We start from the raw sequence: 55,594 nt of genomic DNA, 5'->3' as shown, positions 1-55,594 counted from the left end.
CTTGAAAGTGATGGAGGCCTCGAAAGGAAAGGGGATAGAAAACCAGACTGTATAGTGCAATAAAAAAATCATTGATTAACCATAATAATCAAATAAACAAAGGAAATAAAAATATAAAACTCAGTCTATATCGAGTCTTACCAAACACGAACAATTGTGACGAAAACATATTATACAACATAGATATGAACATATGCATGAATATGCAAAAATAAACAAACATAAGGATGAACATACAGATGGCCTGAATGAAGTGCGTTCTTGGAAAAGAAATGTGATATAGGTCTACCAATAATAATTTGTCATATACATATGCATGCACAGGAAAGGATACTCTAGTTTTAATAAACTTTTGCGGACGTGGGATTGGATGTCAAATAATGGGGCCAATACATTGTTACCGAGACTGCCTAAGCATTTCCATTTATTTGAATGTAGAATAAACAAACATTGTCAATTAAATCCAAATTGTATTTTAAAGTAAAATATAATTGAATGCGTAAGATTGCCGAATTTTCCTTCTCACTCTAACACCATACGTGTGCTGACATTCAGGACAGGCGTGACAGAAGATGTTCCTTTTTTCCTATAAGTTATTTTATGAAAACTTATATTAAATCGACATATATATATATATATATTATATATATATATATATATATATATATATATATATATATATATATACTCCAAAGAAAGTTGAAGTACTAGTAAGTGAAAACACCCCCCCCCCCCCCGATTTCAATGTTTTATTTTATAACGTATCCCCCCTCTCGATTTGAAATCAAATAAATCACAACATTTATTTCCGACATTATCCGATTTTTTATTCAGCAATAATGATCCTTGCTTCACGTTATGACTATTAACTTGACTATCCGTATAATTTCGACAAGGTAATTAAGGGATGGCCATATCGATAAAGTACGATGAAGGTAAACAATGATTTATCACCGATTTATTTTAAAGATTACACACCTTTTTTAAGTGTTAGGGTGACACAAGAAAATGCATTGCAATCGATTTCAACTATATCAAGTCAAATTACCCATTATATTTCGAGGGGAAGGCAATAGATATCTGCAATCAAATTTAAAAAATGTACATATTGCGACATGGAATCAGCATTCAGGAATTTTTCTTGTGAGTAGTGTCTTCTTTTTCTACAATTAGGAATGCATAACTATTTCCCAACAAATGATTTATACACAAAAGTAAGTGTTCTCAAGAATTATGTCTATAACTATAATACGCAATTTATTCATCACTTTTATTGTCTCCAATCATTTGCAAATCGAAATTATACAGTTCGGAAGTCAAGGAACCCCTGAAAGGTGTAAGAAATTCATTATTTATTAGAGAAAAAAAACTTTATTATTTTTTTAGACTTTCAAACATTTGAATATTCTTCAAAGAAAAATCGATGACGATAATTTATGCATTATGATTAGGTCAATATATTTATACCATTTATTTGTTTATTGAAGAGTTTATTAACAAGATTAATTTACACACATTGGTGGATATCATTTCCTCTTATACAGTGACTTTTTCTAAAACTGGCCTTCTTTCTATAGAATGGTTTAATAACATGTCACGGTTTGTTTACCCAGTGAGTATGTGTCACTCTATCGCAAACACGGAAACAAGTGTTTGGGACTAATGAGACATGATATACCCATTATATTAATTTGCAATAAATTAAGAAAAGGTTTAAGTCTTCAGTCTCGTCTTAATGGCGAATTAAGGACAAACTGAAATGCTTTCAGCATGTGTCTTAGTATTTTTTTGTAGGTTGCCATTAATGAAGCAATGACGATGTAGTGTTTGTGAACATTATTTTTCATTGCCAAACAATCAATATTGGAGGTATTTGTTAGCGGGTATGCTCTTACAACACTTTGCTAGTGAAAAAGTAATAAAGAATAAATTAAGAAAAACATAACTTAATGTATACATGACAGACTTTGATCATCAAACGTCTCATAAAGTGGTGTCTGCGTCATGATAATAAACCAATAAAAGCGAATAATAGCATATTTCTAAGCATTGTATATTACGGTTATCATGATAAGGATAACATGAGTATACGATGGGGGCGGAGAGAGGCAGGCCCTATGTGTTGTTTGAATGTATATGGTCTTATTCTGGTCACGGGGGCGGTCGGTGTTATGATATTTAGAAGTTTAAGGGGAGCATAACAATGACATTCTATTGGTGAACTGAATAAGCGGCTTGATGTATAATTAAATATCTATTTAAATACATATTTTTTTCAAATATCGTATCTATTCACCTTTAATTATTAAAGGAAAGGGTGTGACGCCCCCCCCCACACTCACGAGGTGACATCCTTTTCTAGTCTCCGCGGAATAACTTTAAATACATAATAATCATGTCATAGACTCTTAGAAAAATTGTCACACAATTGTTATTTATATTCATTTCGTTTTGATTATATATTACTTTATTTCCATAGCCACTCTGAAGCTGGTGAAATTTCCAAGCAGGTGAAATAATCAAAACGACTCCCTAATATGTTCATAGCATTGCCGTGAATATTACGTGCTTTATTTGAATACACTCATATTGACGTTTATAATAATCATGGATTATAATTGAAACATGGAAAAATATATAAATGCACACATATGCTTCGTGTAACGATAATTTGAAAGATACATCATATCCGTCCCCATCAGTAAGTTTGTAAACCTGACTCAAGGTCTGTTATAGGCAAGTTTTATTCAAATTCTGAACTTAGATCACTATAATTAAACAAACTATCCCGAGCTCACTTAACAGACCACTAAACAAACGAATACCACACCGCGTCATCTCTTGTGTATTTACAGGTTAATCTTTAACAACGACATCCAAACTCTCGTAAAAAAGAAAAATACAAGAAATAAAATTTATTTAAGGAGATACGATCGTGCGTTGGCCCGTAATAGTTTAGTAATGGCTCATACATGAAGCATGCCTCACGTAACTGCGAAGTTAGTGTACTCAGTAAGAGCTCTATAGGCGGTGAAGCAATGCCGAAGTTATGACACTTTTGATAAGATGGACTGATGCTCTGTGTTTTAAACAGCGAAAATATATTTTGAAAATATTGTTTAGATTTTACGTTGTATTTCTCTTTTCTTTAAAGAGCAGAGATAATACCGAGGAAAACAATGATACTTTTATAATTGTACTGTAGGTAGATATGAGCTAAAATTAAAATTTGGAGAATAATAGTAGGGCGTAGATCAAACTATACAAACAATAGAATAATAACTATGTATACCATGATATTACCAATATAGTTTTTAATGTCTTTCAGTCTAATTTTTTGTTTATATATAATTTACGAGAAATAGCTGGAGCACTTATTGGATGGAAATGTAAAATTAATTGTTCATTGATCACAGACCCCTTATCAAAATTGGACATTGTCCCTTTTCCTTCAAAATAAGAAAAAAAACTATTTTAAAATTATAAACCTATCAAATTTGTGACTTTTAATTTTAATGATTTTTGGTCAAAATATCCAAGCTGCATCTCATATCATCATCCACATTTAAGTACAACTGTTCATAACTCGCTGTTTTAATTATGTTTTTGCATAGAGATATGAATAATAAATCGATGTGGCTTTTAATTGCAGGCATCTTGCAATTAAAATTTATGGGATCATACTACTTTTTAAGTGTGCCTCTAAGAAAGAAAAATACATCCTACATTCAAATTCAATTCAAGTTCATGGTATGTTAACAAAAAACGTATGTCTTGCAGACAAAAAACAACAACAACTAAATTTGCACATATTTTCCATCATCTCAATTATAATATACATTATTGGCGGCACATTGCGAAAAGCGGTGTTTTTCATTTTCAAAATCTACTTATATCAATATCAACGTATTTATTTCATCATTGACCTCGTACTGCAAATACGGTTATAAGTAGTCCTGCTCACTGAGCAAACGATTGATGGAAATGAAAGGAGTGGGCTCACATCAAATGGTGGCGCTATTCAAACCACTGTAAAGGGCACCTTTAATTCCCTATTCTTTTCAATCCAGCATTCAAAGTATCAATTTGTAGGTGCCCCCCACCCTCAAAAAAAATCATTGATAACGACTTCTAAAAGCCGAAAATAGGGTCGGTATCAATATCGCAAAATAAAAGAGCAACGTTCAAGGCCTTGCCGAGAATTGAGCCCCGAAAATTCCTCGCGTAGTCCGACCGTAGACCACTCGGCAACGGCACCTACCACATAAATATCACAAAACCATGAATTCATTAAATCAAACAGATAAACTGAACTGATTTGTAAAAAGAACAGTTTGCGATGGAAAATTCATTTCCGATCGGATAATTGAAAACAAAAATCATTAACAGAATACATGTGGGACTTTCCTGACCATGCAAAAATAATCTTTAGCACCATTGTCTTGGTTCAGTTGGTAGAACGTCCGTCTTACAACCAGGAGGGTGGGGGTTCAAACCCCGGCCGCGTCAGACCCAAAATATGGGAGTTGATGATACCCTATTTGGTGTTCAACGATTAACAAAGGGATAGAGCCTCGTCGATCTGGCGCTGCACAGCGGCTGCCGGGCCCACGATCTATTAGACAAAGCAAATTTTCGAAGCATTTCATTTCATGTATATTTCGAAGTATAAAATATGGATTGCCATCATTTTTTTTAATTTTTCATCTTAATATGGTATAACAAATTATGTAGTGGATTTTTATTGAATCTTGGTTCTGTGCAGGACATGTCATACATCAATTTTGACAGAAGAGGTCGCTAGTCATACACTCTGAAAAAGGCTGGTGTCATTTCGCATTTTCTAATGCAACAATGAGACCTCTCTCTGTCTATGTAGCTTCCTGCATCCTTAAAAGTGCAAAAAGCCTCGCAGTGTGCAAACTTGAACCCAGTAAAATGAGATATCATTGTTGCATTTGAAAATATGAAATGACACCAGCCCTTTTCAGTGTGTATGTCTAGCGACCTCTTGTGTCAAAATTAATGTATGACATATCCTGCACATAATCGAGATTCAATAAATATCCAATACATAATGAATAATGCCAGATGTGTATTATTTGCATGGTCAGGTGTTCCATGCCGACTGCTCGAGCGACAATTTCTCCAATGGAAAATCCGCACGTTAAGCCAAACGTATAACCTATGCTCCATACATAATCATGACTATTAAACCCCAATCTTTATCTTTATATTATTCTAAATCAAAAACTCTATCACAACCCTAACTCTAACTCTATGTCTTCTGAGCAGGAGCATACGTCGTGTCACCCATTTGGTTCTCTATCATGTCAGATGACAAAGTCACATGGGCAAACACGACACCACACCGAGCAAAGCCTTTACGTTATCATGGTCGGATGGTTATTGTGCGTAAATATGTACGGTTTGTAAGAAAGGTGTCGATTTTCAATTTTTTTCACTGGAAAACATGTTCCCTGAATGGTGCAAACTTCCATGTTTTAGAATGCGAACAGGAGTTACGGGGAGCAACAGGATCAATGATTTTGCATTTTCCATAGCGTGCCCACACTCTTGAAATGTTGGCAACATACTGTCCACACAACAATTGGTTTCAAACTCTGGAAAGTTTTCAACCAATACTGTGTAGTTTTCACCCAAAGCACAAATTATTGGTTTAAAAATACCCAGGATTGGATAAAGTTTTAACCAATTGTTGTGTGGACAGTTAGTTGCCAAACATTTTAAGAGTGCAGTGTACTTTTAGAGAATTATTGTATCCATCGTTTATTGTACATACATATTGAAAATGTTTTTTATTAGTTCACAATTTCATTAATTTAGCATAATTGGTAATTGTTCTTGATTTCTTCCGTTTTATTTCCCTTACTTTCTTTAAGTTACTCTCATATTAGACACTTATTTTTGCTGCTCTTTTCTCATTTTCAATTATCAATACTGAATCTACTGAAAGCCGTTACAACAAATTTCCCTCTAATTCTTCTTTAAACCCATATTACATCACAATAATTTTATTTAAGGAGTATAAATCATTTTTCCAACAAATGTACTTTTTCAAAGCTATCCAAAGCTAAGATCACTTCTTCATTATTATCATGATTTTACCGTAACTATTTTTGTAATTTCTTGATTCTTTTGTAACATCGCTTTTTGTTGATTTTATGTGTATTTTCATGTTCTTTTGTAAAACATATGCCAATTCAGCTGTAAGAAGCTGCGATCATTTGTTCTAATAAAATCTTGAATCACTCTTGAATCACTTGAATCACTTTTTGTCCAATCGTGAACGTTTTTTTCTCGGTGTATAGCGCCAGCTTAAGGCGAAGGATGCACGCGAATGTAAAAAAAAATGATAATTAAGAAATCAAATAATAGATGTCAACATGATTAAACTCAGACACTTGGGACAGGTATTATTAAGCAAAATTATTTCTCTTCATTCTGAATATGTGCATGTTTTATCATTATATTCTAAGACTCCTCTGACCGCTGCCCTCATAACTGCAATGTACTGATTATTGAGAAAATGTAATTGTTTCTGACTAGGTGGATTATCTTTTTTATGGGGATTGATATGGAGTACTACTCATACAAAATATGAGGGTTCTCTTCCCGAACCCGCATATTTTACCAATCCTTTTCCTTTCACTAATTGAATGTATTTGGCCCTACACAGGTAGTGATAGTTTCAAGTAGGGAAAATAGTGTATTTTGGAGATCATTATTCCTCCATCTGAACAAAATATCCTGTTGAACTGATAGTATCATAAAACATTGTCCGGTCAGACTACGCTGTTTTACCTTAAGTTGTATAAAGATGCATGGTTGTCTATGGAAGCTTAAAAGTGCCACCGAGATGTTGAGATAATTATCTCATGATGTTGACATCTTGTAGAAGAGATGATGAGATGACAAGATCCCGGATCTCATGATGTTGACATCTTGTAGAAGAGATGATGAGATGACAAGATCCTGGATCTCATCATGTTGACATCTTGTAGAAGAGATGATGAGATGACAAGATCCCGGATCTCATCATGTTGACATCTTTTAGAAGAGATGATGAGATGACAAGATCCCGGATCTCATCATGTCAACATCTTTTAGAAGAGATGATGAGATGACAAGATCTTGGATCTCGTCATGTCTACATCTTTAAGAAGAGATGTTGAGATGACAAGATCCCGGGATCTCGCCATGTCGTCATCTTTTAGTAGAGATGATGAGATGACAAGATCTCGGATCTCGTCATGTCGACATCTTGTAGAAGAGATGATTAGATGACATGATCATGGATCGAAGATCTTGTCATCTGACCATTTCTTCTAAAAGATGTCGACATGACGAGATCCGAGATCTTGTCATCTCATCATCTCTACTAAAAGATGACGACATGACGAGATCCCGGGATCTTGTCATCTCAACATCTCTTCTAAAAGATGTCAACATGATGAGATCCGAGATCTTGTCATCTTATCATCTCTTCTAAAAGATGTTGACATGATGAGATCCGGGATCTTGTCATCTCATCATCTCTTCTACAAGATGTCAACATGATGAGATCCGGGATCTTGTCATCTCATCATCTCTTCTTAAAGATGTTGACATGATGAGATCCAGGATCTTGTCATCTCATCATCTCTTCTTAATGATGTCGACATGATGAGATCTGGGATCTCGTCATCTTATCCTTTGCTATCAAGATGTCGACTTCCCGAGATAATTATCTCAACATCTCGGTGGCACTTTTAAGCTTCCATAGTTGTCTGTTACGCACATCCCAAAATGCTTTGTAAAAATGACTTCGTAAATTTGCATGGAAATTTACCTATTAGTCCCTTAAGACATGATTTTTTTTTCATACAAAGCGCAAATTTGTAAAGGTATATGTAAACACTTTTCTTTTCAAGTGTGATTCATTTGGAAATATAAAATAAGTTCATTTCCTCATTTGATTTTGAATATATTCCGATATCTTTTTTTTATAAACATGATACAGAAATTGAATTTATGAAATATCATTTTGATTCACTTGAATCAGAGTAAAGATGATTTTGTTGGAGTTAGAGCGTATCATCAATGTAATGGTGTAATAATCGTGTGTCACTCAGGCCGATTCACCACATGAGTGTAATCTTCATTGTCATCTCGAACCGGCATTCCCACTACAATAATGTTCAGCGTGCGCTACACCTATGATAACACCACGACAATGGGCTCCTTCAAAAATTTGCCTAAATCCACAACATTTCATTCCATTTATAACTGATAGTTGGTCTCGAATGACCCCAGGTGCCCTTCCAAACAAAGTCGAGTTTTCCTGCCGACTTCCCGAACTTTCAAAAAACCGCTTGTGCATTTAGTGATGTGTAATGGCTCATGTACCTCCAAAGACCATTGTAGACCTTATCATTACTACATCATGGTGCTACCGGTAATTTTTTTCTTCAATAAACTCTTTTATGCCCTATATAATTTAGAACTTTCGCGGTCAACGTAATTAGGTAACAATATTATTATAATATGTGTAACAAATAATATATAACAATACAATTTGCTCTCGCATTAACCGGGTTAATGTCAAAGGCCTACATTTCATCATTGTGCATATAACCATTAAAAATCGTTACATTTAAATCATCATAGCTTAACCCACTTGGTGAACCATGAATTGGGGCTGTATCAGCCAACCTTTGGCCAAGTATCATTTTGTTTGTAGTCCATACGGTCTAAAGGCATGGTCCGAGCGTTGTTGGAGCGGTCCTGGATCGGTAGGGAAAGAGGGCCGAATTTCGCTCACAAAATTGGGGGAAAATCGAAAACATAAATCGAAAAAAACCCCAAAACAATCGAAAATCGAAAATGGTGAACGGTAGCGAGTGCCGAGTGGTGATGATTTTTTCTCTCCGCTCCACGACCGCTCCAACAACGCTCGGGCGGTGTGACCAGGCCTTTAACTTCCAGTCATCTACTTATTTTGGCGCGTTTGGATCATTCGTCATTATCACAGAGACTTAAAAGACCGAGTGGCTAGTAGACGATATGGTTTCAGAACTAAGTTTAGGACATTCCAGGCATCTGGGATGTTTTAATCAAGCAGAAAGTAAACACAGTTTCAGCAGACCAACTGGTTGTTCGAGTAACACCAGGTGCGAAATTCAACCCCCATCTGCATATTTTTCCCCCATTTCGCCGCTATTTTCTATTTTCTCAACTATACAGGCATAATCATTGAATATGTTACCAGTGCACATTCAAGTTTTACTGGTATGATGGCGTCATCCGTGTATAAAGCGCAGACGCGGGCCAATGTCAGTTCATGTACTTGACATAAACGTGATAAATGCAGATGATAACATACCACTTTCTTGCAAGTTTTGTGTTATGGTGGAAATGTGTCATTTTTTATGAGTCAAGACGTTATCCATCTTCTCGCCAACTTTGATAAAACTATGGCTAATAAAGAACTTATAACCAATTTTTTTTTTCAATATTTTTTGTCAAAATACAATTTTGGAGATCCTGGATCAGTATCCTGTTCAGTTAACGCAACCTCTAAGAAATTAAAATACAGTTACTATACTCTAAACTTACAGTTTTTGTATGTCACGTTTGCCAGTCTATCGTAGTCTTGAACTTTTTAATGGATACTTTTTTTTTCGATTTTTTTTGTTTTAATTTCTCTTGCATATGCAAATGATTAGATAGAGTGAGGTTATATTTGGAAGTTATAGTTTAGTCATATCCTGCCACAACTATCAATTAAATTTCATTTGAATTGACGATCAATTTACAGAGTCTGTAACCCTTACGTTGCTGATATTCAGAACGATAACACTATTAGCAATCAATATGATATTTTAATGATCAATGTATACAGTGTGTGCAACTTTGGCAATAGCACAGCAAATATGTTCATGAAAGTGACGCAAATGTGTATTTTGGCTCGGGCTTTGTAATGAATTAAAGAAGCACGCTGTGAAAAAAATCATACAATGCTATTTCATTAGTTTATTAAATGGTTTCAACAGTTTCAATATTTCTTTAACAATAATGTTCAGTTTATAATATTCGATTCTCAATTAATTAAACATGGTTGTTTAAACTCTTAACAACCACTGTAAAGTACATAACAGTATTGTATCAAATTTTAAACATTGTATGCCCAGCAGTATGCCTTAATAGTTGAGTTGTTAAGCTTATGTTTTATTATTTTGGAGAAAGTAAATGCAAATAAATGGGAATATCAATGGCGTTATGAGCAAAACAATATTAGACCAGAAAAGGCACAAATCTGCATTTCCATTGGCTGGAATCATGGGGAGAGGGGTTGTAAATATTGGATATCTAATATAATAATAATGCTCAATATTATAAATGTGGTCTACAAACTATAGAGTTTTGCCTTGACCTACTAGGTTTGTTTGATTTTATTTTAACTATCAGTGATATAGGCCTATGTGATTGAGGCTGCCTTGGGTCGATGGTGTTGGTCAGACGACAAGCCTTATTATCGGCAGTTCGTGGTTTCACACCCCAGAGGATGTCCAGGTGTCCGGCGATGGTTACCAACGATCTCTCACCCCGGTGAATATCTATTAATTGGTTAATTGATTAATTTACATGCTTATTTATTTGATTTCTAGTGAAGGTAATACAAACAAATAGAAGCCTGAAATACCACCGAGTGGCCACTATCACGGGTTGCGAAATTTGGAAAGTAAGAAGAGGCTGTTTTAGAACCATAACGTTATTTGTTTATTCAATATAAGTTAGTTGAAACACAAGCCTAAACACCAACATTTTGTTTTGTTTCGAAAACTAAACGTGCCTAAATGCTCCTAAAACCGTAACCTACACTGTAAAAACTGCGGTGTTAAAACTGGCACAATTGGCGTTAAAAGAGGACCACACCCTGAGGAGTTAAAATTACACCCTAGAGATTAAACGTAACACCAAAGAGTGTAAATGTAACAACAAAAGGTGTTGTAATAACACCTATAGGTTTAAAACTAACACCACCAATTTAACACTGGTGTAAAATAACTGATGTGGTCCTCTATGTACGCCGGTTAACACCACATTTTTTGATGTGTACCATTACAATACTGAAAAGAAGAATAAAGAAATCAGTATACCCCAACCTCCAATATAAAAAAACACAGGGAAAAGGAAAGCGAAAAGTTGTCAGAAAGCCAGCAAAAACACAATCGAGAAACGGAAAGGAAAGTTTGACAGTCTCGGGTAACTCTATCAAGGATACAATGGCTCCTTTCCCTTTTGCAAAACCAGTCTGTAAGTATTTATACTTGACAGGATATGTCAGGAAAAAAATGTGGCTTAAGGGATTCGAATTTCGCATCGAGCTACCCTGGCCTTGCCAACTTCGTCAATAGGGAAGATTGTAACTATTTTTGAAGAACACGAAGAAAGTTTGAGGCTTTTAATAAACATTTGATGAAGGGGGGGGGGGGGGAGCAAAGGAGAAAGCATTAACTGGCTCTGCGTGTGTGTGTGTATTTTGTTTCGAACAGGCATTTGATTCTCTTTGGCAATTTTACAGCTGCTCATTTGATGTTTATTTGTATGTATAATAGTATAATCTTTTCCCTTTTTTTTCGCTTGCCACGTGATTAAATTGTTGGCCGGATATAACCATGATCATAGTGGTAGGCCTATATGGTAGATATATCCATACCCTTGGAATGTGAAAATTGAAATAATTTTGGCAACTGACTATAGTATCGTTTCAATTTTAAAAACATGTCCTTTTCTCGTTTTATGACAAGACACTCAAACCTGGGTGGGTCTAAGACATTTACTCTGACGACAATTGCTCTGCAGTACATTTGAGATGACCAACATCAACCCTGGATTGAACATATGCCCTGCCTAAACCTTAACCTAAACCCTTACACTACATCTTCGGACGGAGCCATTGTAGCAAGAGATATTGTCGTGTCAGCACTTTGGTTGCCCACCTGTACTTAATATAGTTTGCATTTATTTCATTAACTATCATAAAACTATAATACAGAACATAGTTCGTATACAAAAGAAAAGAAAATTGAAAATAATTAGCGAAAACTCCGCCTTTTTCCAAGCCTTCATTTTTTTTTTATTTTCATTTGTCCCAAATGTCCCCAATCAGAACGTAATATCATCTTTGTAAGAAGATTTTTTTCTCATCTCCGAGTGGTTTCATTATTTGGACGTAAGGTCAGGTGAGGGCGGTGTACCATGTCAACATAAATCTCACCGTCAACATAGTTCAGAGTGGAGTTGAATCCGAACAGTTGGCTACTCAGCTTGCACTCAGTTACGATCCGATCTTAAAGTATCCCACGAAATCGCCTGAACAAAAACTCTAATTTTCGACTGATTCAGAACTGGAAAAGAGGAGGAAGAGGCTTTATTCATACGAAAGACTATTCATCTTAATTCTGAGGGAGGAAACCACACTTTTCATCAAATCTACTCAAGCGCGCAGACGGACACAACTGTGGAGTTTCCGACTTCAATACCCTTAACAAAAACCAAACAAATCTCTCACTCTGCTGTTATTATCCCATACAAACTTGTAGAGTAAAGGATCGAGCGGGTCGGCCGGGGTCACATATTTTAGTATCTGGAGCAGCCGAACAGCAATGGAGGGGCACTGGAGTGTTATGGTGCTTGTATTTACCGCATGCCTGGGACCGCCCATGTGTTCAAGTGAGTAGAACCTTTAATCATTACTGTATAATATGAATGTCCAAGTTATTTTCCCACGGTCTTGACGTTCGAAGGAAGATGCAATTTACCAGTATTCGACATCAATATATGAAAAGCAACATAGGGTCTATGTAATTCTCCATTAGATTGTTCTAGACTTTCCAAATCATTATTATGTTTATTTAAATAATTCTCAATCATTTCAATATGTTCATTTTCAAAAGTAGGTACAAAACACAATGCAACTGCAACTTCCACATAACAGCGACAAAAATTCCCTTGCTCGAGGATATAAATCAAAGGGAAAGCGCTTTATTATTATCTTAAGCTGCATCAAGTTGTTATTAATATCATCATGATTATTATTGCTATAATTAATTAATTATTTTTATTAGGTTCACTGCTATCATTATAATCATTCTCACCATGATAATACTATCATCTTCATTATAATGATAATCACCACCATCATAATTACTTTGATTATTGCTATTGTTGCCACTTGTTACACCTGTGAACTTTTGATCGACCACTTCATAATCCCTTACAAAACCTCTTTAAAAAATGCGGGGTTTAATATCCCACTAAACTGTATAACCATAGAGCTACCTATGCTGGTAGAAACATCCGCTGTATATGACAGATGACTAGCCAGGAGTAAGAGTCCCCGAATCATAATATACCAGTAAGTCATGGGCGATTTCATGCTAGAAAAATCAGCAATTTTCACATTTTTCAACCTGCTGTCCAAACGGACGAAGAACTTCAATTTGCTTTGTGGCAATATTAATTTGCTACTGGGTAGACATGCAAAAAACTGACAACCAACAAAAATATGTTGTCCATAGGTGAATTAGAGCTTAAGATGTTGCGTGTCGTAAGGGACATTTCTGCCTCCCGTACGACACACATTTTACCTCTAATTTACCCATAATCAAATTTTATGTGTTGGTTAATAGTTCTTTTTACATGACTACCCACTATAGTTTTATCAATGACAAAAAAAATGATATTTTATTGCTCAAGCATTCGGCTAGGAAACGAGAAATTGTCAAAATGTCCCGTGCGACACGTATGGAATCGCCCTCATCATGTATCAAAAATCTAGTTTGGCTGGTGGCTCAATGTAGTGAGAACATGGGTAAAACCAGCAGTAATTTTGTTTTTAAAGAGGGTTTCTTCACCCCTCAAAAACTATTTTCAAAATATAACCAGACTCAAAATCCTCAGTAAAAGCGTGAAAAAATGATATGTTATAAATCATGAGGCAACTGCATATTTTGGGATATCACAAAGAGTATGAAAGATCTCCTAAACTAAACATTTTTGGGGGCCCAACAAACGCGGGCCGAAATGTTCCTCTTAACCCGATATTAGGTAAAATATTAGGCAAATGACTCGAGTCTTTGTAGGTTCATGAAATGTAGATATGATTAAGCACATGCTAACATACCAGCTTAAAATCATTATAGAATTTTGAAGAAGTAAGTAAGGAATATGCACGAATCGTTATACTGACGTGGCGATCCCCGGCTTCGTTTATTATATTTTATTTCAATACCTTTTTGACCTCAATGTTATTTTTCTGTTTCTAGGAAATCACCAAAGTAATAGCGAAATAGATTAGTCTTATTGTTATTAAACATAAGTTATCAGCGTTGATTTTGAAGATAGTCGAAGAATGTTTTAATATTTAGTATCATGTCAGTTTGTCAATATTTACCTCACTCCATGAACATGTAGTAGCATGTATTGGATAAGGATATAGATATTTAATTCATATGAAATAATCACAATGTTATCGTCTTGTCGCAGACGACAAATAAGGCACGACATCAATTAGGTGGCGCTGTTTTCCAGAGATAGTTTTTGTCTTAGGGATAGGGGCAAACCAAAAGTGAATAACAAAACAGAACATACTTCAAAGGCATATGCTGGAGATATTGACAAATAATTTATTTGTATGTGATGAGGGCCCTCTCTTTTGTTGCTTCAACCGGCGTACAGATGGGGGTGAGGCTTGGGGTGCCCCCCCCCCAAAAAAAAAAAACATCACGACCGAAAAAAGAGAACATGAAAAAAGAAAGAGAACGATGAAATATGATATCATTTTTTTGAAAATTATGTAAAGATTTTTCACAAAATTTGATGTTTGTATTAAGAATGTCGGAATTGTTGCACGCTCGCTCGCAACTTTTTTTTTCAACTTTACACAATGGGCAATATCTAGCCCCTCTAAATTTTTGTCTCATTACTCCACTGGTGGCACCATGTTACCCGCAAGACGGAACATAATGTCCTCATTTTATATTTCTAATCGTGCTTACGGCAAAGTTTTTGTGGGCCAGTAATGAACTCGAACTTTAGACGCACCATGTCAATATTGATGTCGCAGAAACTATTGAAAACGAACCAATTTCGAACGGGGTGTAAAATGATATCATACGATCTTTTGAAATTTGACTTTTAGAAAAAAAAGAGGTGGATAGTCTTAAGATATAAAGTGTATGAATTGAGTTCAGAAATGTGATTCAGTGGAGGTGTCCTTACATAGAAGATCTCCATTATATATGTTTAAAAGAAGTCAAGGGTCTTGGGAATCGTGTTAAAGTTAATGTGATTTCATGCATTACCTGCCAAGTACAAGTATTTATACTTCCCGATAGGTGTGCCTAACATCATATAGAAAGAAAGTACATTTTGACATCATGATAAGAGATGTGGATTCAATCATTCGCATTCAGGGTGAAAACGAATTTCGGAATCCTTGAACAGACACTGAACCATAAGCGATTTCCTCAGTAGGAAGATACGACTTACGTGTTGAAAAGAACTTCCGAAACATTTATAGTTTATAGTTCCAGTTTCTCAGAGGGCATGGTGAAAATGTATTTGTACCAGACCTCCCTGATTACTAAAGGTCAAGTTCACCTCAGAAAAATGTTGATTTGAATCGATAGGGAAAAATCAGAGAAGCACAATGCTTAAAATGTCATCAAAATCGGATGTACAAATAAGAAAGTTATGACATTTCAAAGTTTCGCTTATTTTTAACAAAATAGTTATATGAACGAGCCGGTTACATGCAAATGAGAGAGTCGATGTCACCCACTCACTATTTCTTTTGTTTTTTATTGCTTGAATTATACAATATTTCAATTTTTACGAATTTGATGATGAGGACCACCTTGCCTGAAGCACAAAATATTAAAATAATGGAATTCCACGTGTTCAGGGAGGAATGAAACTTCACTTCACATGACAATGATGAGAAAATAAAAATATTTTATGTTTCATATAATAAAATACAAAAGAAATAGTGAGTGGTGTCATCAGTTCCCTCATTTGCATACCGACCTAGATGTGAATATAACTGTTTTGTGAAACGAAGCGAAACTTTAAAATGTCATAACTTTCTTATTTTACATCAGATTTTGATAAAATTTTCAGTGATATGCCTGTTGATTTTTTTTTTTCTCTCTTTATTCAAATCAAGTTTTTGTTGGGGTGGACTTGTCCTTTAACAATTTATCTTGATAATATGAATTGAATTACGATTCATTAAGAATCATCAGCTCCGAAACAAGATGGGATGACCATCGTATAAGCTCCTAAAAATCAATTTTAAGGTGGCAATTATGGGGTTGTATGTCGTCCCATACATAGTTGTGGTTACCTGGTCAATATCAAGATCATTCATTAGCTAGGAATACTTGATGCATTTCTTTATGATGTAAACAAACCAACAACCTCCAACATGGTCAGTATTGTGTTGACCAGTGCTCAGGCATGGGCTGAATAGCGCGCGTTGGTACTTCAGATTTTGGCGCGGGTTGTTCATTCAGGTGGGGTTGTCTCTTGTCCACCGTTTGTTTACTTAGCCTCCGCGCAAGGACTTCTTTGTATTTTCTCCTGCGAGGTAAATATCGTACCAGGCACTCGTGTGATTCTGGTTCTACGGAAGTCAGCACCCCCTCCGTCCCGTGGGATATTGAAAGAGTATAAACATAATTCGCCCCTATATCCCAATTTATCATGGTTACGACGATAGCAAGTACAACAACTGTCGTATCGACAGGTTTTTGTAGCAAAATTCCACCACCATGCTAGCCCGATTTCCCTATAGGCAGACATGTGATCCCGGACCCTATAAGTTAAGAGGCATTCTCTCCTTCATGTTCTTTATCTTGTTCTTATATTATGATTATTGGATGTGAATTGAGCCCTTATTGAGGCTTTCCAACGATATTTGAGAACACACATGAAGGAGTCAAACAGTTGGATGCTGCTTTGTAAAAAGCCCCGTTTTCTGGTTTCAGACAAAATGATCATTCCGCATTTAGGATCATTTCTTCTTTCTTATCTAACAGCACTACCTTCGGGGTAAATTCCATCTACAAAACGCAATTGTGTGTGAACCCATGAACCACTTGTTAACGGTGAGAAAATTCACAATCATATTGTGTGTCTTGTCTCCTACTAGGCAATTTTGTGGGAAGGGAGATTCTACCATGTTATACCATGGTCTTACAATTGCTTCCTTTACATAATTCGGATCATTAGGCCTATAAATTACCGAAGATTACAATAAAAAATTGTATATACAAAAATTGTATATATTCGTTGTAATTCCATGATCAACCTACTGTAGCTTATAAAAGACGACAAGTGATAAATGTAGTCCTTGGGCCAGTTCCATAAATGTCTACAACTGTTGTAAATTTGCCATTATGGCAACTTCCATGGTAACGGGGCTCAGCAGCCAATCAGAATCAGGGTTTCCATGGTAGTTGCCATAATGGCAAAGTTACATCAGTTACAAGTCCTTTATGAAACGGGCCCCAGGCCATTCAAACACAGCCAGTCTTGAAATTAACAAGGATGATGTTTTGGGTTGATAAATAATTAAAAACAGAAATGAAGATAAGTAAGAAAAAAAAGTAAGAGTGATAAAAAGAAATATTAACTACAGAGAGACCAAATATATGCCACCGAGAAAAATATATTTTACTTATCATTTTATCTATTTTAATATACATTCAAAATTTGAAACGTACCGTAATGGAAAAGGGCAATGGGGGGGGGGGGGGTAAAACAGGAAAATATTAGGATGCGTTGTTATCAAATCATGATGTTGACATAAAGATGATAATGATATTTAGGTCCCACCTTTATGGGACTTATAGCTCGAAGATTTTCTTAAGGTCACTGCAAGGTCTAAGTCAATAATGATCTGATATTCTGATTATAATAATGGATCAAAAATGTATTTAGAATAAATTATGTCTAAAATTGTTTTGAACGTGGCACTATACTGTATGTCCACCGTATGAATGAAAGCTAGACTTTCATTTAATATTGTGATAACTTTCTGCCTATAAAATACGCTTGCCTTAGCACAACTTTCCAACAATACTGAATATTCAAAAAGCTATTTGAACCAGACATATCACCATTTGCAAAACTATTAATTTTGCCTCTTGCGAAGTGGCACAGACAACTGAATTGCCACAACTATATTATACTTTTTGAATGCTAAGTATCATTGCTTTTTTCTTAAGTGTAAAGAGGCGTAATTGTTGAAATTAACTCCTCCTGATATGCCTAACCTGAAAATGTGCTCCACTGGCTACGGATGTCCTCTATGGGCACATATAAAAAAAATCATGCTGTCAGTACATACTAATTTATGGACGAGATATCCAAATGCCTACTGTCGACGACAAACCTTTAAGCACGTATGCATTTAAGTAATTTTCTTCGGTTCTGGCCCATCATATGATAATTTCACGGCGCCATTTGGCAAGGCTATTTCGTGATGATAAGCCTGGATCGTTCGATTCACTTCCACGCCTAATACCGTGTGAGAAAATCTTCCGCGGAATGCATTTCCATTCGGTATTAATCGGGGAGTTGGTATTGGGGTGTTACACCCTTCTTTGTAGTAAACTCTTTTACATTTTTACAGTAGATGACACGAATTGTCATACCGTCATTTCATTCTTAGATGACAGTAACAATGACACATGGTTCACATTTAACTAATTTAAACTAGAGTATAGCGCTAATCACCTAGCCCCCCCCCAAAAAAAAATAATATCAATAAAAAATAACACACAAATGAAATGAAATAAAATGATATAAAATAAATGAATAAATATATGACAGATAACAAATAAAAAAAATCTGAATAAGTAATGAACAAAATAGAGTAACAATTTATTAGATATCTTGAACTATTAATTGATAAGACCATTGCTGGCATCAGTTAATTGTTACGATGTCTTTAAATATTCACAATATATATATATATATATAGATGCGCAGTTGAAAATCATACATTTTAAAGGTAAATATTTTTTGTGTAAACGTGGTATTCGCTCCAAAGACTTCACGCGCCAATGAGCTTGTCCCGTTACAATCATTGCCGTCAATGGCCCGAAATTAGTATTCAATAGTCTGAAAGAAACTTTGGTATGCGGTCACGCTAAAAGCGCCACAAAAGATTTCAAGGGGCATTTCTAGGGGTGGACCTAATCTGGAAATGGGTTGTTGAGGGGTGTGTGGTATTGGCGTTGGTTGTAGTAGCCTGTACATATTTGCATAATCCTCAAACATAAACACTAGGTTGTATCGACAGAGTCTACACTGTAGTTGGATGTATATTACGAAGAAAATGCACAATGCACGCTCCCTTGTGTTTACTGTTCTTACGCCAAGTTGCAATAATAAGAAAACAAAGAACATTTGCGAATACTTCTTGATTTTTTGCTTGTTTTCTGTTGAAGGGGGGGGGGGCAGATCACAATCTCTCAAAGTCCAAAGCTGTCTGTACCAAATTAGAAATTCGAGGGTGGAGCACATCAAATCAAAACCCACTGCCAATGCAGAAAATACGCACTAGGCCTACACTATATCAACCAACTCCCGCGCGGCGCATACATGAATTCTAATTGGTTCTGGGTGTGACTTTGACATCGATCCACATTTTATTATCAATCTGGGTTTAAGATTTAATCAATTAATACCGAAATAGACGTCATTATTCACTTCGTTCATACGAAATATGAGCCATTGTGATGTCGTTTTTAAAATTTTATTCAGGGATACTATTTACAGCATGATGTAAACAAACCACCATTTGCTGATATTGCACCAAAATTTAGGCATCATAGGAACTTGAACATAGACCGGAAGGAAATTACATAGTACAGACGGAAATAAAAGTGCTGTTAAACTGATTTGGTAAAAGTAGGCTTGCGAATCAAAACTTCCGGAATCCGAAAAATAACATCAAACAGCATAAAACAGAAGCGAATATTACTCCATCTGAGATTCTGTATGAAATAGGCAATCTATGTTACTACATGTACATATAATTCATTTATTTTATAGATCCAAAATTGCTCAAAAATGTATTGATCATGTACAAAGTCAATACAAAATCTGTTTCATCTAAAGTTCTAAAAATGATTGATTATTCTCACTCTTATTGACAACAGCCGTTTAATTTTAGCTATTTATGACTGAAATAATGTCCCCGATGAGTTTTGTCGAAAAAACACAATTTAGATACAACTACATGAAAAATGATTTAATTAATTTTGGTACCAGAATTGCTTTCCTTTACAGTTGTTAGGAATGCCATCGAGAACATTGAGAACATCGAGCTTTCTAGGAGCTTTATTTAATGAATTACAGAAGAAAATATATGATTTCATCAATGAATTAGCGTATTGATTCATATAAAAATATATTTTGTGCAATTTAACTGTGCAACGGCGTAGATAATGTCATTTCTCCCTTCGTGCAAATTTTTGTCGCGATCGGGGGGGGGGGGGTTAGTTAGGGCTAAGCAAATTTTGTATTTCATCACCCTTTGATGTTATTTTCCTTGAAAATAAGGGTCATGATTGGGGAATCACTGGAGAAACAAAAGCTTTTACAAAACAAAAAAGGGCAACGTAAAAAAAGCAAAACAAAACAGTATGGAAATAATAAATTAACTTCCACACTTAATCGACTTTGATATTTGTATTGTTTTGGGATTGTTTATTAGTGGCTCCAGATGTGGTATACGCATGTTTATATTTCGTTGTATGGAAGATTGAAGATTCTTTATGTTACCAACCAATTATGTGGAAATCTTCTTTGCAATCAGTAAACTTCAACATTTTCACAATTGAACCAATATTATGACACCACAATCCAATAACCATACATAACACCAAAGCACTTGAATTGACCGCACATACTAGAAGCGTTCCTCCTTGGCCAACAAACTTTGGAGGTCAAGATGGACAGGGATGAACTTAATTTTGAGGGGTTTGTTTTTGATAATCAAAGCATGGCACTATTATGGAAGGCCATAATCACCATAAACCAGATTTGAAATACATAGTTGACCAAGCCAATGTCAGAGAGTGTTCGGGTTGACATTGTGTGGTGTATATTAATATATTGAACAGTTGAAGGCGTACGTAGAGGACAGATAGCAAACACACACACCCACACACCCTCACACACACACACATATATATATATATATACACACATATACATGTATATATACATTTATATACATATATATATGTGTGTGTGTGATCAAATTCATGTTTATCACTAATCAGAAGTCTCTTAGCGTGCTTTGATTATAAAACATCAAAAAAAAAGAAAGAATACGATCAGAAAACAGGAAAATAGAATAGAAGACACAGAGACACAATACAAGGAAGATAGAAGTGGAGGTATTTAAAATGACAAACAATATGAAACAACAATAAGTAATAATAATTTGTTTATAATATCATCAATACATCAAGCAGTTCCAAATGTAAATGCCTTTATTATTACCACCTTTCCAGCCAAAGTTAAATCTAGTCCACTTCAATTTGTTGCCGTATAAATCTATGACGACACAGGTAGACCACCGATGTAAATATTGGTGTGGGTGCCTTTCAAATTTTAAAATTCATGGAAACCTGTCAATACATAGGATTAAAGACCGTCCAAGTGTACGCTGTTATGTAACAAGCCAGAGTAATCATTCTTCACAACTCCTTGAGAAAGCAAACAGTTGTGGTCGGTTGTTCGAAGAGGATCGACTGATGGCGTACTAATACAATCATGAAATTAAAATGATATAATGAGAATTATTCGATAAAATATATTCCATTGACAACGGCGAAGGTGATAGTGCTTTTTCATTTTTATGACAGTGATGATGATTGATGACACGATGACACGATATTCTGATTTTCATAATGATGATGATGTAATACTCTTGAGTGTAATGACGATGATGTTATTGACGATAATATATTGTGTGCTAATGGAATAAGATTCTGCATCATTTCGGTATTGGAAAGATAATTGAATAAAGAAGGCGGCCTTTTACTTAATTAAGTACCCTAAAACTCCATATTCATTTCTAGATTGTATTCTCTTTCTTCCTCTGTACGCATCAGCAGTGCTAGTAAAATCCAGCTCCACAATTGTTTTTTAAACTTCATTCGCAATCTTCACATAACCCGCCAATACCTTCTCGCCAAACTCTAACCATGGACCCTAACTAACCCTTGGGAAGCGTCTTCAGTAATTTTTTACTGCTATCAGCGATCTCCAACCACAATAAAGAGGTAGAGAGGGAGAGAGAGAAAGAGATAGGGGGTGCACATAATTTAATTTCATACACATTTGTGTCTCACACTGATTTTCTTTTTCCCAGTGTGGGCTGCATAAGAATAAAAATTGCTGAACAATAAAACGTGGTAAAATCCTAAAACTGTATTGTGGAAAATGTTATCCCTGCACATCAAAATATACTGTTTGTCCGAGTAGCGGGGAATTATCTTTTTCTTCGGAACTTCAGGTTAATTGTTTAATGTGTTAGTCTACATCATAAAGAAACTTTATTCGTGGGCATAGGTCCTTATGAAATATAAGCCGATCGGATGTCATAGATCTTATGAACACGTCCGAAAAGGAAGCATTAATAGTTTATAAACTGTCTGAACAATTGCTTCAAACAGGGTATTCTTCATTTTTCCCAATCTGAGGGAATCCCAAACGATTCATAACGTGGACCCTGTAGGCCTATGCCCAAAATATCCCATTTTTAATCTTTACCTATGCACGTGGTTTTCGATTGTTTATAGTCGTGAAATCTGCACTGAAAGTTGCTTTCACTTATGTCGGGGAATTCCTGAAAACCGAATACTTATTGTTACTTGACCTCGGTAAACTTTTACAGCAGTACGGTCCAATCTATGTGCACCCCCGTGATACTCAAGAAAAATTAGAAGAAGTTTGGGATCTTTTAAAGGCATACAAACCAGTAGCCTTGATAGCCGAACCTCATGTCCTCAATATATTGCCACACAGCAAAAACTGTGGTGTTAACCGGTGTACATAAAGGACCACGCCAGTTATTTTACACCGGTGTTAAATTGGTGGTGTTAGTTTTACACCTATAGGTGTTATTACAACACCTATGGTTGTTACATTTACACTCTTTGGTGCTATGTTCAATCTCTAGGGTGTTATTTTAACACCTCAGGGTGTGATCTTCTATTAACAAAAATTGATGTCAGTTTTAACACCACAGTTTACAGTGCAGGTTCATTACCCAAAATGCATCATTCTGATCAGTGTAGTCTTATGATATAGACCCGCTTGAAGGGTAACACAGCAATTCACTACTAAATACATTTTAAATATCACAATTGTGTTACCACTACCAAAACGGGTTTCTTCCCTCTCAAGCTTCTCTACACAAACAAATTTGGGATAATTTTCATATATATCAAAATAATAGTTTTCTCAAAGAATTGTTTTATAATACACAGACAAGGAGAGACAACATACGTTGTTTTTCTTTTGTTTTATTGAATCATAATCATTAATCCTTATCAAGGTAAAACCACAATATTTACAAATTATCATGACAGATCAGAGTTATTATGTCATAAACAAAATTAAAATCAATTACCACTTGGTATACACTTGGATTTGGTACCCACTTAGTCTAATCCACACATGTCGAAATTCCCATTTCGTTTTTTAAATTATTTTTCATTGTTTGTGTAATAAAATTGGATAAATAGAAAGTTCATATTCGTATGACCATTATAGACTAAGTCGTGCTAAAAAAATGATACTAGACTAAATGGTTTGAGACAAATTGCGATTAGATCATTCGGGATGAAAATGAGATCAACCGAAATATATACGAAAATGTTTAGACCAGGTAGCAATTGACCGAATTAACCACTCCTTAGCCCATTTAATATTGTCTCCGGTTTCCTCCGGTTTTACTTAAATCTTTCCAGGAAAGCGCTATTTAGGAAATCAAAACATCCGATCCCTCTGTCATTTGTAAACTTAAGTGTGTGAAGATTCCTATGATCAGTTTGACAAGTTTATCAAATAGGAAAAAGGTACATGTAATTATGAACATGACCAACTGGATGCATCAATTGGAGAGTGCTATATCGGCGAAATTTCAAGAAATCATGCAATCCGTTTCAATTCACCTTATTTTACTTGCCTTTCTTTTCGTCATGTTTTCTCACAAGTATACTCCGCGCGCCGCTTTAGGTATGTGTCTGTCTGTTTATCTCTTCCTCTCTTCTTTTTTTTCTCTCTCTCTCTGTTTATGAGTGTTTGTGCGTGTGTGGGTGTGAGTGAGTGAGCGCGCGTGCGCGGGAAAGGTCTGCCACACATATTCCTTTCTTACAGCAAAGCATAAAGCGATTGGAAATCTTTGAAATTGTATTTTCGTGACAGTGTGAGCATGATCACACCGAAAACAACATTGTTTGTTTGAGTTTTCCTATACTGAAATAAATTATAGTGTCTTATCCTTTTTTCTGTTTGTCTTTTTCTTTGTGAGGGTGTACATGCATGTGTGTGTGTTGGTGTGTGTGCGTGAGCGCGCGCGCGTGTGCTTGATTTATAATGAAGTCATAGCAATCAGTCTCCTTGATGGAGAATAAAAACGAACTATTCGGATAATTGGCAAATATACAACCGAAAATGTTTATGTTATGAATCTGCAGCACAAGTCAAATCACTAAAAAGAAACAGTAAAAAAATATCACGAGTTACGATAAAATTAGTAAACAACGAATTTCCCTTGAATTTTAAGGGCAGTTTGAAAGAACGTCAATACAGAAATGTGATAATGTACGGAAGTCATGCGCTATATGTATAATTGTATTGTATCCTATGTCATTGAAAAATGCAACTAAAATATTTGTTGATGTACTTTTCACTCCCAACTCCGACCTATGTATATTAATGACAAAACAAAAATAACTACTATGTGATCATGTGCTTGGCATTAGTTGCATATATTTGAAACAGGATTCTAGGAATGGACTAAACTATTTCACTTTAGTAAAGACAGTATGTGTACAATATAATATGAACGATGCCGAGTAAATAATGGATTTCATTTTTTTTTCTGTAAAACTGAAGGTGTACAAAATGCGTACCGACTTGTTTCTCATATTAAAAGCAAAAATATATATAACCTTAAACATAAATATTGCATTCATAATCATAACTAAGAAATACGGAATAGTAGGCCTAACATGGCTATAACTTCCAGTGAATCTGTGACGAAGAAAATGGAATGGCCAGCCAAATTATATGTCGCCTATATTCTACATCCCTTCACCTTAGAAGACTGTATAATGATTGGCCAGTTATAAGAAACATACAGGTCTATATCCAACAGACTTTATATAAGCCACTGCCGAAAAGCGTGACGTCATATACTGGACGAACTTTGGCGAAAGACTTCTCATAATCTTTGAACATACGTGTATATATAGACACACATATACATATATATACTTGTATATTGTTCAGAACTTTGTTTGTATCAAGCATAAATCAGAAAACTGTGGGTATAGTGATAAGTGTAAAGGACAGTTGATATGAAACCTATTTTTATACATGTATGAAAGTTCTATGTCCGACATTTATAAGATAAGCGCGTGAGAGATTATTAAATCTGCACTTGTTTTTGGTGACTTTTTTAACCAAAGAGTACTTATATCATTTTAAGACTCGATACTTAGAAGTTCGGGTCTATGCGTGTATATTTTGCATAAACGGAAATACCCTTGGTTCTAAACTAGATTGGCTTTTCCGTTTGTGCCCACAATCGATAATTATGCATATGTATGTGTCATTTTTGTTTATTCCATCTCACGATAATGTTTAATATACCACGTTAATGTTTAACTTTGCATTTTATTACCACTTTCCCTTTTGAAATATCTAGATGCAGTTACTGTGACAACGATAGAGCGAAAGTCAACCGTAGAGGGCGCCACCGTGCAGCTTTCTTGCACTTATCTTCCTCACACTACCCCCGAAGACTTCGGATACCTTGCATGGTCGAAGGATGGCACCACATTCCTAACCTACGCATGTGAACAGTCGTGTGGGCTGCAGGAATCGACATCGACCCCAATGGACAAGTACGACCTTAACGTTGACACGAGTTCGAGTGGGAATCTGACGATTTTTGACGTTGATCTGGATGACGAGGCCACGTACATGTGTTCAGTTCTTACCAGTGACCTGGTCGTGTATTCAAGCACAACTCAACTAACCGTTGATGGTAAGTGACCAATGAAGAACGATATAGCCAGGAGGTCACCAATGTTATTAATTGCAGATACTTCGCAATCTTTGTTTCTGTTATGGTAACTCCCATAGGAACTCGGCAGGAGAGCATTTTCCTGGTACTCGCAAATATGGTATATTTACAATTACAACTAAAACATTTCAGGAACTGTTAATGTTATTATTTCAGTTACATACCCACCAACTTTCTGAGCAAACACTATATTTGAATACATTTGGTATCAAACAGGCTTTTAAAATTATACACAATTTCGTATGACTTCTGGTGGGGCAATAACCATGATAACTAGGCTAGACCGTTTTGAAATGTTTATCCTTTACCACATTCCCGCACTTCTAGATATTCAACTCGGAAGCGGTGTACAGAATTTCAACAAAATCCTTATCTCGCCTCCCTAAAGTCAATAGTTTTTGTTGGGCTCTTATATTTTCCCTTAGCGTTCTGACCTCGAAGATACAAATAATTTGCCAGAGGATAAGAATTTCAAACACGGTTGTGATTTGGTGTGTATTAAAGGGCGCATGAAGAAAAGAAACCGACAGGAATTGGATTTTTATCTGTATATAATTGTTCTCAAAGATGAAAACTTTATTCTCCTACATTTAAAAAGTTCAAATCAAACAACTTTCGACTAGTATTTGAAAGAAGAGCACGCCTCATAATCCAATTTAAACTTGTAGATATTGAACATTTCAGTAACATTTCAGCCAGTAAATGAAAAGTAATGGTGTCATTTGTTGAAAAAGGAACAATCATACTAAAACAAAGTCTTTCGGCTGTATATATCAATGAATGGGTGCACTTTTGAGTCGGGGCAGATATTTTGAGTTGTTGTGAATGATATTTATACATTAAACAGCCATTTAATCAGTCAGTGGTATTAAAATCTACATTCCCATTAATCTTAACCCTGAAAATATGAAATCTTTTGGAGAGTTACTAATTCAACGGGATATTCTAAAAAAAATACAAATTTAAGTGGGTCATTTCTTTTCGAACTTAATATTAGACTTGATGATAAGCTGTATGGACAGAGAACAATGTTGAATCAATCAAATATCATGACTAATGATATTAGGAAACCAAAGGTCATGTGTATCTCCGTTGCCGGGCTATTCATATATCTATGTTTATCCATTGCTGGTTACACTGTTTACTTCTTGATCGACAGTGTTTTTTTTTTGTGTTTTCAAGTTCAGATTAAAATATTATCACGAACAATAATAAAGAATGTGAATTTCATTCCTTTACTGATATGAAAGACCTTTTTTAAGAGACACCACAAAGTAAAGAGAAGCAATAGCACAAGCAACCGTAAATATCATACTTTGAAAAAAAAAACAACAACACATGTTTTAAACGACCCTACCCCCCCCAAAAAAAAACAAACACAAAAAAGTGTTTAGTAAAAACATGACTACGAGGTGCACGCTCTAAAATATAATCATATTAGGGTCTTGATTTTTGCAGCATATCCTGAGATAGAAATTGTAATATAAGATATATGTGTATAAAGTGTACTTCCAAACCCCAATAGTCATTTAACTGCATAGTTTGATGAGATTCTGTTCCAATGTATGACGAAAACACGATTTGCGACAATGCGATCTTGCTGTTGATTGTATTTCTGTCGTGTTAGTTTGCCACCCCTAAAGTATACATCTGCTATCTCTTTTGACTTTCCCATAGTTCTTATTCAGGACATTGTAGTGTCAGACTACAGGACCGCGTACACCAACAATTCGGTCGTGCAAATCCAAGTTGAACAATCCTATCAGTTTCGCTGCTCCCTCGTTCTACCAACAAAACCTCGCGTTGAGATTGTCTGGGAGGGACAGCAAATAGATTTTACAATGGATGATCAGGTCGATGAACCGAGCAGAGACAACAGTGGCCTGGTGATGTCACATCGTGTTGTCCATGTGACGGCAGGCATGCAGGATTCTGGGAAGGCTTTAAGTTGCGTAGCAACGCATCCAACGACGGGTCAGACTGTGGTTTCTAGGGTTGTCTTGGATGTCCAAGGTAAGAAAAATCTCGAGAAAATATTAGATTAGTAGTGAGCTTAGTGAAATTGATGTACTGATTTCTTATAATCTAGTAATACACATTATTATCTCCTACTCAGGAATAGCCTATTTCACCTCTCATCTCGTTATCGTTACTAGATCCTAGTTAAACTACTTAGTTACTGTATATATACTTACATATTTAAAAAGTGTGTCTCATTTTTTTTTAATTAGAAGTCGCAATCTAAATCTGGACTTAAAATATGGTGACACTGAAAATGAGAAATATAATGAACTTCGCAGCATAATCTCCTCGTGTGTCAAATTATCGCGATAAATATCATTATAACGGGCCTCAAATCCTTTTAAAATGGAAAGAGAATATTTACTCAGATATTTTTTCTTGATACCACAGCATGCCCGTCGTCTGTCATGGTCCACGAATGCCCGACATCAGTAATTTCCGGAGACTCAGCAACTCTTCGATGCCGTTCGGCAGCAACTTCGCCTCCACCTGTGCTCTACTGGCTCTACGATAGCGTCCGTGTTCAAAATTCCACGTCGACCATTGCCGAAGACGGTGCGAACGTTTTATCCCATACCAAGTTATTCGACAGAGTAGACTTCAACAGGGAGTTCAAATGCTGTATCGAGTCCACTGCAATGTGCAACCAGCTATGTTCCGAATCATGCAGACCAGATATTCTATGTAAGAATGGAGAGCAATTCAATAATATCCAGTTTTGCATAGCTTGTTTTGCTTAGAATAGAATAGAAATGCACTGGTGATGAAATTAACAACAGTTGTAATATTTACAAAGGTTAATGATTTCTAATGAGAACATTTTCATTTTAATGTGGTATGGGTTCCAGGGAAAATAATGGATCTACGTGAACATTGTGATCGGGTTTCGCCTTAATGTTTGGTGATTCGCCGTAAGGTGTGTCTTATCTTTCCTCATTAACCCTATCTAGGCCGGGGTATTTTGGGAGTTCATATGGCCGGGGGGGGGGGGGGCCTCCCAGGCCCCCCCCTAAGATCTCGGCCGTCGACCGCGCGATCGCGCCGAAAATTGGCATGCTGGTTGCCTGGGACATAATCTCCAAGATTGTATAGTAATTTTTTTTGTGCGAATCGCTATTAAGTGATTATGCTAATTTATGCATAATTAATATGCGAAATCATACTTTTTCCTCTAACTCCCTAAATAAAGCTCCAAATGTACTAATTTTTGGTATAGAAACTCTTTGTGGTGTTCTTAGCAAGTGTACATGAAAAAAAATTGCGATATCAAATCATTTTCTTATGTATTTTATTGTTTTTGCAATTTCTTATGTATTTCTTTGTTTTTTGAGCTTTTGTTTTTCATTGTTTTTTCAATGAAATTTGTTGGGGACTCTTCTGTGATCATAAATAGCATAAAATAAATACATTTAGACCAGAAAAACTAAAAATAATCATACATTTATTAATTTTGGTTGAAAACACAATTTGCATTGACTTTGTACACGAAATCATGTTTTTGAGCAATTTTCGGTCTGACATGCACTTACATAATGGTGCGTAATTTCGGAACCACGTACCCGGGTGACGCAAAGTTGGTCTCAAAAGTTGCGCAAGACTTGAAAGTAAAAAGTCAGCGAGTGGCACGGTCAAAAAATTTCGCGCGGCGAAAATATTGCGGGATTTGTTGAGGGGGGGGCCTCCGAGGCCCCCCCCCCGGCCTAGATAGGGTTAAGTTATTCTGGAACAAACCCGTGTGTTTTATTTACCCTATAGAACAACATTATTTTGCGATTATAATATTCATGATTCTGATGATGCCGTCTGATAAATCGGTAAAATTTGCACAAGCATGACGCAACTGAAGAGCAGTCAGATACAGTTTATGTACCAAAAGAACCATTATTTTACCTCGATATGCAGATCCTGTTTCCAATGTGGCGGTTCACTCCAGCGTACCCATTGACAGGGTGATAGAAGGGACCCGGGATCTTGAAGTCAATTGCACTGCGAACGGAAATCCAATGGGGTCGTCCTTCATCGGCTGGACGCGTATAGACGCAGATGGTAACGTCGCTGGACCGCAGCGGGAATCACCGATGAAGTTTACTGTGGTTAGTCGGTCGGATGCTGGAAGGTACCGCTGCACTGTCGACAACGGTGTGGGTTCAAGCCGCTTTGAAACCGTGAAGATTATAGTCTACCGTAAGTCTTTGGGAGTGGGTTAAAAATAGAGTCTAATTTCATTTTTACATACAATTGTTACTTTTGCAACTGTACTCATCCATCTAGATGTGACATCGAATTCCCATCGGACGAATTAATAACATCGTTTCAGAACGTGTTTAAATGCTACTCAATTGATATAGAATGCCATACGACATAGTAGGTCTTTCAACTATTGCTCGTATACCTCCTTGTCAATCTATAGATCCTCCAATCATCACCAACGAAGGATACCGCGCCCATCGCAATGAAGGCGAAGCGGTATCACTGACCTGCAACGCAACGGCGAACCCTAGACCAACGATCACATGGTACACACCCGATAACAGAACGATCAGTGGCCCGCCCTCTGCGGTGGAAACTACAACAGAACAAAGTGACTACTCTATCAACATCAGCAGTAGGCTGGATATAGTCAATATAGTTCCGGCCGTCCATTACGGGATATATCGGTGCGTAGCGGAAAATGACTACGGAAGGGTTGAGATAAGTGTCACTCTCGGTGGAAAGTGTAAGTATAAGAATCACTAAATTGACTCCATTTATCAAGGAGAGGTTTCCATTTGATTATTAAAAAATCCTGCTAATTAAGAAATGACGCACTCATTAGAGGCTCCTTATAATTGATATATCAAATATTTTAACCCATCCTATCTACTTACCAGTGCATATTTGAGAAAAATGAAACATGGTAAATACTCTACTGCTGGCTCTATAAGAACGAAATATCTCTTGGAGGCATACTGTTGTATGTCCACTACAAAAGAAACCCACGATAATTAGTATGACTACATAAAACCCGTCTGAAATTAGAATTAATTGCCCTTCTGATAAATTGTTTTCCTCGAACTTACAGCCAAACCCGCCCCACCAACGGCAGTAAGTTTCATCCAAAAGACAACCACCCAGACATCTCTGGACATCATCTGGCGGCCGGGGCACGATGGGGGCGCTGATCAGACATATACCGTGACGTCATGTCTAGTGGGAGCCAATGAGAAGTGTACTGTTCATCGCGGTATAACAGATACGCATTTCAACATCACCGCGTTGCAGGCGTACTCGCTATATGACGTCACCGTAACCGGAGTCAATGTTTTCGGGGAGAGCGAAGCGTCGAAACCTGCTCGAAATTCCACTGCTCGTAAGTTTCCCTATTTTTTGACTCACAAATATAGAGACTGATCGCGGCCTTTGCGTAACTTTCCCAAAAGATGAAAAACTGGGTAAAAGCGCCGTGGTGTATTGGTTCTGACTTTCGCTTAGTAGTCAGAGGGTAGTGAGTTCGAATCCAACCTAGTGTCCTTTGACAAGGCATGAATCCACACTTTGTAACTCTCACCCAGATGCTAATTTGTAACAGATATGAAACAACTGTCATTGTGGTTGGTTTAGCAAGTGTGCGCCTAACATGCTGCTAAAAAGTTATGAATCGAGTGATAATAGTTTTTTAAGCGCATTGAGCAGTCGCAGATTGATAAAGCGCTATATAAAGACAATTATTATTTGAAGAGTTTAGTTGTAAAAGGATTTAGGTCCACTTTGGACCATTCCGAGAAAAACCGTGTTTTATTTATTCTCACGTACTGCAATATTCTTATGAGAAACTAAACTGTCATGATGTACTACCCTATCATGTGAACATAAAATTGGGTATGAAAGAAATCTACCTGTCTTCAATTTTGTTCTATGTATTCTGTTTAAAATTATCATTGTGGACGTAACCCCTTTTGCAAGCAACTTAAATGAATCCAATCTATTTTTATTAACAAAAAAGCGATTTTTCGTTGCCACTTTTATTCACGTTTTTATGTAAATTTCAAATTGTCTTTGTTTTCATCAGAGCGACTAAAAATTTAGAGGTTTTGAGACAGAAAACAATAAAATTTATGAACAATGGACCTAACCCCTTTTGACAAATGAGCTCTTCAGAAGAGTTTATTTGCAAAAGGGATAAGGTCCACTCAAAAAAAAAGTTTCTTTTTCGTATTCTCCTACATGCATATTGCAATATTCTTATGCAAAACTAAATTTTCATGATACCCTACCATGGGAACATACAATTGGGTATAAAAGAAATCTACCTTTCTACTTATTTTTTTAATTATATTCTTTTCCAAAAAAAAATCTGTGTTGACCTAACCCCTTTTGCAACTAAACCGAAATGGACCTAACCCCCTTTTGAAAGCAAAGTGATTTTTCTTTGCCATTTTAAATCAATTTTTAATGGGAATTCAACTTTTCTTTGGTATCATCTTATTGAGCTACTAAGAATCTATACATTGGGACAAACAAAAATGAAATATGATGAAAAACTGACACTTTTTGCTAGTGAGCTCTTCATATAAAAAATATATTGTCAGGAGTATCACCATTTATTTTGAAACCTTTATTGTTTATGTTTTTTTCACAAAATGCATCTGAATATATCAAAGCAAAATACATAGTTGCATTTAATGTGAACTAGACTCTTATAGCTGTGAAACACTCAATCATATTCTATCATGTATTGAAGTGCTGTATTTACATCTAAGAAATAATGACAATTGTTGATTATTTACAAGATCGATTAATATTCATACGTACTCAACGTTTTAGATAACTAATTATTGTATTTTTTGCCCTATTTTCATTTCCGGTTAGCTTTGTCACCTGATCAACTTGGTAAGTTTACACAAATGATTCTCCTCAATTTCAGGATATCACTTTATATTCATTTGTATCAGTGCTATGCCTTTTTATCAAATGAAGTGAAACAACTGCGGTTTGAGCCATTATGTTATCTTATTTTTCGAAAGGGTTAGAAAACGGATACAAAGACATTAATAAAACACTGGTTCAACAGGGCGACAAAACGGTAATCGACGTATTGATTCCTTCATGGCTGTTATATGTCTGTGTGTGTTTTTCTTTAATAACTTTCTACAGCATTGTCGTAAAAGTTAATGATGACGGATGATATTTGTTGAGATGGATTCAACGATTATAGTATATGTGTATTGTATTTCGATATCTCATGGACATATTACCTTTATCATACCATAGTAAATAATTTCAATCCTCTTTGTATCAAAACCCAGGTGTAGTCGCTACGTTTGACATCACATCTGGCTATATTATTGTTAAGCGCAAATCAAACAACACAAGGCCGATACCTAAAGACCTCTGCTTTGACTTGGAGGTTAAGGTGATTGTTGCTCGACGCGAAGAGGCGTGTCTGAAGCTCAACAATCCAGTCAAAGTGGAGACTGTAGTCTCACAATCACAGATTTGGTTGCTTAGCTGTGGGCGGGGCGTGTGCAGCGAGGGGGATCACGTGATGTTCCCAGCTCCACGTAAGTTGTTTCATTTGATATGCAACGGAAATACGAGGATAATAAAACGTTTAAGAAAATTAAGCAGCTAACGCAAGAAAATAAAAACAAATTTATTTACTTTGAAAAAACGTTAGAATTTCACTTTTTGCCGTATGTTGATAATCTACAACTTCCGGATTATTCCATGGCCCTGGGAAACGGGGTGCTTCTCCAATTTGTCATGACCAAAAACCATCGTTATTTCGTTGCGAAAAGATCGTTTTTATATTATTTCTGTTTGCTTGTATGTTTTGTGTTTGTCTAATTTTATCTCCCCCAAATTATCTTTATGATAGGAGAGATAGCCCTTTTTCGCGCTTGTTTTACTTGTCGATTTTTTGTCCAATCAACCAACCCCTCTCTAAAACTTGCCACTAAGAACCCTGGGTCATTCCATTTTGGGGGAGCAGAGTGAATTTGATATATTCATTGCATCCATTTCTGTTTTCTCAACAGCCTTGGAAAGTAAATCGCCAGAAACCAATGACCTCGACATCACCAGCCTTGTCGCTATCGTAGCGGGCGCTGTCGTGTGTCTAGTCGTCATCCTCATCGTATTCGCTGCATGGAAATGGAACAAAAAGAGAGGTTAGTCTATTGTTGGTTTACAATCTTCAAAAATTGCAACAAATGCTGCTATCAGTGCTCTATCCATATTTGACGATGTTGCGTATGTCTCGATTTTTTTTGCCGTGACATTTTAGGCTGCTCTTGACGCATCGGACGATATTTGTAGGTTCTATGTACAGTGGCCTGCTAGCAGTGCATGTAGACCATGCTGCTTTTCCATTTCAGATTTCATGCATGCCATATTTGTATTGATATATTTAAACAGAATGATATCACCTACTTCACATCAAAATTCATCCACATTTTTTGCTGAACAGGGCTTTCTTTGTTATTATCTCGTAATCTGTACCCCATATCCAGTGATGACAGAGAATCAACTATTCAAGATTCATTTTAGCCTAACTTTTATATTACAAAGTGTTAAAGGGGAATCCAACCCAAATTAAATCTTGCTTTTAGAGGTAAACAGAAAATCAGACAAGTTGAAAGGTGAAAGTTTGAAAAATATCGGATAAACAATAAGTAATGATTTTTAAAAGTAGCAAATATTGGTAATCAATATATACCCATGAAGATTTTAAATTTGCCGTACACGTGCCTCCAAAATATAAATGACTAAAATGATTTTTTTTTTCAAAAGTTTGACTTCACGTTATATTTTATTTCATGATGATATAAAACAATGTACCATCTTGATCATCATGCCCGAGGAGAATGGGTACTTGGGAGAAAACCAGAAATACCTGATAATTAAATACATTTCGTATACATGGTATAGGCAAATGATAGGAGAGCTGTCACCGCCTTTTGTCTTAATTTACTTACCAATTTGCTAATTTGAAATCTACATAGTCTTAGGGATCTCAATTTTAAAGCAGTCATAACTTTATTATTGCTTTTCCTATATATTTCTCAGACTTATACCTTTCTGTTTCATTTATTTTCTCCTTTCCAATACATTATTTTATGGCCAAGACTGGATTTCCATTTATTATACTGTTGGCTGGTTTGATTTTTGAAAGAATAGGTGTATATTATAGATTTTTTTAATTAAAAGGGATACACCGGGCTGAAGATAAGTTTAAGTGTAAATAATAGGTGTAAACGACTAGAGTAAAATTCTTCAAGCAAAATTCTGAAAATCTCAAATAAGTAAGTTGCTGAGTTTTGAAGAGGAATATTTTGTTTTACGCACGTTGACATGAATATTCATTAGATGGGCTGATGATGTCACATTTTCAATTTTTTTTCTTTTGATGCGTTATTACACGAAATAATCATTTTTTTCATAATAACATACATGTGTATATATTTTGTCTTATAATAGAATTAGCTGCAGCAATATATATTTCATGCATTAAATCACTTGTCAATCCATTTTTTTTTTCTAGGAGGGAAAAAGGTGAATAAACATAATTTCATTAAGTTAACATAATGCAATAGAACATGTAAGGATATGCCATAATTTAGTTTCCTGATTGAATATTCATAATGACTTGCATAGATCTGCCTCGCCTAAATATTGCTGATTTTTAAAATGTCACCTTGTTATTCATTATCCGACTCTGATCAAACCTTCAGTGTGTGGTTTGTCTTATTTTTCGCTATTTGTTGAAATCAGCCTGGAGTACTCCTTTGAATGGCATGAAATTTACACTAATCCGCTTAATAATGCAATTGACATGAAAATGACTCCCTTGACCTTGTATCGCAGGTCCTATGCTGCACAAGCAGATGAGCTCTCGCAAACTTCCAACTTTACCGCGTGGCAATAGTTGTGGCCCGCCCTCACCGTCTTGTCAAGAGGCAATGGAGTCTCAGGTATATTTACAAAACTAACCTTAAAAAATGAAGAAATATCTTACAGCTCATTGATGCTATTCATGCACCCCACTTACAGATAACACCAGCATTTGCTTGAAATCTTGGACGTCATATAAAACATTGATTTTATTTTGATTTCACTTTTTCGAAGATGTTACTAAATGTATGCATGAATATGGTAAATAAACAAGTCACCAATTTACCATTTTGCTTCAAGAACGAATAAAGTTTGGTGAACTGCCATTCATATGAATTGTCCAATAGAGCACCTACCTTTCAGATCAAGTAATTTGATAGTAGAAGGAAGCTACAAAGCTTATTTCCTTAAACAGTCAGTCGGCAAGCCCTGAAAAAGTAGCTTCTTTTATCCAAGTGATATTCATGACTATAGGGTTTTTGCATTATTAATGAGCTTGGTGCGAACCAAAACACCTCTTTTTATTCCGCCACTGCTGCTCTAAATATTAACCAAATTTAATGTTTTTGGTATCTTTGTAAAGAAGAAGAATCATTCTTTCAGGTCATGTGTCTGGAATTTTTAAAAATGTTGTAATATAAGGAAAACTTTTGATATAAAACATGAAACAAAATTATTTTTTCATGCAACAAATGTTGTTGTTTCACACTTGATTTCTGTTTGAGCACAAATAATTCTTAAATCATAATAAAGCTGAAGATCTATACGCTTTAATATGATATAATTTGTATAAGAAGATGTATCTTAGGTGGGTCAGCAGCCAGCTTTTCATAGGCCAAGTACATTTAGCAGCTCAAAAACAAGAATACTGCACTCTGATTGGTCTCAGAGACCACACACCCACGCAAATTCCAATTTCCCCCACACTGGGCCTCTGCAAGGTCACACTCACCATGTGGTAATCTCTTCAAATAACCCGCGCCTGTTGTGAAAACATTATTCAGCCAATCAGAACTCTGGATTTTATGTTACTCAGAAATTTTAGAAATCTCGTGTTGCATCTTGATGGAAAAAGCTGGCTGCTGACTGATCTAAAAGATGCCACATATCAAGAGTGACACTGTAAGAAAGTATAGAGTTTGAGCTTTCTGATGATATAAATAATGTTGGTGCCTAAAACACAAAATGTTGCACAATTTGCAAGTGAAAACAGAGGAAGAAAATTCTGTTTGATGCATCCTTTCCGTTAAAAAAATCACTTATTTATCAAAATATTTTATTCAAAAGAAATAACCAATATGAAAGAGTAACATTTACTCTTCCCAATGGTAGAAAAATAATCAATTTTACTCCAGGAGAAAGTGGTTAAATTGTTTGAGAAAGAAAGTTTCACAAATCACGAGATTTTGCAGGGACATGAATTCAGCCACGAGAGGACTTTGATAAATCTTGCCCATTTGCTCATTAACACAGGGGCTTGCTGACTGACTGTAAAGTATTAACCCATTCCATGATTTAAATACACCCAATTTCGATGTTCAATTGCTCCTTTTTTTGGTAAAACACATATTGTTTTTGTCCAATCCTTCACATCATAACAGTGTAAGAGCATACCTATTTTTTATAATCTAGTCCTGCGGTGGACTATTGAAATAGACTGGAGACTTTAAACGAATGTTTGTTGGTTTTATAAAACACACTTTATAAACATGTTTTTTTCAATTCTTTTCCAGGTATACGACGGTCTAGAACTGGGATCGGTGAACCAATACATGCATCCTTATGCTCAATCGACTATCCCTGCCAACAAACACTGCAAAGCTCCTTCTAACTGCCCTCCAGACTCCGATCTCCAATATGGCGACCTAAAAACCGATGACATACCGCCACCAAGTGGCGATAAGGTGAAACAAAATCACATCGAAGGTACCTACACGACTACACTCAGTTACTTGCCAATGGGTTCCCCTACCGTTTTGAAGAAAACCGAGCGTAAGCCGAGCAGCCCCGTGGATAGGATGACGAGCGAGCCAGCTTTCACTTCTGTGGGTAAAAACAATGGCGAGCCGGAAAATGCCGATGTTCAAACAGCGCTGCTCGTCGACATCGGAGATGAACGAAGGTCGCCGAGCGACAGTGATGATGGGTACTACTCGGTTCCGAAGAATAGCCGAGTGGCGTCGATTGATGAGACAACCCCGGCGCTCGGGGTCTATTGAAACTGGGCATGCGCTTTTTCCTGTGAGGAATGAACTAAAGAATAGTCTACCCAGGAATGAAAAGGCTTGTCTTGTCAGCTTCATGGTTGCTGGAGTTGATGGGAAACATTCCATCGTTGAGAAACGCAAGGGCATTAGAAATGCACAAAGTTGAAAGACCTGCAAGGTTGTTTTAATGAGTACTAGCGGAAAAGGAAGCTGTTCGACCTACATGATTGTATGATCAATTCATCTAAAATAACAGCATGCTTATACCGCCGAGTGATTTCAAGATACATGTATTTGTTTGGTATTTTTGGTTCGTTCGTATCGGAAAAAATGAGCTAAAGTCGGCATAAACATTTTAGGGGAATTATCGTAGCACTCTGAATTTCCAGAGTCTTATGTTGCAATCGTTATTAATCAATGACTACCAACACTTGCACAATCAGAATTGTAATTAATTTTCAGCATTAAAAACATTCATTGATCAAATATGGAATATTAAGATTCGGTTATTATCACCTATATATTATTCTCGAGCAACCGATATTGCCTGTTTTATGTTCGCCAGTTTACACTAAAACGGAGAGATCATCGTAACTTTGTCATTTTGCATTTAAAATGAACAGGTCGAAAGTTTTTTTTTCTTTCAGGGTTATCAGTCAGTGTTATCATCCGAGTTGCTATATAAAGCTGCTAGTATTTTGCCTATTATAACGCTCCGTTCATGCACTTTACGCCTTATACAATGTAAGATATGAAAATGTGTTATTTGTTAAAGAATGCTTTGCCAAATATCTAACGTTATGCATTAGCTTATTCCATCCTTTGCACGGTTAACATTTCAGTTTAAATAAATTTGTACTTTAGATATTACAAGTTATGCGATTTTGGAGGGGCTTTTTAAAGTTGTAAATTTTGTAAAATGATTCGATTAAAACCATTTCGTGCTGATTATCGTAAATTATTTCATATTTTTAAATCGATCCCGTCATGTCATGGCTCATAATCAACGTTAGTGCTGCAGATACTATCACAGGCCGGGGGAGTGTCTAGTCGTGATCAATAAAGACACATGTGGTACATACTGTGTGAGTAAAAAAAAATCACTTCACCTCACAAATCCCCCAATTTAAGAAAGAACTGTGTCATGAACGCATAATTAATATAAATGTCAGGAAAGGCATCTCCCAAATAATATACCACATTTTATAGGGTATGTGTTAATGAAAATTTGATTTTTTTTTTAATTTCCATTTTCATGGTCAACTAAACGCAAATATATATATGTATATATGCCATTCTGTTGTTGTTTCTGTGCTAATATATTTGATCTGCCGCTGGCATATGATGGGAAGTGAACCGTAGTTTCATTATAGATGTAAATGTAACCATACTTTTGTGAATGCAGCAGGCAAAGATTAATGGATAAGAGACATAAATATACACAAAATAAAACCAAAGAAAATGATGAATACGTGTTATCATTGATTAATATAATTGTCTAATTTAGATGTTTCTACATGAAGGCCTCAAGTTAACAAAATGTTGTAAATATTGATATTATATCAAATTATACTATACATGTACATGCTTTCTTTTAAACTGTCCAATTGATTATAAATATTCAACCATTCCTTTTGCACTTATAATTTATCTTCATTAGAAATTATAAAACTAGGTTAAATATGATAACATAAGTTCAAAAGCAAGCTACGAAAGGTGTTGACTGTCATATAATCTAACAATATATATTTTGGCCATAATTGTTTAATTGGAAAATTTGTATATAGTGTAGATAATACCATTCCAGGACAAATATTCGTCATTTAAAATGACCCATTATATATTTGTATGTAAACTGTACATAAAGTAGAATTGGTATGTTATGTAATAATAACGTCAGCATTGTAATAAATGCGATTGAAATATGCCAAAATCTGTTTTGCCTATATTCCACTTGTTTTGTTGGGTGTGTTGCTGCGATACTCCACCCCCGTCCAATCCCTTATAGAGTTTTTTGCTAAGTATAAACTTAAAGGAGAATGAAACCATTGGAACAAGATAGCTTGTGTGAAAACAGAAAAATCAAAGAAACAGATCAACAAAAGTTTGAGAAAAATCGGACAAATAATGAGAAAGTTATGAGCATTTGGATATTGCGATCACTAATGCTATGGAGATAGCAAATTGGCAATACGACAAAGATGTGTGATGTCACTTGTGAACAACTCTCCCCATTACTTTTTTATATTTCACTTGAATTGCCTCTTTTATCACATCTATCCATAGATCATGTGTTCTTTCTACATGAGGGCATGTAATACATATTTTTTAAGAATACATCATGGATAAAGAGTTTGTATCATCATAAGAAAAAGCAAAAAGAGACATTTTGAGGGTATTTTATAGTCCACCAAAGGGAAAGTTGTTCATCAGTGACATCACACATCCTTGTCGCATTGCCAATGGGAGGATCTCCATAGCATTAGTGATTGCAATATTCAAATGCTCATAACTTTCTCATTATTTGTCCGATTTTTCTCAAACTTTCTTTATTCTTATTCTTTAATTTTTCTGTTTTTACACAGGCCTATTTGTTCCAAAGGTTTCATTCCCCTTTAAATGGGGTATGCTCTTGCCTGTTGGTGAGTCTTGATATTTGATGAGTTGAATTTGTGAGTCATCTTATTAGGGGGAAAGCTCCGGGGGGGGGGGGGTGGTTGATTGTATGTGTGTTTTTAAGGGTGCGTGGGTAGAGGTGTAGGAGAGGATAACAGAGAGGAAATGTTTAACTCTAAACTACGTCATTTTAAGGGACAGTGTCGCCCCCTCCCTCTCTCTCCTCTCTTTCGCAGTTCCTCTTTTTCACATGTACACTAACACATTCACCAACCCATGCACGTTTTAGGAATGCACCCCCACCCATCTATTATCTACTTTCCCCTTTTCGTCCCAAACCTCTCTTTATCGCTCTTTCCGTTACTTGTTGTCTTCTTATGTCTTCGCCTTCTTTCCCCCTCTTTCCGGACTACCATTCGTCCTGGAGTCCTTTGCCTCTTCTTCACCTACTTATAATTCATATAATTCTCTTCCGCCCCCTCTCTCTTTCTCTATATCTTGAATTTCTTTTGTCATCTTTGGGATTTCAATATACATTTTCATAGTCTCTGTCTGAGACACAATCATACACAACAAAAATGATTAAATGAATGCCAATACAAGAGTAATATGCACTGTAGTTAGTACTGTAATAAGTTAAAATTGAATGATTACAATGATTTTGGAATAAAAAGAAGCAAATTCTGTTTGCAACGGAGCGTATAGTTATTATGTACATATGCTTGAAAGTTCATGAAATGATAAAACAAAATAAGATTTGGGATCTCTAAAAGAAGGAGTTTCTAAAACCGCATACATTCGTAATTCCGAAGCTTCGTAATTCTGGAGGTTCTTTATTCCGAAGGTTCGTTTGTCCGAAAACGAAGTGAGGTCCGTAATTCCGAAGGTTCGTTAATCCGAAAACGAAATGAGGTTCGTAATAAAGGTTCGTTAGTCCGAAAACGAAATGATTAACGAACCTTATTTCGTTTTCGGATTAAAGAACCTTCGGGACAACGAATCTTACTTCGTTTTCGGATTATCGAACCATCGGAACATCGAACCTTATTTCGTTTTCAGATTATCGAACCTTCGGAATAACGCCACAAATGTTCGCTTTAACGAACCCTTTAACGTTTTCGGATTAACGAATATCGACGTATATGCAATTTACGTGTTTCGGAATTACGAACCTTCGGACTCACGAAGTGTATCCTTCAAAAGACAATTCAGTGTTTTTGTTTAGATGAAGACTAGATTATCTGAAGAGATGATGATATACAAAGCTCATTTGAATTCGGGAGACAGAGTTATCACAAATTCCATAATGGCTCCGGACTGCCACTTTTTTTTTGGGGGGGGGGCAAACAACATTGATACTGAAAAGGGATTATGGGGGCTTAGACGACAAGTCCACCCCAACATAAAGCCTGAATAACATGAGGAAAAATCAAACAAGCACAACACTGACAATAATATTTCCTGGCTTTATCGATAGTTGGCTCGCCCGAGTTCAATCTATACTTTTGTAATTGGTACAACTTAGATATTTTTTAATTATTATTTATACCCCAAGGTACATCATTAGCACGGAACTTTGCACTCTATCGTCACGTATACATTTAGTGTTACTAATGATCCAAAGATCTAATAAAGTTTCCAATGTGTTCAGCAAAGCATACAGAGATTATTATGTTACAGTTAAAGTTGTCGGTCTTTAATACAAAAATAATAGAATGATGGCTGTTTTCACTTTCTTTTACAAGAGAGAGAGAAAAAAACCTGACGCGAACCACATTTACAAAAAAGGTCATGCATGCCACTTAATAAAGTTTAGACGAGGCTGATAAATTAAATCGTCATTGTATATTGCTGCAAAAGCGCAGGATATAAAAACTTTCCGAGATTGTTTTCGCCATGTTGTATAACTATCAAGCTGAGCTATGCTACTTTTATTTATGAACAAGGAGCACCGTTTATTATTATTATTTTTTGGTCAGAGAAGCGAATAGCACTTACATTTATGCATGTCACTACATAAAGCACCGCATTGTGCATTTGCTACGATTTCCAAACAGTTTGGTTTCCTAAAAAAATCAGATGAGACTTTAATTACCATGTTTGATCATAAATAATATGATATTGAGATTATATCAGAAGAATATTAATCGGCAATTAACCTAAACTTGAATCTTATTCGACTATCAAAATGGTTTCAGGCACCACACAATATACAAAGCCATACAATTTCTAAACATGTTAAAGTCTTCCTTTCTCATGTTTCTGTAGGGTTGCAAATTAAATTCGGAAAGCAAGCACTTGCTAAATATGAGTAATTCTTATTTATCAGTACATGATCATTATCCAAATAACTATATCCTGAAAACCAGTTGCAGGCACTTCCTTTTAAAACGTGTCTCGTCCCAAATAAAGGAATTTTATCGCATAAGATATTTTATTCTTACAGTAACCCTATACCTTTAAAAATCAAGTAGTAGTAGTGCGCTTGTCAAGGCCAATGGAGATTCACACGTTAGCTGTGTTCAGTCTATCAATCCACTCCTGTTATAACGATATGCCAAGCTCAATCACCATGTCACACATAATTAGAATCATCAATATATATATATATATATATATATACATTACATGTCTTTGGAAATTGTCAATGTGAAGAATGAGAATAAAAAAAATACTTAATTGATTTATTTTGTTCAATCATGTTTTTGTTTAGAAGAAGAGATACATTTCTGTTTACAGAAACTTAGAGTGCACCGGATGCTATAGAAAGAAACCACTAGTATTACTGAGACCAAGGCTAGGAAAAATGCCAAAACATCTAGCATATTACGCTGTATAAAGTTGAGTCCAATCAGTGGGCTTCTCATGTAGCCGCCTCCATGCTTCATCACGTGATTTACCCAGAATGCAGCGCGATCACCCGGATGCATCGACCTACTTTGCAGACGAGCGGACAGTAGCTTTGCCACCTCCGAGTAACTGCGAATACGAAATGTGAACATTCATAATTAGCACCGTGAATACAGGGAAATTATAAGTTCAAATCTTTCTGAAGGGACAGACCAAAAAATCATGTTGTTTCCAAAAACGTATTACCGGTTGCTTTGAAATCACTTCCACGACAGCATGAGTGGAACGTATCTAAATGAAAAGTTTTTTTAACCAAGGATTTATTAGATGGTTAGCAGAAATCGTGTAATCGAATACATTCTTTTGATGATGTGAAGTAGTATTGATAGGGAGGAACAATTAACATCACTCTTTAGAAGAATGTGAAATGAACGTTGAATAAGATCATGGATGAAATTATATCGCTGTATCCATGGGCGTCAATCAAGGTGGATTGAACAAGGAGAAATGTGAAATGATAATAAATTGACAGGATTGTGTTTCATATAATTGTTTTGTTTTCTTCAAAATACATTGAATACAGTGAAATGTTCTTGAAATGTCATTTTTTAGCATAAAATTGTGCGTACCGGATCTGAATTTAACTGTACAGTCTATAAAGCCCAATTTCAACCATACTCCTTAAGGTGCTGAAATAGAAATCTACTCCCGTGCAATAACCATGAACAATAGTAGATTAAATACCTATTGTTGTTGAAGATCGTTTTTATTGCATCGTCTAGTACATCAACCGTCACATTGGTCTTGTCAAGGACTATGCCGAAACCCTGATGCGTCAGTCGAGACCCCTGATCTATGGCATCCCCTGTGAGTGGTATCAGAATAGCTGGGACACCATGGTACATGGTCTCGTAGAACCCGTTGTTGCCGCCATGGAAAATGAATAGACGTGTCTTCGGGTGACCTGAAAGTCCACACAATTTGCAAAGTTTAAATGCGTTAAGATTACCAACGACGTTTGTGAAGATTGCAAACTTCTTTTGCGAGGGCTAGTTGATGGAGATTATCTTCAGCATAATCTTCAAAGACAAACATAACTCTCAGTAACCCTAACCTCAACCATATCCTTACCTAAAATATCATTCTGTGGCAGCCATGGCATCATCTTTACATTTGGCGGTATCTTGAACTTAGGTTCACCGACGAACTGCCACAGAACCTTCTGCTGCGGATACCGACCAAAGACCTCTGCAAATGGTTCAAGGAATTCTTGTCTGATGTGGGTAACATAAGTACCGAGTGTGAATAAGATGACGCCACCATCGCCAGATGACTGCATGAGTGTCTCTAAGTCCTGGAAAATACAGGAACAAATACGTCAATTAAAAAAAATGTACAAGATTTCAAAATGTGCGGTGATGATTAACGGTTTTCTCCCTTTGATGGAGGAATAGATTTCTTTCACAAATACATCAAGGGTCCAAAACGAAATCACAGTAGGTAAACACTAAATTTGATTTATTCACCCAATGACAGATTACAAACTTGGAGCAAGTTCAATTATTACCAAAAATAATTGAGGTCAATAGAACCTTGGGGAGGAAAAGGCAGATCCAGTATAAAATCATTCGAACGTCGGTGGGAATCACATTGACTTTAATAGATAAACTATTGATGAATTCTATGAAGGAGGATTTTCGGGATAAAATTAATGAAATTCTTTCATGAAACAAAAAAAAAAGAAACAAAATATCACCGATAGAGGGTGCTAGATATCCAAGACCTAAATATTTGAAATTTTCACAGAGAAGTGGCGGTTGGAAGATCTAAACTGTCTTCACAATTCTGTAAGATATAATTCACATTACTGACCATTTATCAAAACTGAAGACAGGCTTTAAAATCACGTTGTGCTTGATTGTGAGAGTTATTTTTTTTCTGTCAGTCCCGTAATACAAAAAGTCAGCGATTAATCGTACTCTTGATTTTACAATTTTATTCAATGCAATCAAACATAAAAAAAAGGTTACAGGATGATCGTTGAGCGTTGTGTTACGAGGTTCAGAGCTTACATCTGGTAATGGTGCTGCCGGTCTTGCAGTGATTCCTCCTATGGTGATGATATTCGGGATGAGCGGCAGCGGGTACTCCACCGCAAAATCCATATTGACCAGGAATAAATCGGTGTAGGTCCCGATGAGGTCCGAGACAGATCCTTGCAAATCTTGCCTGATCTGATGGCGTTCCCTGACGGTGTTGAAAGGCCCATGCATGTACTCTAATATCTGGAATAATACCTGATTGGCCACTACGTTGTTTACACGCTGTAGATAAAAAAAATTATATATATTTTTAAAAGTGTTTCGTTCGGAATTCATCGTCACGCGATAAGGGATGAAGACGTTTGGTCAGTTGATTCGCATAACTGTAAGTATAAAGCAGGTTGTAGTCAACAGTGATGTATGTGCATGACAAGCAAAATTAGAAGAAATGAAAATGGGAGTGAATATTTTAGGGAAATTTATCTAAGTTTGAAATTGGTGCAAGCTATACTTCTGACCTTATTTTTTATAAAGGCATCAATTTAGGCCTTTGATGGCAATAATGATATACAAAGCGATGATTCCCACATGTGTAATATTGTAATATAAAGGAATGTACGTAAAGAAGGTTAGTATTGTTGGCTTTGTCATGCAGTAGGTCTTGAAAAGAATTTCTCTGCTGCATATGTATTTAAAACTGTATTTTTAATAATAATAATAATAATACATATAATTTATATAGCGTCTTTTCCATTTTGATTAAATGCTCAAGGCGCTTTGAAGGGAGTAAGACACAAAAGTAAAGAGAACTAAGAGAAGTACAAAAAAGGCGAATTTAAAAATGAGGAAAAACCTAGTACCTCCTGGTGCAATTTGTGGGTGCAATTTATGGGCGTAAAATGCACACACATATACACACGATGTTCTCCCACATCACACTATTATTTACCAATGCTCAAAATGTTTATTTCACATTTACATAGAAATGCTTTATCATTTGGTGCACAATTGCATTTATCCTTACTTGTTGCATAATTTGATATTGAAGGATGCGACTTCGGGAAATATATAGATTTTTGAATGAACTGAAACATTTTGGGAAAAACATTAATCAACCATGCTTACTTGTAGAAAGGACATTTTATTTGTATAGCCATTCATACAATCTGGAGTGTAGGCCAAATTGACTGGATTTCGTGCGTACATGGATAGCATCGTCGGCACAGCCATTGGGGAAGACAACACTGCGGTTGTGTTCAGTTTCATGGCCACCATCAGACTGCACAACCAGATCATGTCATAGACTACCACATCGAACTTGCCGTCTTCGAGTTGGTGCATGACGTCGGGGTTTCCCAGGAGGTCTTCGCAATCGTCCGCTGCACCTTGGCGATGGGTTTGCATGAGGTTGATGATGTATGTCGCGGTACTTGGTTCAAGGGCATTCTATGAATAGGTTGATGGTGAAACGACAGTACAGCTTGATTCCAAAAAGGAACTAAACCCACTTTCGACCAAAATTGATTTTCTGATACAAATATATGTATCTTAGACGCGGGAATCAAATGCTACATATCGCATTTGAAAAGAAAATGAAAAAGTTGGCAAAATTGTTCCAAAGTAATCCAAAACAGTTTTGTTCCAGAAGTAGCTAAATCCCCTATGCGGTTATTTAAAATTTGTTTTTTTTTTCCTATCTCAAATGACGTTATGCATTCAATTTTGAAGGTACATGTTGTGCACCATCACTGCAAATATTGCTAAAAAAAAATATGAATACTTTTTGATTTAGTGAAATGTACTACAACAGCCATATTTATATGTTTCGTGTTCGATTTCCGATATCAAGGATGTCTAAATTGGCAAAAGTGACATTTTACTAGGCTTTTGTTCCAAAAGGAGCTAAATCCATGAAAAATGAAATTAAAAAAAATCTTTAGAAAATTATAATGAATGCTAGATTTTTGAAATGATGATTTTATCAATCTAAGATGGTAGTACTATCATATACATCAAAATAAAACAGCAGGGGCTTAAGTAAAGTGGTAAATTAAAGAAAAAAACTTGATTTACAGAACAAAAATCAAAAATTGATTTAACTCCTTTTGGAACAAGACTCTTATTGCTCCTCCGACATTTGCTCCAGTTTCGATATATCAGAGGGCAATATTATAGTTAGACTTAGATTGTAACATAAATTTTGGTTCAGAATAATGTAAAGATAACGATCCGTTTTATATAGTTATGGAGGTTGGAATTATGTTTGGTTTAATTTGCAGATTTTCCATCGGAGCAATTGTCGCCGGAGCAAACCAAATAAGTGAAATTTGGAACCAAATAAGTGAAATTTCATACTCTTTACTGTATATGTATATACAGTGCGTCACAGAAAAAAAACGAAACCGAGATTAAGCGATGGTTTATCATAACTTATTGAACTTATTGATATTGAACTTTTAAGGCATGTGATTTTCTTTTTGAAATTCAGACACCCCCCGCCAAATGAGTTTTTGGTATCTTTTTTTCAAATTGTTTTTGCTCACTCATGCGTGAATGTAGAATAATCTGCGTAATATCAGATGAAAGGGGGGATTCTAAGCTTTACATTGATAGGTCAATTTTCTATTGTATTTATGATTAAGTTATGATAAATCATCGCTAATCTCGGTTTCGTTTATTCTGGAAGGCATTGCATATACGGAAATGGAACACGTGTTGCCCCGTTTGACATGATATAAAAAATCAAGTTGCATTTTTTTTTTCATTATGCCGTCAATATATTCTGAGGTGGTAACATTTCTCCGATCATATTTCAATACGTTAACGAGGTGCTTGAATGACACTTTTATATACTCCAGCTGAAAATGCATTGGAATGACTTACGATAAAAGTTGTAAGTTAACATATTAGCAGTGGGATAATTAAACAATGACATAAAAGCAGATGATTTGATTGTTGATAGAATCTAATCATATTTTGATAAAATTTGAACAATTTTCGCTCGCGAGCTTATATTATAATTATATTTGAATTATACATTTTTATTCTACTATGGCATTTGTATCTTTGGGACATTATTTAAATTTAGTTTATTTCATTTACAAGATTGTTTATAAATTTGCATATTAGCAATAACATCATTAAATAATCAAATAAAGACAGATGATTAAATTGTTGATAAAATCTGCTCATATTTTGAAAAAAATGTACAATTTTCGGTCGAGCTCAGGCTATATTCACTAAATCGCGAGCAATGAAAATAGTAAGAAATTAATAACTTATTGATCAGTACTCCATTTATTAAAAAAATGAGCCCTGAGATGAAAACATGAGGGATGCTAACTAAAGGACAATACGACATACATCACATAAGGGCTACAGAAAGCGGGTGATCAGTCTTTACCTTTGAGAAGGCCAAATGTCTTTCTCTCACAGACTTAATCTGCTCGGTCGATTGATGGAACACAATGAAATTTAACTCCGAGTCTTCAGGATTGTCTGCCCGGTGAGCATACGCTTCGCTGACGAGAACCGTCACATTGTGACCGTGTCTTACGAGGTATTTTCCAATCGTCTTCCCGACGAAATAATGCGATCCTTCGCCAAGGCTTGTGGTTATTAGGACGTTGCCCGCCAGGAGGCTTGGAGGTAGGGTAAGAAGCACCACACAGAAGCGCATGAATGGGACTGCATTGCATCTTCGCAGAAGAAAAGACGGATTCGCCATTGTCTCGCTTTCTCCATGAGCGGACGGTCTACGTGCTCCAGGTAGATGTCTCAAACATCAAATAAGGAGTGTAATCATGATGTTTGTATGAACCAACACAGTGTCATCATGGAGACTCTGATAAAAAAACCCGGTATAATTATCAATCTGACTGAAGTCCGTTGCTTGTAGGCGGGTGGTGCTTTCCTTCCGTTTTCCCCAGCTCCCTGGTAAATACATAAATATGAACCCTATACAACCGTGATTATAGTCATGATAGTATAGCTACGAGATGCGACAAGGCCGCAGGCCGGGGCGCTCGACCAAAAAAGTGGTAGGGGTGTGCCGAGGGCGAGACAAAAAACGGGGGCCTTGGAGCGGGCTTATTGTAAAAAGGAGGGTCCTGGGAACAGACAATTTTGTGAAAACGGGGGTCCTTGGAACGGATCGCCAGCGTGTGAGTACGTGCGTATGCACCCCTCTGGAACGGTCATGTGTGAATGATGCAGCTAGCGCGGCCTCCGCTGGGTGCGCTCGCACTGAAAGGATGGTCGGACAGCGCTCGGCGGACGCTTTTCACCAAAATTGCAGCAGATCAATGCGACCGGAACGGCGTAACCAAAAATATGCTAAGCTTTGGAGCGGATTTCTTTCTTCTTTTTTTCTCAAAAACAAAATGCTTTGCCTTGGAGCGGCTTTTTTCTCAATAAGAAAAAAATGCTATGCCTTGGAACGGACATTTTGGTGTAAAAATGGGGGTCCCCTCCGCGGCACAAACCCCCATACCAACTATGCATTATATACTGAGTGCCCCCCCCCCCCTCCCCGGGCGAGGCCGATCATCGTTCTCCCACTGACCAAGTTTGTACTAACCAGCAGAGGTGCAGTCATTGAATTCATGTGAATTGTTCCTCATTTGTGGAAGGAAGGTCAGTGCTTTATAATAAGTAAATAGGCCGTTACGGTTGAAGTGATCATTTGAGCTTAGTCTGCCTGCACAGACCCTTATTGGTATTCTTAGCGGTGTTCGCAATTTCAGATCACGGCACACATATGGTAGTCGTGTACTGTACATTTCAAAATCTAAGTTTGACATATTAAGTTCGAACTTGGAACTTGTGTACTATGCTTCCACAGTCGAAAATGACTGTACTTTATCAATTTAAGGTTTGTGCTTGTCATTGTCCGCACCCATGATCCCGTCTTGCCCTTTTTTTTATCAAACTATAAAGACTGAAAAATATAAATTAAACAGATACAGTTATTGTTTCGGCTGACATGAAACTGACAGTTAATTTGATTTGATTGACGCACGGTGATGATAGCTTATACCAGAGAACAGATTTATATAGAAAAGGAAAAAGAAGCGTTCAAAGGAGTTCACTCTTCTGTGAGAATTTTTAAAACGATGTTTAATGTATATTTTCAAACAGCTCTATGTTTTTAAGAATTCCATTTAAATGTTGGTCAAATTTCTTCGAACGGGTCCCAGTCAGCAAAGTATCTGGGCCAATATGGGACCCATGTTGGTTTCATGTTGGCCATATGGAGCCCATAGGTCTCATATAATCCCCATATGGACTGGCCCACTTGAAACCCATATGGCTAAAAACATATGGGCCCCATATGGGATATCTATGGGCCATGTGGCATCATTAGTATCGATCGACCTGGACTGCCCTCATGAATATTCAATACAACAGTAAATGACCAAAATTTTAGCTAATACAGCTACAACAATTAATATGTTTATGCAAGGATTCCACCACGAAAAGTTTCAGAAAAGTATGTAATTTATTACCATAAAATTAAAAATCGAAACATTTAATTTCAGGAGAATTTTTTTAAGGTTAAACATTGAAAACTGTTATTAACCATAGCCTGTCAAGTAGCCTATATTTAGAAGTCAATAACAAGGTTCAGTGGTTAGGTGTAGAATAGAATTAGGATGGGATTTGGATTTAGGGTTAGAATGTAGGATTATAGGGGATGATAAAATGATAAGAATGAGAGTATTGGGTTGTAAAGTCACCTTAATGACACAAATTAATGTATTTTTTTAATTGATTAAAACATCATGAACCTACATGGGGCCCACATAGGACTCACATAAAACACAGTATTGTTTTTATACGGGGCCAAGATGTGGCATGTTGGGTTTACATGGGTTTCATGTGGGCTTGACCAGATTTTCCCCATATGAAACCCACATGGCCCATATGGGCCCCGGATGGTTTGGATGGTACAAAGCCCATATGGGCCCCATATGAGCTGCCCATATGGGGCCATATCCAAGCCCAGATGAGCCCATATATATGTATATATATATAACCCACACGAGCCCCAGATACTTTGCTGACTGGGGTAAGCATTAGTAAATACAAGTATTCATGTAAATCTGTAATACGTTCCTACCTTCCTTTTGACCTGCCGGCTTTGATCATGGAACATCAAAAGCGTCAGAACATTTTTTGTTTATTGTTTTTTTTCCCGAGCCAAAAGATCCTTTTAAAGAGCTAAGATATTTTTTTTGTCTATATTCATACAGTTTAATGAACTCATCGTAGCCGTTTCTTTCAGCTACACTCTTTTTCACCGAGTGAGGGCGATATAAATCAAAATAGAGCTACCAGATTGAGTACATGTACTGTTTCAGGTTGAATACTCTTGCGAATAGGGAGAGAGTAAATACCAATTAAAGGGGAAGTTCACCCTGACAAAAAGTTTATTGTAAAAATAGCAGAAAAAATAATAAAAAATATTGTCGAAGGTTTGAGAAAAATTCATCAAATAATTAAAAAGTTATTAGAATTTCAATTATTTGATTTGTGACGTCATATGCGAGCAGCATTCCTACATAGCGAATGGTAAAAAATCAATGAAATGTCATTTTCTCAGAAAATTGAAAATGGTTTTGACTGTAACTTTTGTATATCAATAGACAAATCATTTCACACCCGATAATGAATAGAAAACAAAATTACGTCATCAGGAACCAAGCAAAATTTGAAATTCATGCCTTTTATGTTACAGAACACATGGGGCAGCTGCTCGTTTATGACGTCACAAATCCAAAACTTTGAACTCTAATAACTTTCCTACTCTTTAACGGATTTTCCTCAAACCTTCACCAATATTTTTTACTATTTTTACAACAAAGTTTTCTTCGGGGTGAACTTCCCCTTTAATAGGCCTAAATATGCGTATGATTGGTTTCGATTCCTGGGACCTCTTATATTCCCAATCGTTTAAAGCATCAACTAAATTAATCAGAAAATAGATACATACTTTTAAAGCGACAATATTCTAAAGGGAGGAATTTGCATTTTCGAATAGCTTTATTTTTTTCACTTCCATGACATGCGGGTATTATTGATGGTTTTGTCGATGATACCCACTTTCTAAATTTCTCTAGAGAAATTTACTTCAACAATGTAAACAAAAATCGGAAAAAGCAGACTAAACCATTGACAAAGGGACACCCAAGAAACTATTTTACCAATGGTGGCGCTGTAATATTTTGGTGAAGATGGGGGGCCTCGAAATTGAGGTGATGTTATTTCTATAGATAGCATAAGAGGGGTCATTATAGATTAACATGGCCCAGATCGCTCTCTCTTTTTTGGTGTAAACTAATCGTTTTACCGTTATCCCTCTGTCCCGTCTGTGTTTGCTACTTACAAATCATGTGTCCCGCCCCGTGTAGCGCTGCCAACGATGGTCTCTTCAAAAATAATAGCAAGCGATCTTTGTTTTTAACATATCTACCAAAAATGGTAATTTTGCACTTTTTTGGTAAGTTCATGCTAAACATCAAGAAGATGATGCATTTTCCGAATTTGTGACACTTTCTCTGACAAGAACAAGAATTCAACGAAAAAATATCCCAAGCTTTGCAGCTACTTCGAAACATTGAGCCCCATCTCTATTTGAAAAAGGGGCAGTCCCCTGTTTTCCAGATTAAAGATAATACTAAAAAAGTCTCTTTTCTATTAAATTGTTTCCCTTATCATGTAAAATTATAGTCTTATCCGTGTATTAAGTAGATGGTGTTTTAATAAACTGAAAATGTACCCCTATTTTTTTTTTATATCAGTGAGACCCATTTGATTTGATAACTATATTAAACTTTCCTATGATTCTTTGCCGGACTTCATTAGTGCATATTCAGGCTGGTAACACTAACAGTGTCATCGGTCGTTAGTAAGTTTGACAACCATTAAAATTTACAGACACACACACATGCATAATACTTGCAAAACACGCCTAATTATAGCCTCCCACGCCAATGCACACTCTCTCACACACCCACACCCACATCCACGACCCTTAACACCCCAACACACACCCATACAGTAAAAAATCCCTCTCTCTCTCTCTCTCTTTGTCTTTTATATCATTATTCAATTTTTCTAGTCAGTTTTAATATGCGTTGACATAGTTGGTTCATGTGCATGCGAATATGCTTACATTTCTCTATCATCCTTGATACTGGATACGCTAATGATCACTATAATGCAAAATGTATTATCTTTGAAACACAAAAATAAACGGAATAAAATCAAACAAATTATATATAATTGACGTAACAATAAAACAGGCCACCTTCTCTCAGAAGGATCCTCCATTTATTTTGCAACGATTAGTGTCAGACCTACTTTATATTCCTGGCATATTCCCGGGAACCTTTTAAGTGACTTTTTAGTTGGGTAATGGTTGGGAAAGGGTTAAACACGTCAAATTTAAAATCTGTACAAACTTCAAAACCTTGAAGGCCATGAAGAGTTTTCTTATGAAACCATCAATCAATTACTTTCAAGCACCATCTATTTCCAGAAAGCGAATCATATCTCACCCCTTCAAGAGGAGTTGTAAGGAGGTCAACCAAGCATTTCCTGAAGTGAAGTTTATAATTATGTTTAAGGCGAGAATTATCACGATGGCATATTTTCTGTAAGCTAACATATTTTGTTTCCTGAAAATTAAATGTCAAGTCCACCCCAGAAAACAGTTGATTTATATAAATAGAGAAAAATCAAACATGGAAAAACACTGAAAACTTCATCAAAATCGGATATTAAATAATAAAATTATGGCATTTTAAAGTTTTGTTTATTTTTTACAAAACAGTTCTATGCTGAACTCAGTGATATGCATATGAGAAAGTTGTTAATGTCACTCACTCACTATTTCTTTTGTTTTTTATTGTTCGAATTATACAATAGTTCAATTTTTACGAATTTGACAATTAGGACCTCCTTGCCTAAACCACAAAATGTTAAAATAATGGAATTACACATGTTCAGAGAGGAATGAAACTTCGTTTCACATGACAATGACAAGAAAATCTAAATATTTCATGTAATGAAATACAAAAGAAATAGTGAGTGGATGATATCATCGGTCCCCTCATATGCATACCGAACAGGATGTGCATATAACTGTTTTGTGAAATTAATCGAAACTTTAAAATATTATAACTTTCTTATTCTACATCAGATTTCGATGAAATTTTCAGTATTATGCTTGTTTGGATTTTCTCTTTCTTTACAAATCAGCTTTTTGTTGGGGTGGACTCGTCCTTTAATGCTCATCTCAAAGTGCAAGCATCACTTCCATGCCCCTACTTTTCGGGGAAAGGGGAGGGGAGAGGGGGTATTGGAATGCATGTTAAGTGACATTAATTTTCTCACTAATTTAGGTGCTGTGCATTCTAACATAACGTGAAAACACTCGGGTTCATTATCTCAAATCAAGTTTGTGAAGTATTTGTAAGAGTGGTGAGCCATAGATTCTTAGAAATATGAAAACAGTATTACGCAAGTAAATATAAACTGAAATTATTGACCCCTTAAATAGAAATATA

General features: G+C 36.0%; 2 protein-coding genes across 3 annotated transcripts; one reads left to right on the top strand and one right to left on the bottom strand.

The window, feature by feature from the left end:
• The first annotated feature begins 12,325 nt into the window (after positions 1 to 12,325).
• On the top strand, positions 12,326 to 40,447 carry LOC121420473 (roundabout homolog 1-like). The gene is made up of 12 exons (XM_041615118.1): positions 12,326 to 12,738; positions 26,033 to 26,374; positions 28,091 to 28,426; positions 28,826 to 29,119; positions 30,338 to 30,619; positions 30,846 to 31,151; positions 31,497 to 31,784; positions 33,284 to 33,304; positions 33,721 to 33,975; positions 34,453 to 34,584; positions 36,281 to 36,387; positions 38,041 to 40,447. Exons 1-12 carry the CDS (start codon positions 12,672 to 12,674, stop codon positions 38,524 to 38,526), a joined length of 2,916 nt encoding a protein of 971 aa, XP_041471052.1. The 5' UTR covers positions 12,326 to 12,671; the 3' UTR covers positions 38,527 to 40,447.
• A 1,293-nt stretch (positions 40,448 to 41,740) lies between these two features.
• Positions 41,741 to 50,063, bottom strand: LOC121420472 (UDP-glucuronosyltransferase 2C1-like). 2 transcript variants are annotated; one of them, XM_041615116.1, is made up of 6 exons: positions 49,426 to 50,054; positions 47,148 to 47,468; positions 46,053 to 46,304; positions 45,112 to 45,334; positions 44,725 to 44,944; positions 41,741 to 44,109 (listed from the first exon to the last, which is right to left on the bottom strand). In XM_041615116.1, exons 1-6 carry the CDS (start codon positions 49,747 to 49,749, stop codon positions 43,824 to 43,826), a joined length of 1,626 nt encoding a protein of 541 aa, XP_041471050.1. In that variant the 5' UTR covers positions 49,750 to 50,054; the 3' UTR covers positions 41,741 to 43,823. The 2 variants fall into 2 exon arrangements, with proteins under 2 accessions (XP_041471050.1, XP_041471051.1); XM_041615117.1 differs by lacking the exon at positions 47,148 to 47,468 and having other exon boundaries at positions 49,426 to 50,063.
• Positions 50,064 to 55,594: the final 5,531 nt, after the last annotated feature.

Source organism: Lytechinus variegatus, chromosome 8 (assembly GCF_018143015.1).
Source record: "Lytechinus variegatus isolate NC3 chromosome 8, Lvar_3.0, whole genome shotgun sequence".
In the NCBI taxonomy this organism is placed as follows: Eukaryota; Metazoa; Echinodermata; class Echinoidea; order Temnopleuroida; family Toxopneustidae; genus Lytechinus; species Lytechinus variegatus.
Note: the sequence above shows the minus strand (reverse complement) of the source record. Positions and strands in the feature narration are given on the sequence as shown.

Excerpts from the sequence above, each read along its gene's own strand:
- LOC121420473 (XM_041615118.1), top strand. The coding sequence starts at position 12,672 with ATGGAGGGGCACTGGAGTGTTATGGTGCTTGTATTTACCGCATGCCTG. Across the intron at positions 12,739-26,032 it reads GGGACCGCCCATGTGTTCAA|ATGCAGTTACTGTGACAACG; the intron begins GTGAGTAGAACC and ends TGAAATATCTAG. Across the intron at positions 30,620-30,845 it reads CGTGAAGATTATAGTCTACC|ATCCTCCAATCATCACCAAC; the intron begins GTAAGTCTTTGG and ends GTCAATCTATAG.
- LOC121420472 (XM_041615116.1), bottom strand. The coding sequence starts at position 49,749 with ATGGCGAATCCGTCTTTTCTTCTGCGAAGATGCAATGCAGTCCCATTC. Across the intron at positions 47,469-49,425 it reads GACATTTGGCCTTCTCAAAG|AATGCCCTTGAACCAAGTAC; the intron begins GTAAAGACTGAT and ends ACCTATTCATAG. Across the intron at positions 44,110-44,724 it reads ACGATCTTCAACAACAATAG|TTACTCGGAGGTGGCAAAGC; the intron begins GTATTTAATCTA and ends TCGTATTCGCAG.